The sequence below is a fragment of the Lytechinus pictus genome, chromosome 8 (assembly GCF_037042905.1).
Source record: "Lytechinus pictus isolate F3 Inbred chromosome 8, Lp3.0, whole genome shotgun sequence".
Taxonomy (NCBI): Eukaryota; Metazoa; Echinodermata; class Echinoidea; order Temnopleuroida; family Toxopneustidae; genus Lytechinus; species Lytechinus pictus.
Window position 1 is genome coordinate 27214468 of NC_087252.1, and position 72089 is coordinate 27286556.

Here is a 72089-nt window from a genome sequence, read left to right on the forward strand (position 1 = left end):
CTCCTCCTCCTCCTACTACTACTACTAATAATAATAATACTACTACTACTTCTACTAAAACGGCTGCTACAATTCAGAAACACCTTTCATTTTAATCATTACTCAGCGGATACTTCTACTTCTCTAACAATCACTACAACTACTTTATTTTCGAAAATAGGAAATTCCATATTCACTATAGATCAATGCTTCTATGCAAGTACTACTCCTATTGTTACATTTTCTTCTATTACAACAAAGACATCATCTTCTACTTCTACTACTACTGCTAATACTATTATTAATATTACCACTACTACTGCTACCACTGCTGCTGCTACTACTACTACTACTACTACTACTACTACTACTACTATTACTACTGGAATCACGTTCTAATGTCCCATTAGTCCGAAAAATCCTACTTCTCCAACAATCACTACTAATTCTATGTCTACTTTTATCACTACTCTTCTTATACTACTACTACTACTACTACTACTACTACTACTACTACTTCTAGTTATAATAGAATGAAGCATTTATATAGCGCTAAAACAAATGTTGAGGCGCTGCATACTATTACCCCAGCTTTAGCACGGCTACCCTGATCGGACGCACGAGCATTCAGGAAATTCCTTCCTACCGGGTAACCTACATCTGGGTGGAAAGTGGCAAATGTAGATAAACGCCTTGTCAAAGGACGCGAGTGCTGCTGTGGGATTTGAACCCCGAACATTCTGTCCGGTGACTTATCCACCGAGCCACAACTACTATTACTTATCGCTACTTCTTTAACATACTCTCTTACAACTCCTCTACTAACTACACATCTACTTTAGATAACACTGCTACAACATTACAGATCCTAATATTATATTTACTTCGATTACAAAAATAATATTAACAATGGTAACTATAGTGTGCATACTGATATTATCACAATTTTTGTTACTATTTCTACTTCTTCTTCTACTACTACTACTACTACTACGACTTCTAATTATAATAAAATGATGCATTTATATAGCGCTAAAAACAAATGTTTAGGCGCTGCATACTATTACCCCAGCTCTAGCATGGCTATCCTGATCGGACGCACGAGCATTCAGGGAATTCCTTCCTACCGGGTAACTATTTACTACATCTGGGTGGAAAGTGGCAAATGTAGATAAACACCTTGTCAAATGACGCGAGTGCTGCTGTCGGATTTGAACCCCGGACATTCTGGTTCAAAGTCCGGTGACTTATCCACTGAGCCGCAACTACTTTTACTTATACCATTTCTATCATTACTTCTTTAACGTACTCTCATACTACTCCTACAACTAAGTACACATCTACTGATGATAACACTGCTTCAACCTCACTGATCCTAATATTAAATTTACTTCGATTACAACAATAATGTTAACAATGGTAACTATAGTGTGCATACTGATATTATCACAATTTTTGTTACTATTTATACTTTTTCTTCTACTACTACTACTACTACTACTACTACTACTACTACTACTACTACTACCGCTACTACTACTACTGCTACTACTACTACTTCTATTACTACTTCTGCTAATCCTACAAAAACTTCTACTACTATCCATTACTTCTTCTACTGCCACCACTACTATATTCATGATATTTCTATCCCTACATTTTTCTTCTGCTTCTACCACAAATGCTTATGCTTATTCTTCGACTTCTATTACCACTTGTACTATTACTACTTATAGCAACCCCTTCGGTTATTGTTATTTCTAAAGCATCAACTGATACTACTACTTTTTTTTTTTTTAAGGAAGGGGCGGATCCAGAATTTTCCAAAATAATGGGGGGGGGGGGCACATTTTTGCAAGGAAAATTGGACAAGCAAAGAAAACCCCCAAAAGGGTTTTCACAAAAAAATGAGGGTCATTTTTCCCTCGTAAAATGTTACAAACAAGCAAACAAGCAAGCAAAAAAAAGGTCCTCACCTGTGTATGAATTAAAATAAGTTTGGTTGTGACTCTAAAAAAGGAGAGGAGGGGGGCAACGTCACACTTGTGAATGAAATATATATTCCCATTAAAACAATATTTACTATGACTCTCGAGGGGGGGGGGGGGCACGGGCCGGATGTGCCTTCTCCCCCTGGATTTGCCACTGATTTCATATCTACTGTAGATAACACTGCTTATGCGTACCAGCTCCTACTATAACATTTACTTCTACTATAGGAATAAGAGCAACAACTAAGCATTGTGGCGTGCGCCTGTAATCCAGGCTACATGGGGGAGGTTATGAGCTGATGCAAAGGTTCGAGCTCTAGTCAAAACTGCAAAACTCAAGCGCACACACACTGTAAAAAATGAAGTGCTAATTTAGCACTTCCATTGCCTGTATAGTGACTGTACTACGAGTGCTGATATTCTAGTTCAAATTTAAACTAGAAAATCAGCACTCGTAGTGCAGTCACTATACAAGCACTGTAAGTGCTAAATTAGCACTTCATTTTTGTACAATGTATTATCACATTTACTTCTACTACAGCAATAAGAGCAACAACTAAGCGTTGTGGCGTGCGCCTGTAACGTCAAAGATCGGTCCCAGACGTAAATAATCATATCTGCTTGATTCATGCCTGCAAAACTCAAGCGCACACGCATAAAAGACATCAGGCAACTTTTATTATTACTACATCTGATTTCTCTATTAATGGTGGTTGTAGGTACCTGCTGCTGCTGCTCCTCCTCCTACTACTACTACTACTACTACTACTACTACTACTACTACTACTACTTCTACTGCTACTATTACTACTGCTGCTACTACTATTACTACTACTATTATTACTATTACTACTACTACTACTACTACTACTACTACTACTACTACTACTATTACTACTACTACTACTACTACTACTATTACTACTACTACTGCTACTATGTCCAATTTCAATGAATCAGCGTGGCTTTATGTTCCGGTAATACCTTTTTAATGTATATTCATTACATAGTATAACAAAATCTAATGATTTATCATTCACTAAGCTTTCATTTATATTTCCATGAATCTAAGTTTAAACAAATACATTTCATTAATACGAATCGGACATTAACTTTGAACCGATACAAATTTTTTATTTCATACAAATCTTCATTGCTTTATTAGCAATTTACCCCATGAATTTAGACTTCAGATTAGAAATGGAAAAAAGCGAACGTACACAATCTATTTTCTAATTTTCTTTGTTTTCAAGAATGACTTTCCGTAATTGTAGTCACTTTAAATTCATTGACATATTTGAGATTGATAATTAACTGAAATAAACAATCATTTTTTTAATATCAACCTTCAGCATGCATCTAAAAAAACACCATTATCAATTTCACTTTTAATTTTATCATGATAATGCGTCCCTGAAATGTGAACAGATTCGTCATTATCTGACCTAGTGGAGCTAATTGAAATAAAGATGAATAGTCGGAAGGCACCAGTTACTTCCATACTTTTTCACATTCCTCCTCTCCAGTGAGGCTATTCGTAGCAAATGTACCCTGTAAAGCCGAGTACACCTGCTGACAATGTTTTGCCCCTATTACAACTCTTAATTCACCACTAGTAATCATCACCTCATTCTCTTACCTTGTATTGACAATCCTTCTTGCCTCTCCTCGAAAAATGAAACAAGAATAAAACCAAAAAATACTAAAACTAAAAAAAGATGGAAATCCCTGCGCAGATGTCCTGTTCAGGCAAGCTTACTTCGTCCTCGTTCGGGTCTTAAATATGATTTAGTTATTTTGGTTTAGACTGGAAAAGTTTTGTTTGAGGTACACCGCCACTCGCCGTACTTCAAGTCACATCTGTCCTCAAGTCGAGTGAGAGACGGTTTTATATTACCCCCTCGAAACGCATCAGCGCTTATTCACTCTGGAGTTGCGGGGACGGATTCATAACAAAATCTGACGAGATCGGGAAGGCGAGAAATAGTCGAGAGCTTGTATGGGGAAGAGGAGGATATGATTCGAAAATGTAATAATATTTTAGTTTTTTTTAATAGATTATAAATTGATTGAGTTTGAATGTAAGTATTATGTTGACAAAGTTAGGATGTGGATAAATGAGGGAAATGTAGATATCTATCAATCACTTTCTTACATAAAGCACATAAAAAACCGCATAATCACCCTATAGATTACCGCCAACACACACACACACACACAATGAACTGACACAACATATTCATTCACACAAAGAACACCCACACACTTAACACACTCACCCACTTACATACACCCTCGGACACGCCGCTTCCGGCCAAACACACACAATCACGTAAATCAACACATGTGCGTGCACGCCTCAACACGTGCAACGTACCAACATCAAGGCACACTTTGTTACCAACACACACACTCATACAAAGTCATGAACACACCCACACTCTGACATACGAGCCCGCGCCTAACTCTATATAACACATAATACATACATCCCAACACCCTACTACCCAACTTTATTTTAGGAACAGACAATTCCTTCCTTTATGGAAATACTTCCTTTATAAAACATTGTTTTCAACAAAATTTGACGATTTCTTTTTGCGTTTTCTGAACGCAATGACTTCTAACGGATGCTCACAATATGCAAAACGGTAAATATCGTATGTCGTGAACAGGCAGATTTCTAATGGTTTAAGTCGAACTGAACTCTTGTAAATCGCCTCCCTAATGATTCAAAGAAACAAAATATCATGGACTTCTATAATTTTGGCTCTACATGAAATAAACTGAACTTTAAGAGGATGGATCAGCGAGGATGGAAAAGTTATTTCTGTTACATGAGTCAAATCAATGAGAATAATTACGGGTACTCATCTTATGGTAATCTCTTTATCGCTGTAACCTCTCTGCAACAATACCCTATCATCCTACGATTGATTGAAATACTTTCCGGAACTATTCCTTCAACCGACAAAAAGGAAACAAAAGCTTCATTTTCCTATTTATTTATTTATTTGAACATATTTATTCAGGTACAAAAGATCAGCATAAAACTGTTTGTCATCAATGACCTGATGAAAACATAAAGAACAACATAACCATCATATAATACATGAGAATAAAGTCAAAATCTAAGTCAAAGATAACAATGCTTGGTAACATAAATAAACAAATATTTTTACTTAAATGATAATATGAATCAAACTGAAATATTAAAGTTATCAAAAAGGGAACAGTTACTAATTATAAAACTACTAAGTGTATAATTTATTCACTGATAAAAAAACTGAAATGATAGCAATGAATTGATTATGAAATTATAGAAAATCGAGTGAAACAATGGCAATCAGTTATAAATGTATGTCTAAAACTATAAAATATCAAAGGGTTAGGATCATTACAAATAATAGCAATTCATTGTTGTCATATTTTCGTGCGTGATTGCATCGTTTATGATTCATGTATTTTCTGGTTAAGCTTGAGTCATATTAACGATGAAAACGCAACCGAAACGTCATTTTTGCAGGATCAGTGATCATGAACACCATTGGTCTGTCCTTATTGCATGACTGACAAGTGTTATATAACAATTGCTACAAAAATCTCTATCTATATCTAATTGCTATTTACTTGGTACTTATATGTTTACAAATCCTAGAGAGCGTATTACCCACTTTCTCTAAAACTTCATTTACCATTATGAATGGAAAAAAAATTAAACCTACATGATCACGATAAATGTATGAGGCTTTTCCCGGATTAGAGCACCATCCGAAGTTAATATACCATTTTAAAGGACAAGTCCACCCAAACAAAAAGTGGATTTGAATAAAAAGTGAAAAATCCAACAAGCATACACAAAAAATTTCATCAAAATCGGATGTAAAATAAGAAAGTTATGACATTTTTAAGTTTCGCTTAATTTCACAAAAAAGTTATATTCACATCCTGATCGGTATGCAAATGAGGGAACTGATGACATCACTCACTCACTATTTCTTTTGTATTTTATTATATGAAATATTCTAATTTTCTCCTCATTGTCCTGTCAAACAAACTTTTATTTCGCCCTAAACATGTGGAATTACCATTGTTTAACATTTTATGTTTCAGTAAAGTTGGTCTTTATTGTCAAATCTGTAAAAATTGAAATATTGTATAATTCAAACAATAAAAATCAAAAGAAATAGTGAGTGAGGGACATCATCGATTCTCTCATTTGCATGTGACTAAATTGTACACATAACTATCATGTGAAAAATAAGCAAAACCTTAAAATGTCATAACTTTCTTATTCTACATCCGATTTTGATGAAATTGTCAGCATTACGCTTGTCTGATTTTTCTCTATTGATTCAAATCCACATTTTCCTAGGGTGGACTTGACCTTTAATAACATCTTAGCATTAATGAAAAAAAAATGATTGCGAGCATAGCTCCAATTTAAAGTATTAAAATCATCCTTAACAAAGAGTAACGGAAATTGATATCTTTAATAACAAGTAGACAGAATAGCAGAATATGAGTATTGTCATCTATTTTGGTTTTTAGGGAGGTGATGCAATATCATATTTTTTCTAAACTGAGTCAGCCTTAATTTGAATTAATCAGTATTTTTTCAGTCATTTCATATTTCAGTGAAATTCATTTGAAAACTAACTACCTTTTGTAAAAGGTTCTATATTATGTAAGATTAATGTGTCAAGACGGGGGGAGTATGTGAAAGCAAAAATGGATTAGGAATAGAATTGATATCATTTTGCGCTTGCAATAAAACGGCCTATATCGTATCTGTAATTTCCATGAACACGGTGTAAGCCAATGCGATTGTCGATGACGCCCTAGTTGATCCCCTGAGCTCAATAAATGTTTGTAATCGAGCTGTTTGAAATTGGACTGTTTTCATTAAAAAGTCAAACATGATTGTTTCCAAGTGGTTCCTGATTTGATGCGTGATCAGATTGGATCAATATTTCGAGTCGGTTTGAAAGGCCTACGGCAAAAATGTTCAATTATATCAAAAGAAGATGTCATAATGTCAAATATCATATGCACTAGCATAATTTTGTCTTTTTGTTGTCGTCCTTATTCTTTCCCCTCTTCTCCCCCCTCTTCTTTTCAATTTCCCTTTTTATTTCTCTCTATCTTTTTTTCTATTCCCCCTACTCGGTTTGTCTCTCTTTCATATTTAATTATTCTCATCTTATTTCTTCTTGTTCTGTTATTCTATTCTATTGTTATAAGAGATGTTTGCTATTCCTTTTATTCTTTAATCTTATTCCTTAATTGTTCTTCTTTTTTTTATTCATGCTCGCCTTCTTCTCCTCGTCCTTCTCTTTTCCGTCGTACGCATTCATTATGTCTTTATTTATTTTCTAATTCATTCGTTTTCATCCTCTTATCTAAAACTTAAACGATTATTGTTCTTATTTTTCACGTTCCTGTCATTCATGTTGTTGTTGTTTTTCTTGTTCCTGTTCTTCCTTTTTCTTTTTTTGTTGCTGCTGTTTTTTATTTCTTCTTCTCCTTCCTCCTCCACTTCCTCTTTCCTTCTTCTTCTTCTTCTTCTTATTCTGCTCCTCCTTCCCTTCCTCCTACTCCCCTTATTCCTTTTATCATCATCTCTTCTTCCCCGCTTCTTCTTTTTCTTCACATTACTTTACTTTCCCCACTCCAGGGGAACATTTCATGAAATAAGTTTTATCTGACAAGTTCTGTTTTATCCGACAGTTACCATAGTAGCAGTGCCTCACAGCAAATCAAAATCAAGAAAAGTTGTCAGATCTGACAACTTGTCGCACGAAAATGTTCATGAAATGCTCCGACCCCTGACATGCCTGAACAGCAAATTCTACGGGCAAGTGCGCTATCAAATGCCATAACTGTGTTTTGTGATATTTTTACAATTCGTAATGCGTGGAGAGAAGAAGTTCTCGAAGCAGTTACCCACTCGAACCCTTCCGCTCAAGGTATTCCCAAAGTAACACATTTTAGGGATGTGTGAATTGCAATAATACAAACAACTAAAAAGAAGATTACAAGCGAAATAAATTTTGACTTAAATAAAATCCATTAAAATTTACTGGAAAAAAGATTGATGCATATCAAACCAACTTTATACGAATCATTTCTAGATTTTTCAAAGCAATGTATGATCAGAAGAGAGAGAGAGAGAGAGAGGGGGGGGGGGGAAGAGGGGGATTATCATTTTCAGAGGGGGGGGGAAGATTCCTCATCCTTAGACATCACTGACTGTCGGATGCAGAATTTATTTTCGGTTAAGAGATGGTAATCGGATATCCGTTCCCTTTTCTTTGAACATAGAATCATGCATGAATAAATTTCATTAATTACAGATTCTATTTGACGAAATATGCCTACCGACTTGCAGGAATGTAATTAAGATTTAATTGCACAAATTGTCAAATCTATGGAGAGATAGATTGTGTCGAAACGCAAAATTCCTGAAAATATTTGTTTCTACTTCCACTGTTTTTGGCATTTGGTCATCTGTAAATTGCTTTTAAGTCCATAATTATAACATAATTTGATATTTTCTTTCAGAAGGGGTGGGGGTGCATGGGCGTATTAAAGCAATGTTGTTTCGTTTATTACATTGTTTGTTTGTTTTTATTTCCGAAATCAGATTAAAAAAAATATATATATATACAATATACAAGAGAGATTCATACAATAACGGAGGATCACCCAATTCAGCTGTATTTTCAAAATACTGCTGCTCTTCCTTGGGGTCCTAAACATTAACATAATGGTTTATCTCATTTGATCTGTTATACTATGCAAGGATTTTCCGGTTGAAAATTGGATAAATGATTAACATCTGAAAACATGAATTGTATTAAGATCGGTACATGAGGAAATTATGCAAAGCGGATTGGATGAAGACGGCAGATTAGTTGAAAGGAAAAGGAGAAGCTAAGAACAAAAGGAATTCGTGAAAGTATAAATAAAGAATATGCAGAAATGTTTCTGTATACGTAATTGAAAATGAAGAAAGAGTAGGAAGCGTTCGAACAAAATGAGACAAGGAGAGAGAGAGAGAGAGAGAGGGAGGAGGGAGGGTGAGAGAGAGAGGGTGGGGGAGGGAGGGAGAGAGAGAGAGAGGGGGAGAGGACTACCTCATGTGGCTTTTGAATCTCCATAAAAACAAAGGGTCAATTAAAATAGGGTGACTGCAACGTATTATAGGCCCTAAGTGATGGGAATATGACATCAGAAATGAAGAAATCGATGGGGTGGAACAACAGATGCTGTGCGAGGTCATGACAGCTAAATAAGGATTGCAACAAGATTTGATTAAGTGCTGGCGTTGCGATCCCTGGCGCACGCTAGAGCATGCCAGGCTAAAGTCACACCGTCCAAAGAAATCGACTACACACCAACGATGGTATCACGTTGGAAGTAACGTAATAGCTTTGGTTGGTTCGGAGTACACGTGGTTGCAGTCTTGATCTGAGTTACCCGTGCGCTCATTGTAAACGGGTGGGCGTGGCATGACAGTATTAGGTTTCGTTTTGTTGTCGTTTATCACACATGTACATGGAAACCTTGAATCAATATGACTACTACATGTATTAATGATATGTTTATAGATGCATTTATAACATTTCGTTTAATAGTCCTTATAATATATAAATGTCTCATATCTCAGTGACGCAACCATATCCTCCCCATTTTGGTCACACGACTTCGCAAAAAAGCAACCATTTGTATGTATCTAATGAAGGGACATCACATTTAAAATCTTTGGGAATGTTTCGTTATATATATATATATATATATATATATATATATGTATACATATATATATATATATATATATATATATACATATATGTGTGTGAAATTATACATGTACAACAGCTTTGGCAACTCTTTTATATAAATATTTTGTGAATGAAACGGATATAGAGAACAATGGTAGGCGTAGCTTAAATCAAGGTTCCCCAGAGCTATCTACCCTTTGGAAAAATTGGTGATGCCGAAAAAATGTCTCTGCCGGGAATCGAACCCGGGCCCCCAGCTATATATATATATATATATATATATATATATATATATATATATATATATATATATATATATATATATATATATATATATATATATATATATATATATATATATATATATATATATATATATATATATATATATATATACATATGTATAACGGAAGTGGAGCAAAATGTAATAGAATTGATAAAGTATCTTTTAGGGTAATTCTGACTGAACCTCATTGCTACTGGCTTTTAATAAGGCGCATGTTAAAAGGTGTAGCTATACTTTAGGCAATTCAAAACTTTTGTTCAGTCTCTAGCAAGAGAAGGAAACATGGGAATTTGGCAGAATTATCAAGACATTGTACCTTTAAAGTGGCAGCCGTAGTTTGTGAAACCATATATAGTCTTCGTTCTCAAAAGGCGTAGACTGTATGTTAAGAAACATATATCATATAGACAATTTATCAAGGTAATGGCGTTCCTGAGAGCAGTCATTCACCGTTTAAAATTGTGTCAATTTTGAATAGAAATGTATCCATCGAGAATGCACATGGGCCTCATGATTTGAACGCAAAAAGGAACATTATTCCCTATTGACTATATTAACATGAAGAATATAATTAAAATCGAAGGATTGCTTAAATAAACTTTTTTAAAGCAATTTTTCAATGCCACTTCTGTTCTCTAAGTTGACTTGGCATTCAATTTCACGATAGCTGACAACACGACTGTATAATTTCCTTACATATATTTTGCATATGTACATAAAAACGTGATGACGACCCGACGGAGTGAAAATTATCTCGCCTCGCGCATTATGAGATTTTTGTTCCTATTTGGGGTAGCGAGAATTAGCGTTTTGGATGCGTTTTTATGCCTTCAAAAGAATTAACACTTTTGATGTATTTTTATGCACACATTAGCATTGATAAACTTTGCCCTTTCACATTTCCAAAGATATAAGAATGGGGATAAGCTGCGCTATACCTCGAAGTGGGTTAATGTTATCTGAGGGATATGAATTAGAGTTAAAGCCCGTGGAGTTGATCTATTACTCAGGTGTCGGCGGGGATGGTGCCAGAGCAGTTCGATATGAGCCTGGGGGTGGGGCAAGAAGACCAAGAGTGGGGCCAATCTTTACACAGGGACTGAATATATTATTTCTTGTAAAGTGTAACTGTATTTTTAAAGGATTAATCACCACCCAGACCACTCTATCATTTTGATACTATTTTGCTTTCCATTTCTTCCTCTTCCCTTTTTTACTACTTCATGAAAGCATGGAGGCGGTCACCTCTCCCCGAGTAGCTTCTACCCTGGCTATTGGAACATGATTTAGAATAAACATCCAACGCGACCGAACATTGAGGTAAATGTTTGTTAAGGCCTACGTCTTTTATGTACAAACAATATTTACTTGGTCTTATACTTCAGGGGACGGCCAGAATACGCAAATTTTCGAAACGTCATGGAATTACATTTTTTCGTGGTAAAATACAGAGTATCCGAAAGCAGATAAGATCTAGACAGGTAAATGCGGAAATTATGCAAATCTTTATTTGCTACCGATGAAAATTAATGATTCCTAAAGATCACGAAGAATACAATACGGAAATGAGCAGCATAAAGGAAATAAAAAAACTATAATATTATTCAAAGGAAAAACAACCCTATGATATTATTTATTCATTGAATACATTTTTTCATTTCCAAATCGAGGCGTTGTCGTGATTTTTTAGGTTAAGTGGTTCACAGACTATTTCCTAATACCAATAGCATGACTTATTGGGTATGCCCATGACTCTTCAGGGGTCGCGGAAGCGAGGGGGGGGGGGGGGGAGGGGGCTGAACCCCCCACTTTTTTCCAAAACCGTGTACAAAAACGTAAAAATGACAATGTGATTGTGGTTTTGGCGCAGCCCCCCACTTTGAAAACCGTTCTGCGGCCCCTGCTCTTAAAGTTTGAAAGTGATTTCGACCATAACATATCACCATAAATGAGTGCGATGGGGGCGTATGTTTTTCAATGCATCTACGTCCATGTAGAGTATTCACCACATCATCGCTTCGCTCTCTCGCTTTCATATTATGTTATTGAACATTTCGATTTATTTTACACAGGCCGTTTGAAAAAAAGTTTCGTATGAATCATGGCAAGTTTGATAAATAGGGCATACGAATCATGAGCATTATCCCATAATGCTGCATTCTGAGCAGTGTAATTTAGTAATATAATCCCACTTCAATGATAACACTTTAATTCACTACTCAATACATTCATATTCAATTTGCAATGATTATTTAACCTGGGGGCAAAAATGCTCTTTTTACTATCAAACGTTGTAAGCTCTCCAAACAAATAATTATTTTAATTTCCTGTTCAACTAAGAGTTATTTATTTTAAAGACCAGTTATTCATGACACACAAGCAAGGACGAAGAACCACGCAAATGTTGATCACTTCGATCCTCCTCAAAACGGGAAATGAAAGTGATCGATCTTTGGGTATTTTTGGTTTAATCTAACGAAAATGTGGTTTGCAGTGACATATCGCGAGTCCGAAAAATGCGTTGCATATTAAACGTAAATCTTTTAATCTGTTAAAGTTCCCTCTGTCCTTTTTTAAATAACTATCACATCGCTTTTACACCTCTCTGGCAGCACTTGGATTTCTGATTTTTTCCCTTTTCTTTTAATTCCCATCATATAACAGCTGATAGTTGGTTAATTTAATTAGTATTTCGTGACGGAACAGGATGCTATAAACGGTCGCCATTCATGAAACTTCGCGCATGATCAGGTGACCGCGACCACGTGACTGATCTCTGTTCTATTTTTTGCAACAGGAAGGAAGTACTCGAGATCTTTGAAACGACGTGGCAAAATAGTCGCAGCTTTCTAAACAACATTCGGAAATTAGTTGCTGTTTAATTTGTTATCATTATCAACTAGATAATTGGCGCCTCATAAATGCTACACATTATTCTCACTATTTTGTCATAACCCATTTCAATGTTACACTGCAACATTCCGGTGTTGCTCTACTACCAGCCCGGAACCTATGTATGTCCACATCAGAGAAGTATTGAAACAACACCAGTTTGGAATCAAACCCATGCTGTTTTAATACTAATTGGTGTTGTATAAACACCTATCTGGTGTTAGACCGAAACCAAACTGGTGTAGTTCAACACTTCTCTGGTGTGGACATATATAGATTCCGGGCTGGTGTTAAGTCAACACCGGTGTTTTTGCGGAGTAGGAGACCTGTGGTAAGCATGGCCGTGATGGCGGCGAAAGCAACACGGTCGTTTATATCATCTGTTCGAAGTGACGGAACGTCAATGGGGTCTATTAATAGCCAAGTGCCGATCAACCGGTCTGCGAACCCGCGTCATCGCAAGGCTAGCGATATTAACACAATATATAAATGGTCCAAATAATAGATGAACCTGATTGAATTAAAATAATAAGATAATTCTCTTAGGGCTAAATAGGCGAGAGAGGGAAGGGGCGAGCACGCCTAATCCTTGTTGTTGGAAATCTAGCACAAAAATAGAGCACAACATTGGATACGATTAGGCCTTAACATTTTGAATTATCATAATAAATGATTAATTTTGTGAAAACGAAGTCATCTAAACCTACACTGTAAAAAATGAAGTGCTAATTTAGCACTTACAGTGCTTGTATAGTGACTGCACTACGAGTGCTGATTTTCTAGTTCACTGAAATTTAAACTAGAAAATCAGCACTCGTATTGCAGTCACTATACAAGCACTGTAAGTGCTTAATTAGCACTTCGTTTTTCACAGTGTATCACCGTTTAAATGTTTGAATAGAGATATTATTTGTATCCAGATATTGGTTGATTTCAATTAGTTGCACTCGCTATATTGAACTCGACAGAATGATTGGAATTGTTTAAATTAGACGAATTGCTGAATTTGTTTTTTTATTTATCGAAAATCAAGACATTCGGTATTTCTTGTTGTTGCGACTGACAATAATGTTATTTTTGAGCAATAAATTATATTTAATTTCAAAATCCCAGTAGGAAACTCGGTGATATCTTTCTTACCTTTAATCATGTCTTTTGAAACCATTTTTTTCCTCTCTTTTGCTCCTGTATGCCCAAAGAAAAATAAATACTTTTTATATGAAAGGGGGGGGGGTGTTTATTTTGTGTTTTCTTTAAATCGACCCACACTGCAAAAACTCTGGTGTTGATTTAACACCAGCCCGGAATCTATATATGTCCACACCAGAGAAGTATTGAAATAATACCAGTTTGGAATCAAACCGATACTGTTTTAATACAAATTGGTGTTGTATAAACACATATCTGGTGTAAGACCAAAACCAAACTGGTGTTGTTTAACACTTCTCTGGTGTGGACATATATAGATTCCGGGCTGGTGTTAAATCAACACCGGAGTTTTTTCAGTGCACTTGAAATGCTCGATTGGTACCTACCTACACATTTTTTTATTGAAATTGAAATTGAAATGGTTTATTAAGAAAACTTCATCGCAGCCGAAGGCTGAATTGCGAAATTCTGTACAAGGTAAAATACAAAATATACAATAACAATGACTATTACAAAATGACATGTACAAGTAATAAAATAAATGTTATATGTTGAAATTTAAGAAAGGAGAAGGGTAGAATAATTGTATACATGGGATAACAGTAATCTTGGATAATTGTAACCACAGTATAATTCTATGGGGATAAAGTCAGTAATTCATATGCTTGCATGAATAAAATAAGAAACAGAAATTATAAACAATGGTATTTCTTTAAAGAATTGAAGATGAAATATAACTGTGCCGGAATAGGGGGAAAATGAAAAGGATGTCGATAAGGTTGGTAAATCTGCTTAAAGGGATTTTATCAATGAGGTATGTGTATTTCACCTGGCTTACACGGAAATAAGAGATATCATAAATCTAATGATTGATTAAATATTTTCTGGTTGTACATGTATAAACATGGAATTAGCATTTTAAACAATTATACCAAGATGGGATAAAAGAACTATGCCCATTGGAAACTAGCAATGCTAGATGTGGTAAAAGTAATATTGAGCACATATATGTAAGTAAGCCTTATCATCATAGGATTGTGTTTGTATTATATTATAACTAGTCAATCATACATGCTCTAATTATTACACATTGTGAAGGCGGGTGAGCTCCTAAGAGACTTCTGATGAACCCTTCTAACTCTTACTTCTCCTCATTTCCTTGTCATTCAACTCTTCCTGCGCCACATCCGTAAATCAATCACTTCTTGTACTGTCATTTGTCCATTTAAAAGTTGACACCCCCTCATTTCACCAATTGTCTGAATATTCTTCTCCGACCTTTCTCAATACTAATATTTATGCGTGTATATTGAATAAGTACGGTGGTAAGACGCATCCCTGTTTGCCTCGTCTCCCCAACCGAGAATGAAAAGTGTTTCAATTTGGTGATCAAAATAAGTCCCCCCCCCCCTAATTTTGGACAGTATCGATAAAGAAAGCGTTGAATATATGTTAAAATATATCCAAGCTTTCGTTATCAATATTGTCCAAAATTAGGGGGAAAACTTATTTTGGACAGTATTGATAACGAAAGCTTGAATATATTTTAACATATATTTATTGATAACGAAAGCTTTGAATATAAACATATTTTGATCACATTGTTCCGCTCGGGGCTGGAAACACTGGTTTCATCAATATGGTTTGAAAAGTTGTCAGATCTGACAACTTTCCGTGATTTTTTATTGATTTGGACGCACAGCGCTCTGACTGTTAATATGGTAACTGTCGATAAAACATTCTACACGTGGTTTTATGAAACACTCATATGGAAAACATGGATTAGAACAACATTTGTATTCAATCCTGTATTAACCTCGTTTGTTCTTGTATTGATTTCACCCGGCAGCAAAGGTGTTAAAGGTGCAGACATCTTACATCGGTGTCCACCACCGTGCCATACCGATTCCAATTATGTATAGACATACTTTTTACACAAGAGCCATATTTCATACATAATTGTTATATGTCAAAATGTCTTAAATGTATGGAATTAAAAGCAGCAGACATTTCAAGAAAAAAAGACACTATTTTGAACAACAAACTTCGTAGAGAAATGCACGAACCTCTGCCGTTTTTTGTTACTATTTTTACAGTCATCCTATGGGTACCATAATAATAATGAAAAAAGATCCTCTCTTGTTTTGCACTGTTGAGTATAAGGTAACGCGTCGCAACCTTTGTGGTTGCATAAATCTATCTTACATTGGCACCGGGATCAGACGGGGGGGGGGGGGGGTGAGGTGCAAATATAAGGATATTTCTTTTCAAAGTGCATGCCTGCATCGCTTTTGGGTATGTTACCTGGCCCCTCTATAAAAAGGTGCGGATATCAATGCATTTTGGATTCAAATTGATCACTATGTTCTTAGTCTATCGTAGAATTTCTAGCCATACTAAACAATTTGAAAGTTTGGGATTTGTCAAATAGGGCCTATCTCTATGCGGTTGCGCATCGTTCATTAAAAAATAATTATCAGAAAATATCGGAGAAAAAAGACTGTTTTTTTTTTGTTATGTCAAGTTTCGTATGTACCTGATATGAAGGGTATTCACACCTGGACGTATTGGACGTGTGGCCAGTCGTTTCCTCTTTTAAAATGATTACCTGATGTTAAACATTACATTCTTGGTGTCAAGAAATGCATTCCCAATGACACAACATATCAAGAATTCAAAATTCGTTATACGAAGAACCATTAGTGTTGTTAATGGATATCAAGAAATTATATTAACAACGGCTTGTCATAGCCTCCGAACCCTACTGAAAAGGAAGCGCTGTCCTACGGTGTGTGCCACAGTGTGTTCACAGTGTGGAACACATTGTGAAATCACCTTCACACTGTTAAATTTGAGTATTTCAGCAGTGCGAATCACATGATCACAAAGTTGACCGTGTGAATACGCTGTGAACAGTCACGCTATTGGGGTGTCCATAGTGTGAAAAAAAATCTTCACACCGTTGAATTTGAGCATAGTCCACTATGTGATCACATTGTGTGTGAAACTGTGTTTTTTTTCAGCTGGGAACGTCGGTATACGGTGTGGCTGCCCCCTTAGAGGGGAATTCAATTTCTCATTTCGAACGATTAGTCTGACTTCACGATGCAGAGACCCATAAAACGCAAATCCTTTATTTTTAGCAGCGAACACCAAGTAATTTCCGCGTAGATCCGAATATTTTTCTGCAGGAGGCTACGGGCGAGACTCATTCAATGTCATTTGTGGTTTTATGGTTTTCGCTGCTTCATCAAACACGCCACATCCCTCTGGATTACCTGTACGTCAATGACGTCAGAGGTCCTCATTGAACTCATCGTATTAAGACGACGTTTAGTACGGGTCATGTGATTGCAGTGTGAAGATGAGTGGCCTGCCGTGGTTTTGATGAACACCGAAATTGCCCTCAGGCCGTTTATGTTGGATAAAGTTTGGAAACAGGAACCCCAAAAGACATCGACGTTATCGTCATTTAACAAAATAATTTTCTGATATTTTTTTTCAACCTTAACCCAATCTCGCCTTTCACCATCCGCTTATGCGCTTATGCTATAGTCACATCAACGAAACCGACTCTAAAATAGACTGACAGCACGCGAACGTTGATCCAATCGAACATTTATACTCTACCAGTTTCAAATTTGCTAAAAATGGATACTTGGAATGATTAATTGCAAGTGATCTTTTTGCAACTATGGACGGAGATCTCCTGACAAGGAAGGGGAAGGGTGGGGGAGGGGGTGTTTCCGCTCAAATGTTGGATGATTGTCGCCCCTTTCCCCCACGGGACCAAAAAATCTTACGAAATCGCCAAACCAAGCATGCTTGCAAAACTCCGATATCTCTCATGTCTGGGTCGCCGAATGTGACGTCAGAGTCCCCCCCCCCCAGACTTACATCACCATACATATAGCTTCTTGATACACGTATGTTGAAAACAATACTACACATGTGCTACCCGAGCCATACAACCACCCACACCCACACAAACCCACACCTTCCAAAACACACCTCACCGACTTTCGCCTTCCAACAAACCACAAATTCAATTTTCGACTTATGAATAAACAAGGTAACATTCGTTATGGTGAGCATAAGTTACACAGAAAGATCTCCTAGCAAGCTTGGTGTACCCCGACTACGAATCAATAAGAAATGACCCATGACTCTTTTCGACATCTTTAGATATAAAAGGTGGCATGATGTGAATGCACTAAAACAATTCTACCAGTCTCACACCAAACCCACACCCACACCCTTTTCGCCACGCACAAACCCATATGGATCTGGTTTCACCGATGTAAATGTTACCACCACTGTGTTATTACGGTGAAACAAGGAAGCGTGTGAAATATCAATCGAATTGAGTTATATATTTTTATCTCATTTCCAGGTACACATTATACTCGAAACAATAGTCATATTCAGTACATTGAAAATAATCATCATATCATATCCAACGTACAACATCTAAGTAAAAAAAACAAAACACACACACACAAAGGGAAAGAATACCAGCTAATGCCTGGGGATTATAAGAAAATAAAGTTTCTGTTAAAAGACTCACCTCCTTAGCGGGTGCTAAAAAGAACACTAAGATTAGAATACAGTTCAACAAATAACAAATAAACAAATAAAAATTACATTTGAAGACATAATTCGCAAATGCAGGTTTAAAGGAAAGAAAGAAAGGAAGAAAGAAAGAAAGAAAGAAAGAGAGAAAAAGAAAGAAATAAAGAAAGTGATTGAATGCACCTTGAGCAGAATTATTTTAGAAAAAGATATGACCCTATAATTACATTCAGAGATTAAGCTTAATACATGTAATATGATAAGACCATGCATTGCCAAGACTAGAGATATTCATCGTACTGAATTCAGTACAAACTAGGGAAAATGTCGATAAAATATTCAAAATGTTGAAAGCGCCGCACCACTTGCATCCAATGGAAGCTTTCTCAGAACCAGGCAGTCGATGACATGCAATTACTTAATACGGTCGTGTGGTCCAGTGGTTATAGAGCACTGGACTTATAACCGTAAGGTTGTGAGTTCGAATCCGCGCTCTGCCATTGTCTCCAATTTGATCAAAAGACCCGAGAGTAACTTCTGTCGTCTATGGTCAGCCATTGTGACTAATTAAACTTAAACGTAAAATGTTGGTAATTGGTTATGCACCAGCTTGGCATTATACCAGCAAGAAGCTGTCCTGCTGAGCTCCAACGAGAGTTACAATAACAGAGGAGGAGGAGCCGTGGTGTAGTGGTTCTGACTCTCGCCTTGTAAACAGAGGGTCGTGTGTTCGAATCCAACCGCGGTTCTGGCGTCAATTGGCAAGGCGTTAATCCACACTTTGCCACTCTCGACCCAGGTGCTAAATGGGTACCCGGTAGGATGTGAAAGTCATTGTAGCTTGTCTAGTAATGTAGTGTGCTTCACTGGCGACTGACTGGTATACTCCCCAGGGAGTGGAGGATGTACACACATTGTGTGCGGGAATGACTGATTGAATCCGTTGACAGGGGTAATAATATGTCTATAAAGCGCTTAGACACGTCGTTCTGATGTATTAAGCGCTACATAAAAGCGGATTATTATTATTATTAACAGAAACAGAATAATTTGTTGCATCATCTATTTCTCTTATTTCAAAAGGTTGAAAAGAGTAATGGGCACATTTCCTATCTTGTAGTCGGGGTTGGCCAAGAGCCATTTCTCTGTAACTTATGCTGACCATAACGAATGTTACCTTGTTTATTCGGAAGACCAAAATTGAATTTGTGGTTTTGTTGGAAGGCAAATGTCTTCTCGGCCTTTACAAGCTATCCGTTCATGACGTCATCCCATGTAACGAGTTGAGCTTGAAAGGGCTGGTGGTGAGAATAAATTAACCCTTCGTCTATACAGAAAGGGCCCTGTATGCACCATGATAAATTACACAATTTAGTCCAAAGTGTCGGCGATGACCAATTATATATTAATGAGGTTTCCTAAAGAAATAGGGGACTTTTACTTAAAATGAGGACAAATGGAAAGAGGTGTTTATTCAAAATCTTGTTCCACATCCATACAAAAAATATTGTACTTCAAAAATAAAAATAATTACAATTAAATCCAAAATGAAAAGAAAATAGAGCGGATATCCATATTATTTTCTGCTGTTTTTCTTATAATGGTTATGTCAGCTTTTGTTTTGTCGCTTATTATTTGTTCTATTTTTTTTGTAGTTTACCAATTAATTCTGACGAAGGCCAACCTAGTGCAAATGATTTTTTTAATATAATTGTTTAACAATTCGACAACGGATAGTCAATATTTGATGCATGTTGAAAATGTATTGCGCCACCTAGAGTTTGAATACCTTTCTGGTTCTCCATAGCGATAGCACCACCGGTGAAACTGACTCCAGAGCCCAGTAACAGACTACTTGCTAATTTGAAAGAAACGTTCTGATTGGTTTCTAGTCAGTCTACTTAGCAAAATGCGCATGCAACGATGATCTTGATAGGCCATTTCATTTAGCGATTGATTGCTACCCTTTGTTTTGCGGGGCCCCGAACGTCAGCGAGGACGTTATTTTCATTGGTATTGGTCGGTTTGTCTATAGTTTTTATGGGCACAATGCACGATGGGACAGAATCTTTAATAGTGCGTCTTCATGCAAACGACAACACTCTTACACTGTTCCACTCTTTTTCACTTAGAGTAGCAATCATTATAAATATGTATGTTTTTATTGTAAATATATTTTCCCCGATTTCGCTTAGATAAGTCCTTTGATGAAATTGGTCCCAGTCTAAAAGCAGATTCATCTGTTTTAAAGATGTATACTTTGTGTTGAGAATGATATTTTGTGGACATGGATGAAAACGTTTATTTCAGTGGTTGATTGATTCGTGAACCATTGTGTTTGGGTGGAAATTATACCCTTTAAAGGAACGAGATTTCTGCCAGGTGGTGAATTACCTGAACTCAATTTTCATAATAGTTCAGTGAATACAATGTAATAATTAGATGCCCTCTTACGACACTCGTTAGAGTACAGCTGATCCCCCAGATAGCAGGGCTAGTATGTTTTGATTCTTGTAACTTCTCAACTCAAATTTAATCAAAAACATTCATCACGGTCATAGTTCTATTTCTAGGAGTTGTGGTCATTAACGAATAGACCCTAAAACCATTTTTACAACATACTGAAAAAAGGGTGACATTCGTATCCCTGAGGGAGAGAGGTGTGGCTAAGTTGTTAAATCGCGGTAGAGCCCGTGGGTTGACCACACGAAAATCTCTATCTAGGAATAACCAATCACTTGGAAGCCATTGTACGCTCTTATATCCTTTACCCTCGCAAAGAACATCCTGGGGAAAATCAAACCCCAAATAAATATATAAATAAAAAAATAATAATAATGATAATAATAATAATATAAATAATATACGATTTGTATAGCGCACGTATCCACCTTGCTAGGTGCTCAAGGCGCTCCTATATTACCCCGGCTAAGCTAGTCTACCGATTCTGGTGCGCACAGCTTTAATGATAATAATAATAGTAATAACAGTGATGATGGTGATAATAATAATACTAATACTAATAATAAATAAATGAATAAATAAATAAATAAATAAATAAATAAATAAATAAATAAATAAATAAATAAATAAATAAATAAATACATTAATAAATAAATGAATAACTAAATAAATAAACAAATAAATGAATAAATAAATAAATAAAAAATATATGAATAAAAAAAAAATAATAATAATAAATAAAAAATGAGAAGGGGCTGAGATTGTTACAGTATTAATGTGTAAAATTTTCGGCAATCATATGGGATATACTCCAGTAATAAGGTCGTTAATTTTGTTTGTTTGTTTTATTTTATTTCTGCGTTCACAATACATTATCAAAAAGTATTTACATTGTTTGCAATATATAAACCAATCCATAATGTTTACAACATAAACATAATAATTAGAGAAAAAAAATGGTTTGGGTATATATACTTCACATTACATAAATAGAAAAAAAAATGATTTGGGCATATACTTCACATTAGGATGATAATAAAAAGCAGCATAAACAAATGAACGCAGGAGACCGCCATCGTGAGCGGTTAAGCTTGTAGTTGATGGCGGCCTCTTTTTTTGCCCAATATTGGACCTCAATTGTTTGGCCCATTACGTCACTGATTCCTCATATCTTCCTGCTCCCACATGCAAAATCAAAAAATCGTTTCACTCGACCCCCTTTTCTTCCTTCCTTATTAACTAACTTCATTGCTCTGCTCCCGTCTATTTCTCTTTCTCTCTAATTGTCATGTTCTTTGCCTTATCCTTCAACAGAAATGTGCCCGTATTTGAAATGAACTTCTATTCACAAGATTGAAAACACTTCAGATAATTAATGAATCGTTAATGAAATCTACTTTTCTTTGATAATGACCCCCATCAAGCGCAGTTATTTTGTGGATGTCAAATGCCAGATTTTATTGTAGTTAACTTCATTATGGTCTACCTATGTCATTTTATAGGTATTTTGATAAAAAAATATTTTCTCACGGAAATGTTAAATTCTCGTTATATTTTACTACATTTCCTTAATAATATCTTCTTGCTCTCATTGCTTTTTGATCCTCATTCTTTTTTCTCTCCCTTTCTTTCTCACAGTGGTATACAGATAGCGGGGTCGCCTTGTGGCTATGCCCCCCCCCCCAAAAAAAAAAAAAGTTTCACGACAAAGAAAAAAGGAGAAAAAAAAGAAAAGGAAAGGATAAGATACATAAGGCAATTTTCAAAATATTATTATTATTTGTCTGGCGTCGGCCTGTGTCTGGGAGTCGAAAAGCGAGCTGAATCAATGTGACCCACATGTCTCTAAGAAGGTTTTGCTCATTCGCTTCTCTCGCTCACAGCTTGTTACAAATTTTTCCCAATATTCTTATGTCTTGAATCTCAATTGTTTGGCTCATTACGTCACTGCTTCGTCATATCTTCCTGCATCCCACGTGCAAAATCAAAACTCGTTTCACTCGACCCCATTTTCTTCCTTCCTTATTAACTAACTTCATTGCTCTGCTCCCGTCTACTTCTCTTTCTCTCTATATCAAATTATTTGTTTTATAGTCCTGTTCTGAACAAAATAACTAACAGGCATTTCGATGAGCATTAGCATTTTTTTCCCAAATTTTATTTCAACACTAACAGTCATTGCAAAACAATTTACATTATAAATTAAAGTTAAAGAGCAAGATATAAATTATCAGACACAACAAAATGTACAAAGTTACATCACACATGAGCTTTTACACCACATACTTTTGACAATCTTTCTTTGAATAATCTTGTTTTTGAAGGATATTTCTCAACTTGCTAATTTCTGCCTCTTCAAAAACATTGAAAAGAGAGAACAGATCTCATTCCCTCTGAGACATCAGTCTATCAGATTCAGAATTACTAACATTTTACAATTTGGTCCCTGTAAATTACAACAACTAGTCCATGCTTCTTTTGTACACTACATTAACATAGCCTGACTTTGCGTTTCTTTTTATGAAGCTACATGTTTGAGCGTACACGGAAGTCTATGTTAAGTTACACCATTGTCTAACTCTGCATTATTATTGTAAGCCGTAAAATCTCAGAATTGTTCACATTGCATATTCCTGCAATTTACTCTGCTATTTCGTCCTACTTTAAGTCTTAGTGAAGAAACTATTTATTTAAGTTATGTTCCAGACAACTAATTATGAATGATTGAAGAGTCAAATGAGATAATAGATCAATCGTGGAGGCTCCCTACTGGTAGAGATGTATATGTGACCAATTGGCTATCCATAGTCAGACCAAAACTTTAACCACAGTTTAAATTAATGCTACAGTCACATCTCCCCGACGGCGGCCGTACGGCTAGTCTAAAACAGCCGTTTTATTCACTTTTTATTCAAACATCTACATGTAGCTGGTACAAAAAATGTTAAAACGGCTGTTTTCGACTCGCCATACGGCCACCGTAGCAAATGTGACTGAGGTATAAATCCGAGTTTGCAATACAGCCATTTTATATCACATTCTCAATAATACTTACATTCAAATAAATAAATACTTATTTTATGACAAAGATAATGAAGAAAGGGATCATAAGATGAGGCAAAAGAGAAATCAGACAACGATGTGCAGAGTATTTAGAAAGGGAAATGAATGAGTTTGGGAGAAAAGTGGGGTAAAGCGGGGGTGAAAAGAAACAAAGAGAGATGGAAAGGGAGAGAGAGAGAGACGGAAGGGAAAATAGCCGGTAAGGAGATGAATGAAAGAAGGAGAATGAAAAGTGACATGTGTGAGGTCTCACTATCCTAGCAGTCGATACATTGGCGTATAGATGTTGGGGCTTGGGACCCCCCCAAAAAATAGGAAAAAAAAGGAAGGGATAGTATTGGAATGTGGTAAGATATGAACCTATTGTGTTTTCTTATTTTTCATTGTCACAATTTTATTTTCATTTTGAAATGTGGTGTTCGTTTCGAAATTATATATATTATCCCCGTGCCTCAAATTCCGCCATCTTTTTCTCTCTAGTACACAGAAACAATACTTAAAGGACAAGTCCACTCCAATAAAAAGTTGATTTGCATAAAAAGAGAAAAATTCAACAAGCATAACACTGAAAATTTTAGCAAAATCGGATGTAAAATAAGGAAGTTATGACATTTTAAAGTTTCGCTGAATTTCACAAAACAGTTATATGCACATCCTGGCTGGTATGCAAATGAGGAGACTATGACGTCATCCACTCACTATTTCTTTTGTATTTCATTATGTCAAATATGAAATATTCAAATTTTCTCCTCATTGGCAAGTGATACAACGATTAATTCCTCCTTGAACATGTGGCATTAGTATTGTTTAATACTATATGTTTCAGTCAAGTAGGTCCTTATTGTCAAATCTCAAAAAAATGAAATATTGTATAATTCAAACAATAAAAAACAAAAGAAATAGTGAGTGATGGACATCATCGACTGACTCACCTAGTTGTGCATATCACTGTTTTGTGAAAAATAAGCGAAACTTTAAAATGTCATAACTTTCTTATTTTACATCCGATTTTGATGAAATTTTCAGCACTATGCTAGTTTGATTTTTCTTTATTTATTCAAGGCAGCATTTTCCTGGGGTGGACTTGACCTTTAAGAACGGCAACGGTACAGAGGAAAGAAAAGTTTCGAATTTTTGATCGGAAAATAGATAGAAAACAACAAGAACAAACATTTATAATCTTACGAAGGTGGATAAAATTACTCATAGCCAAGATATAAATATATATAATACACCAAGATGATAACATATGACGTAGTGATGACATCACCAGTTGCGTGTTATTCTGTTCCAAGGGTTGTTAAGGTATGGAGGAGCTGAAAAGAAAAGAAAAGGACAAGGGATTAGCAATGTGTAGTAATGTTTCCGCTGTCGGTGGAAACAAATACCATTTCATATTTTTTATCCAGTGGTGGTTAGGTTCATACAAATTTACAAACCAAGGTTACATGATTGATATAAGGTTGTGTGTTTATTTATTAAATTTGTTGTGGTGGCTATATATGGCACGAAACGACCGGTTGCCTTAAAGCATCTCGGTAATATTGTTTTAACGTGGGTATCAGCTATATCTAAACACATTTTTTTTTTAATCCGCAAGCCCAAAGAAATAGAAATTAGCAAATGATTGAAGAAACCAATGAATAGATTAAATCAATGAATAGATGAAAACAATACTGAAGGAACAAATTAATGAATTCAAACAGAATGTAACCCTGTATATTTAGGTACTGTTCTCAGCACTGGTAATACTCAAATTTGTAAGTTATCTAAACATTCAATATGAAAAAATATAGCCTATACATCAACGTATAAACAGATCATTGGACATGGGCGATGCAAGGAGAATTAGTTGAAGGAGATAATAAAATAATAACATTAATACTAACGATAGTAATGATAATGATGATGATGATAATGATAATAATACTAATAATAGTAAACATGAGAATGATAATAATAATAATAATAATATGATAATAATAATATTAATAATAATAATAATAATAGTGATGTCTTGTCGAGCGCATACACCGTTCAGAGACGCTCATGGCGCTAGCCATGACGTATAGCGTTTCTTAACACAGGTCCGTATTGAATTATGAATTATCGTTTATTATTTAGGTGGCAATAATGACAGCGAAAATGTGATTCAAAATGATGATATTGGAGGTGTTCTGTCTGTCTGATGAAAAAAAAAAGAAAAATAAAGACTAGCACTCTTACCACCGTGGAAATAAAATAGAAAGAAGATCAGTTTTAGTATTATCGACAACCATGCCACGTAATCCGGATCTAGAATACTTCCAATTTGTTTGTGATTAGCTAATGGGTCTATGGAATTGTGTTAGCAATTTGAATTATGGAGCTGCCTTAAAACAATAGACGGCAGAAAGTCGGTTTCCTAACATTTTCCTCGTCTTGTTATGGTTGGAGAAATAAGTGGTTTAAACGTAAGTAGGTTTCGGAAGCATTAGACTAATTGAATGATAGGCCTCGAGTAACCAGTCCATTAAATCACATCCGATGGTATAGTGAAATGGGTGAATCCAGGTATTTTTTCGAGGGACAATTTTTACTTGAATTCTCCCATGCCTACTTCACTGTGATTTCGTTGAATTCTTCTCAAGTTTTTACGTCCACTGCGAGACCAACGGATGCTGTACGAGAAATCCGTTGTTAAAAGTTGGCACCTATTACGTTTTTTTGTGTGCAGTTTATGGCATAATTATTATAACCACCATGACCACCACTGAAAATATTACTGCATTTACACGGGTAAATCCTAATCAAACTAACAAGTACCGTATGGGTACTAGTATTCAACCCGGCATAATTCAAAGATTTTGACATATTCCCCAAAATATTTAGAAATAGGGAATTTATCTTAATTTCACACCTTTGTTATTTTCTGTTGTCGATATTTTCTTTGTCAATCTGTCGACTGTATGCGCGGAGGATCGAATTATGCGGCGATGGCCTTTTGGAACTAAATGGTACTAGTATTCAACCTAGTGAGGATTGATAGCAAATCTCAAAAGGGTTTAGATTGCTAAATTAGATCTAGATCTATGTAAGTCTCTGGCTTTGATTAATTCCCTGTTTGGTCTCATCTCAAATGGTCTAGTCCATAGTCGGATGGGACAAGGGCAGATTGAGAGACAGGGCCATCTTTCATCGCTAGGTTGAATACTAGTGCCGGCGGGTTGAATACTAGTACCAAAATCCGTCGCCGTATAATTCGATCGCCCGCGCACACAGTCAACTGGTTGAAGAAAAAAATAACGGAAAAAGAATAACCAGCATTTGCTCTTGGAAATAAGACGGGTCTGAAATTCAGGTAAATTCTATATTTCTATATATTTGAGGAAACTCTCCAAACGGGTTGAATACTAGTGCCCTTACGGTATAGGTTATAGACCTTTAGGTGACATAACTTTTATTCATTGATTTATTTATTTGTTTATGTATTTATTCATCATTTTTATATTCATATTTTATTATTCATTCATTTATTCATTTTTTTTTTTGGGGGGGGGGCAACAACAAATTATGACGACATATTTTCCTCCTGTTTCACTGACAGAGGGAATTTATGGTTATGGGAATAAAACTTATCATAATAGACATACTTCTTCATCCTCACCCTTTCCTTCATACTAATTTCCTCTCCTTTTTTTTATACCCTACTTAAAAACTGAAGGAATGGTGGTCGCCCCTTGTCGCTGCACCTTGTCACACAAAAAAAAACCCTTTAAAAATATAAGCAAATACTCGCAATGTATAACTAACATGCTTTGTTTTCTGCACCCAAAATGAACCGAGGCTACACCCTTCTGACCACAGATCCCATCACATTTAGTCAGAATTATTTCTACAATGAATTTAGGTATCGGGGGAGCGTTTCATCAACAATTTCGTCCGACAATTTCTTGATTATGATTGGTTGAGAAGTGCTGTTACCACACTAACTTTCGGTACTTGTCGGATAAAGCGTCTGACACGTCCTTTCGTGAAACGTTCCCCTGGCTTGCGCAGTAAAGGCATTACGCGCTGGTAGGAAATGTGAAGTCCCAAATGCATACTACAATCGCACCCAACGAAACCTGCTTCAAACCTGCCAATAATCAGGACTTTTCGCATTTACTACGTGGAAACTCCCCACAATGCGCCAATACCTTTGAAAATGCAAGTCAAATGACAATTGAGAGCTGAGAGGCTTTTGTCGAAAGTTGGTGGACCAGGACAGCATCGTAATCTCTTGACTCTGGACAACGGCATATTTGCAATTGCTTGCCCGATGCAAATCTTCGGATGATCTGCTGTCCCAGTCCACCAAATTTCGAAAAAAGCCTCTCAGCTCTCCACTAGCGTACCTACGGGGGGGGGGGGGGGGGGGGGGGGGGCAGAGGGGGCAGTCTGTCCCCCCTGACGAGCCACAACCCATGCAAAGGACGTATCCCTGCCCCCCTGACGAGCTTGAAGACCTTTATTGCTCCCCCTGACGAGCTTGAAGACCCTTTTTTTCTTCTTTTTTTTTGCTTGTCCAATTTGTTTCTGGTACGATATCCTTCATTTGTGATTGAAGACCTTTTATTTTATTTTTTTGCTTGCCAAATTTTTTTCTGTTACGAAATCCTTCATTTGTGATTGAAGACCTTTTATTTATTTTTTTTTTTTGCTTGTCAATTTTTTTGGCGGACGGTTTTGCCCCCCCCCCCCTGTGAAAAATCCCAGGTACGCCACTGCAGATCTCCATTGTGATCTTGATTTCATTTTTAAGAGAATTCGATGAGTTGTAGAGAGTGCCCCCGTAGTAAATGCGAAAACTGCCTAGTATGGCATTGAAAAATACTTTAGTACTTTGGATGTGTCTGGAACCGGTGTCGTTGATCGGGGGGGGGGGGGGGGGGGTGTTTCACACATTCTAAAAATATTGGGTAAAAGTGCTCCATGAGGTTAATTATGTGTCCAACCAACATTGGGCATTTCTTTTGGGCATTTTATTGATCTAGTGTGATAAAATTTAGCCCATTCTAAAGTAATTGCTGCTTATTTTTTTTAACCTTACTAGACAACAAGCTTCACGCATTGGGTAAAATACTGCCCCAAATTGGTTGGACACATAATTTCCCTCGTGGTGGTAAAAATTTTACCCAATATATTTTACAGTGCAAAGATTTACTTATGACTTATATTCGCACTTAAATGCCTATAATGCGGTATAAAAGACATTTTCCGCATTGGTCAGATCATGCGAAGAGGACGCGCACTACTGCATATTGATCAATTAGATCGCGCGTTGCATTTCAGATATACGCGTCCGATTAAGTGCGATTTAAGGACGTTCCACAGTTATGTTTGTGCGCATTATGATCTGCGCATTTTTACACTCTGCGCGCTGACGTCACAATGGATGAACATGTGATTAATTAGCTGTAGGTATGAGCTAATTTTTATCCTTATCTGCTCTAGCTGCAAATACGATGCGTTATTTTATGAAGCTAAAAAATTTGCATTATTCCATGGACCATTTAAAAAAAGTATCTCTACAATTTTATAATACTTTACTCTGCAGTGCTGCAAAGAATGATGAACATGACCCCGAATTTGAATAAATGGACGAGTGGTTTTGAATTTTTCTTCAGATGGATAAACGGCATTTGGCGCGTTTTTTGTGTTTTAAAAAGCACATTTGCTCTAATAAAAGTGCTGATAGTTTGAAAACAAGTACATGAACCCCTATTTTTCATTGTTTGCACCTCTTAGGTATACCTTCCTCTACAACTTTGCAAAGTTTGGTTTAAATGACATGGATTTTTAATAAAGTGCAGCATTTATTGCACTTTCTAGTTTGTTATTGAAACTTCACATTTTTTTAGATTAGGTTTTTGTTATATTTTATGCTATTTTTTAAGAACTGATAGTGCTGTTATACTTAAAACAGTAAACAATAGCACTATAAATAGATTCCCAATCTTAAAAATACAATTATTAACTCTCTTGCGAAATTTGATGGGATTTTCATGGATTTTGACTGAGTAATACAAGTTTAAACACACTGTAGTGCATCTCGTGAGGTCTAAAAATGCCAAATTCTTTTGAATGCGCAATTCTTAAGAACATCCATTTGAATGAACTTTGAAGCTCTATAGCAAAAAAATCAAGCACATGGACCCATGTTAATTTATGCATATTTCGATTATTCAGGTTCTAAAGTATCTATATGCAAAGTTTGGTGAAAATGACATGGATTTCACTTTAACTGTGGAACGTCCTTAAGTCACCCTCAAATCTTTGTGAAACACCCCCCTGACTGTATTATAATATTAGATTCCTTTCTGGACCACACACAGGAAAACAATAAGCATGGTACAGTCAGACCGCAGGTCCCTATGCTAATGAGCAAAAAGGCCAGATTCATCCAAATCATCTCGTGGCTGAATCCTCCTCCTTGCAAAATCTCGTGATTCGTGAGATTTTCTTTCTCTAAGAATTTACCTGTTTTAACCTCAAGTTAAATGAAATATTATTGCACCATCAGATAGAGTAAATGTTACTCTTTCATATTGGTCATTTATTTTGTATACAATATTTTGTTAAATAAGTAAAGTTCTGGCCTGAAAATGTGCCTCAAAACTGAATTTTTTTCCTCTGTTTTCTTTTGCAAATTGTGCAAAACTTTTTATTTTGAGCCTCAATGATATCTATATCACCATAAAGCTGAACTTCTGTACTTTCTCACAATGCCACTCTTGATATGCGGCACCTTTTAATCGGGTCAAGATCACACTTTTCCCACCAAGGTACAAGACGAGATTTCTGAAATTTTGTACTTGCATGAAATCCAGAGTTCTGATTGGCTGGATAAGGTTCACAGAACAACAGGCGCGGGGTATTTGAGGAGATTACCACATGGGAAGTGTGACCTTCCCATGAACCCAGGCATTGGAACCGTTGGAATTTGCCAATGGGTGGTCTCTTTGACCAATCAGTGTGCAGTATTCTTGTTTTCAAGCTGCTTTATGTACTTGGCAAATGAAAAGTGTGATCTTGACCCGATTAAACCAATTCTTATTTTGAAACCTATATCATTTTAAAGCATACATATTCAGCTTTATCATGATTTAAAAATCATTTGGGCTCAAACAAAAATAAAGTGTAAAAATAGCAGCTTTTGTCAGGTGAAAATAATTATTTTGTAGCATATTTTAGATCAAAATTTTAACCTATATTACAAAATCTTTGAATAAATTCAAAGACATGACCTGAAAGAATGATTCTTCTTCTTTACAATGATACCAAAGTTATGAAATTCGATGCACAATTAGAGCAGCAATGACCGAATGAAAAGAGGTGGTTTGGTCCGCATCAAGCTCATTAAATATGCAAAACATCTCGAGTCATGACTATCACTTGGATGAAAGAAGCCACTTTCTTGGGACCTGCCGTCTGACTGGGTAAGCAAGGCAAGGATTTGGCAACCTCCATACCTTCACATTCGAAATATCTTCGTGTTGATTGACCAAAGAGTGATGAACATTTGCACATCTTTCCAGTCACGTGATGTCGGCAATCTAGAGAGAGAGAGAAGGGGTGTGTGAGGGAGAGAGAGAAGAGAGGGGAGGGGTGGTGTTAAAAAAAGATCAGAAGGTAAATTTGTGATTTTGCAAATTTTAATGTGCCATTCCAAATAATCATAACTTCGATTTTGCTCCAGACTAAACAATAATTTGAGAAACGTTTCATCATCATTCGTCAATTACCATGGAAACAAAATGCGCTTTCTATCCTATTGAGATTGATATTGTAATATATTTCATCATGTTCTTCTGGCTCCTAACAAATTATTTAAATATTTTATGCAGAATTGATAAAAAAAATAATTTGAACTCGATATTGGGCTGGCAAATGGCAATTTATAAATGTGTTGTACAGTGGCGTACCGTGGGTCACGGCATTGGGGGGGGGGGGGCACCAGCACAAATTTTGAGTCACTCGGTGAGCGCGCAAAGTGCGCTCAATTGCCAGGTATAGGCATTGACCTTATAGAGACATTTTTAAGGACTGTGCCATTAAACGGATATGTAATGTATCTCACTGATCAAATGATGCGAGCGCGAAGCTCGAGCTAAATATTTTTGATATTCAGACCTAAAAAGGGACATAATAAGCAATTAAAAAAAAAAAAAATACGTATCTGTCTCGCTAAACAAATAATGCGAGCGCGAAGCGCGAGCTGAAATTTTTGTATTTATTTACCCCAAACAGAGACAGTTTAAGGAATATTTTTAGGAATCAAATAAGAGAATACATATCTCACCATACTCATCTAATTTGAGTGCCAATCGCTTGCTGATTTTGTTAAAAAACATGAAACACTTTTTGTAGTCATTGTAATCATGATTAAAATACGCATCTCACTAATCAAATATTGCAAGCGCAAAGCGCGAGCTGAAAATTTAGGAAATTGAGACCTGAAGAGAAGCATTTTAAGGCTTGTTTGTAGGAATTTACGAAGACCATACATATTTCACTAACAAAATGATGCGAGCGCGAAGCGCGAGCTGAAAATTTTGTATATATTGACCCCAAACAGGGACATTTTAATGACTATTTCTTTTTTTGGAATCCATTAAGTGTATACATATCTCACCATAGTCATCAAATGCGAGTACCGAGCGATTGCTGATTTTGTTAGAATCACATCCAAACACATGAAGAGCTTATATTGAAGCCATAGTAATCATGATTATCATACGCATCTCACTAGCGCAAAGTGCGAGCTAAAAATATAGGAAATTCAGATCTGAAGAGGGGCATTTTAAGGCTCGTTTGTAGGAATCTACTAAGACCATACGTATTTCACTAACCAAATGATGCGAGCGCGAAGAGAGAGCTGAAAATTGTTGATATTGAGATTAGAAAAAGAGACATTTTAAGGACTGATTTTAGGAATTCATGAAGAGCAGACATATCTCATCAATCCACTTATTCGAACGTAAGCACGAACAGGAAATGTTTTATATGCAGACCTTAAAATGGGGCAATCACTTTAAGTAGTCATGAAAAAGAAGCATATGTCACTACATAAAACAATAATAACTCGAAGTGCGATGAAATATATTTGATGCATATTGACTTGAAAACAGGACGTTTTAGTACAACATGTTTATATATCTCGTTAAACAGACAATGCGAGTGCCAGGAATAATGAACAAATAGGCCCTGAGCTAATTATGTTTTATAAAGTTATGAAAAAATATTTCTTATGTAATATAACATAACATAATTTAATATAACATTATAATGTACAATAATTTCTTCTATCCCACTACGTTTCTTTCTTCTCCCTCTTTTTCTCCTTTTTCTCCCGTTTTTTTTTTTTTTTTTTTTTGCCAGCCGATTGGGGGGGGGGGGGGGCACGTGCCCCCCCCATGCCCCCCCGTAGTTACGCCACTGGTGTTGTAGAAGTTAATATAGGATTAAAAATAAACACTGCTATGAAAGTACCGCCCGTATTATGAGAAAATGATCATTCTGGCACAAACATGAAATGAAAATTGTTTAGGAAACGTTGCACTTTCGAGGCGACAAGCCCTTTCCGGCCAATGTCGTAGATGGTGTCGTCGCTTTGTCGTATTGCATCTACAACTATGCCATCTACGACGAATGTCTGATGAAGTTTGACGCTTCACACGTGAAATCTCAGCACAGGTGATACTTCACGATTGGAGATAAAAGGGGACGTTTTCTCATGTTATCACTCCAAACAAATGACCATCCTCAGGTCAACCCTTATGCTAAACTCACAAATGAAAGCGACTCGAACCGACAAATTGATGTAAACTTTGATGGATCTGGCCCCCTGTTGCATAAAAGTTACCCTTATGGTAATTTCGCCATGCAATGGTAACTTGCATTATCCTTGATTTTGATTGGCTGGTGATCAGCGTTACCATGTTAGCTACCATTGGATGGCAAAGTCATCATAATAGTAACTTTTATGCAACGGGCCCTGATCAGCAATCGGTTTTATTGGTGTGAATGTGACCGTAATATATATCTACTACTATATTAGCGATCAAAATCACTTATTCTGAACAAAATTCAGCTAGATAAAACCTGCATTAGCACAAACGTTTCATAATCTACATTCTTACAGTTCCATGACGATCTTTTGCTCACGCTTCCAGTGTCCATTTCTGCTATTGCTTCTGCGTAGGCTTCATCCAAGAGGTCATCCAAGGCAGCGATCTCCCAGAGTTCCAGAGGAGCTGTCATGGCAACCGATGTCATCAGTGCTACAGCCAGCACACCGCATAATACCATCTGCTTATAATCCATCTTAGTCTGATATACTCAATATAAATCTGGAAAATAAATTTGATATGAATAAATACATAAATATCAGTAGGAAGTGTACGAAATTGCCAAAACCGAGAAACTGACTTGATACTTGATGTTTGACTCTAATATGGCAATGGCATGACCTAAGATTCTGTCATATCCTTCATCAAAAAGACCAACAGTTCTTTAACAGCTACAGCAACATCAAATGTTTGAGATAATTTATTTTTTTAAATTATATTTTCTCACGGATCCTATTTCATAAAATAATCTCGTGATAACCTAAATTCATACTTTCGCTGAAAGGTGTAAAAAAAACCGTAGAACTGACCATCTTATTGTGACTTTTTGCATATCAGTTCCTCCTTCAAACCATTCCACTGTCAATGACCTATCTTTGATGGTTCGAATGCAACATTATTAAGTTAGTTATCATTCATGGTAAATATAACTTCATTGTAACCATGCCAACCATCAGGCTAGAGACCCACGTTGCAATATACACGATATTCAAATCTTGATCGACGATTCCAGGGCAAAGACATGTAGTTCGATATTGTTAGTGATATTAAACACGGTATTGCCACAGCTTTAAAAAAAAAACTAATTTATTTCACCTTCTGAAAATGTTCGAAAGGGATTAACACTAATGCCATGATGGATGACTGAACACCTAATTTTATATGGATTTATTCTTTGAATCTAGCCCGAGTATTAGATGTAATTATCATTTTGATTGGATGGCATAAAAAACCTGCCCTTTCAAATCCACCTACTTTATTATTGGATGAAAAAAAAATCTAATCTCAAGAAACCAATGTAATCCGTGAAATATATGGTGTAGTAAATTTTCTTTGCGTGAACAAAGCAGTTCACAATTCGTTCCATCAATGTTCGCCAGAGCCATTATGACATTCCAAAAAGTGATCAGAATAAAAAAAAAGTTTGTTAACTCTTTGCGCGCTGATGTTGCAATTTTGCACATTCGTACAATTAAATTTAACAATTGTAATAATTAGTTTCCTCCTCTACATACATATAAGAGAGGCTTATGAATTGAAACAGTTATTGGATAACATCTGTATAATAATAAGTATCAATGGTGCAATATGAAAATATTGAATTAAAGAAAATAACATGGAAACAATTGCCATTATCATCCCCCCTAAATTAATTCAACGTGGAAAGAGTTAATAAATCCTATCGGTCAGTGCATATTGAACTGAATGGGTCTCGTTAGAGAAAGAGTTGCATTTGATTTGAACGCAACTGAAAAAAATCAAACGCAAGTCATTAATTCGCGCGTCTGATTGGCTAAAATCAAATTACATTTAATTCCAACTCTTCATACAACTGACCCTTGGTCCGTGAAAGCTGTATTCTGAAGGAAAACTGAATTTCAGTTTCAATTGAATTTGAATTGTTCATGACTATGTTTAACATTTTGTCTAGGGGATTCGTAAGTTGACCCTTTTCCAGAGTACTAGCAAATTTCGAACGCATGTTTGTCGGTGTATTCATTTTAGTAGAACAGTATAGTGAATTCAATTCGGTTACTGATTGGGAGAAAACGAGAGAGTGAGAGAAAGAACGAAATATATAAAGAGAAGGAGAGAGAGAGAGAGAGAGAGAGCGAAAGAAATAAAAACAGTCAGAGGGGGGGGGGGGGAGACAGACAGGGAGGGGTAGAGGGATGACTTTTTTCTGACACCAAAAAATACCAGTTAGATGATATGATACTCAATATAGCGTTCAAATTAAAATAAATTCTTATCTGGATGGCATTATTGAGGATTAAAAAGTTTTTTATACCGAATTGAATATTACGCAAAGATGGCGTAGTTTCACACCTTTTGACATAAGTGAAACTAGATACCAAAACAGCCGTGTCAATCATTTAATGTACTCGCTATTGAAACCATAAAAAAATTTGGTGTTAACTGGTGTACATAGGGGACCACACCCATCATTATACTCCGGTGTTTAAGGTTTGGTGTTATATTTCAACACCGACGAGTTTTATTACAATGCATTTGGTATTAACTATTACACAGTTTGGTCGTATGTTCAAGCTCTAGGGTGTGATTATCACTGGACACGGACTTGTGTCAGTTCATACGCCAGTTTTTACTAAGTATACACACTCAGAATTGTTAAACCCCAAATAAAACCCTTGTACAAACATTTAGTGGTGTAATCTTGCACCCTAAGTAAAACATTATGCAAAAGTGCACCTTTTTATCATTATCTGCACCAAGAAATGCTCGTTTGGACCCCTACCCAAAAGGTGAAAATTTTAACCTTTTAATGTGTATAATACTTGACATAAAAAATGTACAAATTTGAACCCTTAATACACGGTTCATTTCTGCACCTTATAGGGTGCTTAATATAGCTAAATTGCACCCTTCAAGGTGCACAGATGAGCACAACTGCACTTATTAGCACACATTGCTATCGTACCAACCAAATTTTAACCCTTATATGGTAGTGCATACTCATTGATGTTCATCATTTTTGTTCCTACAAATTGTCTTTTCTTCTTCTTTTTTCATTTTGTTATTATTATTATTATTATTATCATCGTAACTAGTAGTAGTAGTATTAATATTATAATTATTGTCATCATCATTACTATTTGGCTATTACTACACTCTAAAAACATTGAATAAACTTTTACCCCATATTGGGTGAAAAGTGAACATGCTTGTTTGCTTGTTTTTTTTTACCCCTTACTGGACTAAACGCACGTTTTAAGGGTAAAATTCAACGCAACATTGCGTAAAATTTACAAAATATCTGGTATCTTTCTATCCAACCAATATGCATGTTCCCATTTTAACCAATATCTGGTAAACTTTTTTTTTTAGTGTATTACGAATATTTTCTTGTATTACCATATTCTAGTAAGAAATTTTCTAAACGTCATGATAATCAATAATATTAAAGTATGACTAGGGGCAAGATTTTCCAATCGACATTAATGTTTACAAAATGTGGCCTTCTTGGTGACGTGTTGGTGATCATTACTTGAATTATTCGTCTAATGGTCTGATAGAGGTTACAAGAAAAGTAGATGGGTTAAAAGGAAGATGAAGTGAATATTTGTAGAGGCGTTATAGCTCTTTTGATAAGTCTCCAGACTTTTAACCACAAGGTCCGAGGTTCAAATCCCACCACATTACTCGCGCGCTTTGGCAGGGCGTTTATCTATATTTGCCACTCTCCACCCAGGTGTAGTAAATGGGTACCCGGTAGGAAGGAATTCCTTGAATGCTCGAGCGTCCGATCAGGGTAGCCGTGTTAAAGCCGGTGTAATAGTATGCAGCGCTCAGAAACATTTGTAATAAGCAAATGTGCATGTTATTGTTATTACTATTATTATGTTAATAGTAATAATAATAATTGACATTATTTGTATAGCGCTTATCTCATGTCTCTAAGCGCATAGGAAAAAAAATAAAAGGAGAAGGGATTTTTGTGATTTTTAAATTAACAATAACGGGATTCTCCCCCCTTTTAAGCCAGTCCCGTAGCCGGGGGAGGGGGGGGGGGGGTAGTGGGTCCCCCAAACCTCTCAAAAGGAAACAAATAGGGATGGGGGACAAAGGGCAAAATTATAAGAAGTATGAATGACAACATATCCCCCCCCCAAAAAAAAAAAAAATATAATAATAATAATAATAATAAATAAATAAATAATAATAAAGAATGGGAATAGGAATCTAATCGGAACGTTTTTTTCCTCGAATTTAATATATATGGATAACACTTTGCGAGAGAAAAAATGTTACATTGTGATTCCCAATTCCGCTCACTGCTGCCATTCCCTGCCACACTCTTTTCGCTGACTACATAGCGATACTATTTCTCTCACAGGGGCCGCGGAAGCGGAGGGGGGGGGGGGGGGCTGGGGTGCTTCAGCCCCCCACTTTTTTCCAAAACCGTGTACAAAAACGTAAAAATGACCATATGATCGTGATTGTTTGCATGGTCAGCCCCCCCCCCCCCACTTTGAAAACTGTTCCGCGCCCCTGTCTCAAGCAAGCATAGAAGTGTTCATTTGAGCATGGTATTCGAGCCATTAGCAAAAAAAAGCTATCCCATGTTCCCAACTAATTTGGAAGTCATCTTCAGTGACACCAAATAAGTTACTGACATGTGTTTGTATCCCTTTGGCTAACACCAAATAGGTCGGATAAGTTTCCATAAATGTCGTTCCAGAGCGCAGTACCCTGGAGAGTTTGTCTCTAATATTTGTCGTTTGAAAAGTTCTCAGATCTTGCATCTTTCATTGTTTTCGGATTGGCAAGCACAGGCGTTGGACTGTGAGAATGGTAATAGAATACACTCTGTCGGCTGAAACATCCGACAAGACTTTCATGAAAAGCTCTTCATCCGTCAAAACGATTTGACATTGACTGACAACAGTGCTTCCTCTGCCTCCCCACTCATTCTCTTCAACCCCCTTGTCTTCTATTTTGTCCTATCTATTGCTTTGATAGTAAATTACGACTTTGTATCTGTATCATCCTATTAATTCATTTCCGCACTTTCCGTTATTGAAATGAAACGGAATACCGTGCACCTGCTCCACCAGACAAGTATAGTGTTTAGACTGTGATTCAATTATTAGGATGATATCAAATATCTATTTTGATTGTATTGTTTTTACTCCCAGGATCCCGTAACACAAAAGATAGCGATTAATCGTACGCTTGATTTTTACGATTAATTGTTCATTTCAGTCAATGCAATCAATCGCATACAAATTATTCTACGATCATGTCTTTGCTTTGTGTTACGGGCCCCAGAAATTTGAACCATCTCGTGCTTTCCAAATGATAATTCCAGATAATGGTTAACCATGTTAACGGTTGTTTCTTAATGTCCTCAACGTTGAAGCAGTAGGAGTAATAAGAGGAGGAGTAGTAGTAGTAGTAGTAGAAGTAGTAGTACAAGTAGTTGCACAAGTGGGACTTTAAGGTATACTGTTAGTAACAAGAATTATCAGTTATTGTTAATCGGATGAATATTACTTCTTTAATTCACAAATAATAACAGTAGCAGTTTTATATTAAAGTAAATTATATATATTTTTTTAATCAACACATTAAAGAACTAAAGAGCAATTATGACTTTGGCAACTTGAAATCAAAATTAATCTATGATTATTCACAAATAATAACAGTAGCAGTTTTATATTAAAGTAAATTATATATATTTTTTTAATCAACACATTAAAGAACTAAAGAGCAATTATGACTTTGGCAACTTGAAATCAAAATTAATCTATGATTATTCACAAATAATAACAGTAGCAGTTTTATATTAAAGTAAATTATATATATTTTTTTAATCAACACATTAAAGAATTAAAGAGCAATTATGACTTTGGCAACTTGAAATCAAAATTAATCTATGATGAAAAAAGAAAACCGAGAAAGAATATTCGATGCAATCAATCCCTCCGAGACCGTTAATACTTCAAAGAGTGCAAGCAATGGTTTAATTTCAATTGGTCTAATGCCAATTCGTCCAATTACGAACCCATCTACTATCATCAGTTCGTCCACTATCCACAGGGTGTAATTGCCATTTCGTATAATAACCAGTTGGTCCAATAGCCATCTAGTCCATATAACATTTGGTCTAATTGGAGAACGTGTTAATTGGGCGAAATGAATGAAAATGGTTTATGAGACGAAATGATCATATACTAATTGGTGATTAGACGAAATGATTAGTGTACCAAAAGGCTTTTAGACGAAACGTCGAAAGACAGAATGGCATTAGACTTAGACCCCGTTCTCATTACACTTTTATGGGAAACCTGTTCAGGAAACCAGTTTGGAAGATCGCTTTTGCTAGCATTCCCATTATTTTGATCGCCCGGAAAGTAAAGCGATCTTGTTGCTACGGGAACGGTCTCAGTAGCGTGACACGTTTCGCGCGAAATTTGGAACCGCAGCGTAGGCATTTTACACATACAGTGTGTGGAATGGAGCGCTCAAAATGTGCGAACATCGCCTCCCGAAGAACAGTTCTGTCTTCACGCTAAAACCAGGCTAACGATGGAAAGCGATCTTGAAAACTACAACACATCGCGAGGTGGTTTTATGAACCAGTTCGGAAGATCGCTTCCAAGATCGCTTCTACCGTTCTCATTAAACGTTAAACTAGTTTCCACTTAACTAGTTTCCAATAAACAAGTTTTAGGAAGGTAGTGAGAACGGTCTCGATGAAGGTAGACTATGTGATGAGTGGACGAGTTGGCAATAGACGAATCGGCAATTTACCCAAGCAATTGCGGTAACCGATAATCTGTCTGGGGAAAGACGTGATGATAATCATCGTCTACAGGACTGAGAAGGTTTATGACCTGGAGAGCTAAGCACATCATCGACCATGGTTTCATCGTTACTCATCACCTCCAAGTGTTTTTTTTTATTCCGCGGACTTTTAACCACAAATCGTGTGATTATCATTGTCCATTAGCCATGATATCGTTAGATTAGACGGCGCCTCAGTTTTGTTCTGCTAAACTTTCTTGGTTTTACTTGAAAAAAACGAGTGTTTCATATCGTTGTTCTTGGTTCTTGGTGAACCAGTACATATGAGATTCGAAGTTGAGAGTTGAGGAATAATCCAGGGGGGGGGGCACTTACATCGACGAGTGGATACCATGCGCGATCAAAAAACACGTAAAAAGGATGTCTTTTTCAAGATTTTGAATAAGGGTGTCAAAAACACTAAAATAATGAAAAAAGGGTATCTATTTCGCTAGGAAAGCTACGTGTTTAGGGTCAAATTTGCGAGGGTATAAAAAATCTAGACTAAAATGTTTTATAAAGGATGTACTTTTTGCCCCAAGAGTCAACACTACGTGTTTAGAGTACGATTTGCGCGAGTGGGGCTATACTAAACCCAATGATTTATGTAAAGGTAAAACCAACGACCGACGTCCATGACATAACAATTGAAATATCGCTGTACTTGTTTAGGGGTTCAATTCAGGGAATACTTGCCAATAGTATCGTTTTGTTTCCAATACGTGTTAAGGGTATAGGGTTTCACACGCCGATACTTGTTAAAGTGATTGGTTAACATTGGTTTGACTTTTAAAAAATCTGAGCTAGAAGGTCACACTTGTCACCTGTGTCTGTGATATGTTACAAAAATGAAGCCCAGAAAAAATTGTGTTCGAAAATAATTATTTAGTGCTTCAAAAATTGGAATATAAAGTGACCGGAAACACCATCTTAATTTCATCCCATACACTTATGTGTACTATTTAGGCGTCTATAAGACGCCTATTTACAAAATCGGGGTTTGCCTTGTAGTTTTAGCTTTTCATTCTCAATAATGGTTGTTTTCAAGGTTTATTAGTTCTAATACATGCACTTGTACACATGTTTCATCTTGGTTTGAGAATTTTTTAAATCGGCTGCTCACAAAGTTAAACAATACCTTTAATGGGTGCATTTCCAGAATATGGAAAGTACGTGTTTAGGGTGCTTTTTGAGATCTCATGGTCGCGCATGGTATCCACTCGTCAATAGAAGTGCCCCCCCCCCCTTCGGGGGAATAATTCATGGTAATAAATGCGCAATAATAATTATAACGACAATACTATGTTAACAATGTTGGCGAAATCAACAATATAAATACAATGGTAATATGGTTATAATAATGATGGTAGTGAATATAATAATGATAGTAATAATAATAATAATAGTAATGTAAACAATGATAATGACAATATCATGACAATATCCCATACTGGAAACAATGCGGGCCACAGTGTGTTCCCAGTATTGAACACAAAGTGAAATCAATTTCACACTGTTAAATTAGAGCATTTCAAAATTGTGAATCACATATTCACATGGTCGACCGTGTGAACACGCTGTAAACAGTCACACTGTCGTGGTTCCTACAGTGTGAAAACATCATCACACTGTTGGATTTTAGCATTTTAACAGTGTGAATAATATTTTCACATAGTCCACTACGTGAACACACTGTTCTTTCCAGAGGAGGGAATGCACAGGTAAAATGTCTCTACGATGGTAAAGTGCCAATTCGTCTACTGCCAACTCGTCCACTCTCCACATGGTCTACCTTTATTTAGTATCATGCCACTCCGTCCATCAACATTTCGTCTAACAACCATTTGGACCAATAATCATTTCTTCCAATCACCAATTCGTCTAATCACCAGTTCGTCTATGACCATTTCGTCTCATAACCAGTTGGTCTAATATCCGTTTTAGTTTCATTCATTTTGCCCAATTAACACTTAGTCTAATTAGACCAAATGGTATATGGACTAAATGGATATTGGACCAACTGGTTATTAGACGAAATGGTGAGTGGACGAAATGACAATTAGACCATATGGAAATTGGACGAACTGATGTTAGACTAAATAATTATTAGACGAGTTGGCAATTGGACGAATTGGCATTAGACCAAATGAAAATAAACCTCTACGATTCATATCATTTTGTTATCGTTGTTGTAACGAATGGTTTTATCCACTGGAAATGTGCCCTTCTATCTGTCCTTTATCATTCATAATGAATTTGAAATTCATTAAACCATCACTATCCACACGCTTCAACTATACTTAATCAGAGATAAGAATTCTTTACACCCCACATCACAAAACATTGCCATACACAGCACCCAATTCAATCTCCCGGACTACTCGGCAGAAAATGCAAATATTGTCGGCATTTTCTGCATCAACAAAAAGTCACACAATATAATTCGACACAGAGAATAATTTGGAATATTAGACCCAAAAACACACGGCATCAATGTTGATGAATAGAGCAGCCATGCATTACTGCACCAAACTAGCGATTTTCAGCATGCAAGTTTGCTAATATTGTACTGAATTTACCGTTTTACTGATATAATCGCTGTTATTGACGAATTTACAGGTGATGAACGACTCTTATTATGTTATATATTAAATGAAAACACATGACATATACTGATTTGGTATATTTTTCTATAAGTTTAAATATATTGTTGTTATAATAGATTTTACTGAACTTGATAAAGGAGGTAAAATAAGTTATTCTCAATCTGAGCGGAGGAGTAAGAGGAGGGTATGTTATTCAGATCGAACATTAGAACATGCCACGTACCCCGATATCATTCTGTTGTTAGGGGGAGGGGACTGCGAAAGTGTTTTGTCAGCAAGAAAATAGGAAAATTGCGCCAGAACATTTCGCAGGTCCCTCGAATCTCCTCATTCTTTCCATGGTCTTCGTTTGTTGTTATAATGTGCTATATAAAATATGGATACAATAAACAATCTATCATAACTATGCTGATGGTGATTTCAAGGTTTATCATAAGCTCAATATACGGCTCTATGATATTCATGAAATGGCAATATAGAAAATACATGTATCCGATATTATCTACATAATCTTAAAGTTCATTACATACTTATTGAAGATACATGGCATTTACTGAGTTTATATATTTCCTTTGATTTTATAAAAGATTGTTGCTATAATGTGCTATATACATATATGGATACAATAACAATCTATCATAACTATGTTGCTGATGATTCAAAGGTTCGTCATACGTTCATATGATGCTTATGAACTGGCAATATAGAACATACATAGACTTACATAATTTTAATGTTGATAACAATGTAGACTTTAAAGGTCAAGTCCACCCCAGGTAAATGTTGACTTGAATAAATAGAGAAAATCAAACTAGCATAGTGCTGAAAATTTCATCAAAATCGGATGTAAAATAAGAAAGTTATGACATTTTAAAGTTTCGCTTATTTTTCACAAAACAGTGATATACACAACTAAGTGAGTCAGTCGATGATGTCCATCACTCACTATTTCTTTTGTTTTTTATTGTTTGAATTATACAATATTCAATTTTTTATAGATTTGACAATAAGGACCGACTTTATACATAACCATATAGTATTAATCAATGCTAATTCCACATGTTCAGGGAAGAATGAATCATTGTATCACTTGACAATGAGGAGAAAATTAAAATATTTCATATTTCATATAATAAAATACAAAATAAATAGTTAGTGGATGACATCATAGTCTCCTCATTTGCATACCAGCCAGGATGTGCATATAACTATTTAATGAAATTAAGCGAAAGTTTAAAATGTCATTACTTTCTTATTTTACATCCGATTTTGATGAAATTTTCAGTGTTATGCTTGTTGGATTTTTCTCTTTTTATTCAAATCAACTTTTTGTTGGGGTGGACTTGTCCTTTAAGGATGTTTTGACAAACAACATACTGAATGCTTTAGAATCCCCTTTTATTTCATTCTATTTTGGTATTGACAAAATCACGTCACGCCTCATCATTCACGGGTGAACTTTGTGATGTGACCCTTTTAATGAAGTACTAACGAGACAGAATATACACCGAGTGAGGAATTTGAAGATTCAGGTAATATAATTCTCAATTTATATCCTTGTGTGATTGGATTGTGCTGTTGTTATATACTTCGATATATGTATTTTTCGTTATATTCATATAAACAGGAATGTGCTTCTTGTGTAATATTTATTGTTAAGAGAGCCTGAGAAGAAGGAGGAGGAAGCCGGAAACTTGCGGTAAATAGCAGTCTAGTCCAAAATGGGGGCCGTGCTCCATCGGAGAACATTTTATAAACCAAGTTTTTGTATTGCCTGAAGGGTCTAGTTACTCATGTCCCATGGGTTTCAAAATTGAGATTTTGGGGCCATCAAGGGATTTTAAAGATATTTTTTTTTCTTCCTTTTTTCTCAATGGGGAAAATAGAAATGATTACGCACATTTTTAATAGTATTATAATAAATTATTTGCAATAAACAACAATATTGCTGATGTTTTATTGAGCGCACGCACCGTCCAAAGACGCCCATGGCGCTAGCCCAGCAACAGTTACTTTGGATATAAATTATATCGAAAAAATACTACACATGTAAACGAAGTCAACTTAGAAATTTTAAGTTACTTCAAATACAAGAGGGTATATAATTTACAAAAACGTAACATTTGCATCACCCACTGGGGTTCATTCCTACATCATGGCAGGGACTGGTGCTCGCCTGCTTGGTGCTCCGTTCACCGACAGTTTAAGGGGCAACCGGTTTCTTCACAGTCCGAGTGATATTTATTGAAACACATGAGATAATTGTGTCATTTCTTCTTTTTTTGTTGATATGTATTGTTATGAATTTGTTTTGTTATGAATAGCAGCAATTGATTCACATTATCAGAATGCAAAACGAAATGGGATATATTAACGAGAATATTTATATGTTTCGCCGCAGTATACCTTGTAGGTGTCCAAATGATCTTCAATAGAGGGGAAATGATAAGTCAAAATGTAAAAGTTCATATTGCACTAAAAATATGACCAATCAGCAACTTCCATGTCGCAGAATGATGAATGGAAACTATAACAAAGCGATCGATTGTATCCATTTCAAGATAACGCAATAATTTTGATTGGTGACACGACATATGCTCGACTAAGATATAGGGTTAGGGTTGAAATAGGGTTTTATGTTAGACTTTAACCTCGGTCGCATTTGCTATACGGCGGCCGTAAGGCGAGTCGAACACGGCCGTTTTAACATTTTTTTGTACCAGCTACATAATTGGTGGTTTGAAATAAAATCAATCAACGGCTGTTTTCGACTCGCCGTACGGCCGCCGGAGAGCAAATGTGACCGGGGTATTTGGGTTAGGATTTAAAGGTAAATTCCAGTTCTGGTAACGATCTCAAAATGACTTTTTACAGAATCTAATATAATGACCACCCAAGTGTCTGTTTGTATGAATAAAAAATATGTGCCAAAGGATTCTGGAAGAAATTGTGTAATTGCTGAGAAATAAGCAAAATAAGCGCGGATTCGGTGACTTCCGTCGGGTCTTTATTCCAATCATAATAATACACTGTCCCACGTGTGCCTATCTGTGTTGGCGATCTTCAGTGTGATCGTATTTCAGCTTAGATTTTATGATTTCACAAAGTTCAGTTTATGTAACTGTACCAGATCTAGATCCACGATGATATAGTCATACTTAACCTTGGTTTTACAGACTTTCTCACGAAATTAGTGTTTTACTGCAAATACTGTAATATAGGATAGGGTATGGCGTTACAAATCAAGGGTTGAGTTGGTCATTCCATTAATGTGTGGAATTTACAGCGGAGCAACTGTCGCCGGAGCAAATGTAATTGAACCCTTCGATCGCGTATGCTGGTTTGACTTAAACCTTAATGCATGTACTGCAGTAGTAGAAATGTGTATTATTTATGGCATGTTAGATGGTTATGACGGCAAAAATGCGTTTCTAAGCAACCTTAACAGTTATGAAACCCATGAAAACAGGTTACAAGAGACATATCGCTCTGCAGGTTACACGTGATAACGTTCTGGCACACAGCAAAAACTGTGGTGTTAACCGGTGTACATAGAGGACCACACCAGTTATTTTACACCGGTGTTGAATTGGTGGTGTTAGTTTTACACTTAAAGGTGTCATTGCAGCACCTTTGGTTGTTACATTTACACGCTTTGGTGTTATTTTTAATCTCTAGGGTGTAATTTTAACACCTCGGGGTGTGGTCCTCTATCAACACCAACTGGTGTCAGTTTTAACATCGCAGTTTTTACAGTGCACATTTAAAGCCTAACCCAGGGGGGCCTGTCGATTGGTGTCTCTCATCTGTATGTTGACCCCGTAGTAAATTCAGAACGTTCTTTTCAGGTTGACTACCCCTCCAAGTTTATGACTGACGTGGTTGTAAATGGAAACCATTATCGAGTTTCCGCGCCGCCACGCTCAACGAAAGAACACAGCAAGTTGCATTAAAAATACAGGTCATTCGACACAAAAGCCTACAGAGTAAGGTTCCACCGGATGCTACTCGTTCTCATCATGAAACCTACTAGAGCTTTTCCAGCCTTACCCACCCATCCCACGGGCCCACCCCATGACGCCAACGAATGGATATCCAAGGCCGGGAATCAAGACCCCCCGGCCACTCCTCAACCATCTAGACCAGGGGTTCTCAAACTTTTTCTTTGAAGGGCCAGATGAGACTCCAAATAAAACTGAAAGGTCCAGGGTAAAGTGGATACTTAGAAAAAAAAATGTGCGCGAAGCGCAAAGACCCTTGCGGTCGGGGTCCTAGATGCTCTCTTGTGCAATCTGGCCCTCTTTTAGGAGCATTTAATCCAACAAATTTATAAAAGTTTCACATGGAACGCAGGCAAAATAAGCAAAGTTTCAAAATACAGCGAGATTCAATATTAATGATAACACCATTGTAGTACTTTGTTAAAAGGAATCTAGATTGTACGTATACATACCTGGTATTGGGGAGACAGATAATGTCTTGAAGTATCAATATTTTTGTAGTCAAAGTAGATTGAAGAATAGAGCATGTCTGTCGTAGACTCTAACAAGGATGTCAGTCTCCTAGTCCCTTTCAATATGGGAAAAGTTACTTTTATTACGGTTAGGTCTACATGTATACACAATGTAATGATTGAGCTATGTTTCATATTGTGACTTAAAAGTGATTAAAAACCCAACAGAGTCTCGCGGGCCGGATTGAAGCCCCCCCCCCCCACCCCCCGCCGCTTCTGGGGCCCTTGCTTGACCAATGAATATTTGCACCAGTGCCTTCGTCTGCCAATTACACCTTTTGTGCCAAGGTTCAAGCAACTTGTTGTTGACAGACTGTCACTTTTCCCATATTGAAAGGGACTAGGAGACTGACATCCTTGTTAGAGTCTACAACAGACATGCTCTATTATTAAATCTACTTTGACTACAAAAGATATTGATACTTCAAGACATTATCTGTCTCCCCAATACCAGGTATGTATAGGTACAATCTAGATTCCTTTTAACAAAGTACTACAATTTTGTTATCATTGCTATTGACTCTCGCTGTATTTTGAAAGCTTTTCTAATTTTGCCTGCGTTCCATATGAAACTGTTATAAATTTGTTAGATTAAATGCTCCCAAAATAGGGCCAGATTGCACAAGAGAGCATCTAGGACCCCGACCGCAAGGGTCTTTGCGCTTCGCGCATATTTTTTTTCTAAGAATCCACTTCACCCTGGACCTTTCATGTTTATTTGGAGTCTCATCTGGCCCTTCAAAGAAAAAGTTTGAGAACCCCTGTCCTGATCTAGACCCACTCTGCCTGCCCAACCCACCCAACAAGATCGGCCTAATCCTCAACATACATCCTGAACAGGAACTGCGATCAGGCTGGTATGCAACCCCCCTCGTCATATTACCCGTCGTCCATTTGTTATAAGGCCCCTCAGCGGTAGCCTGCAGGCACAGACCCTGATTGAAAATTTGATCAACAAGTGTGTCTCCGTGCAAAGACTAGCACATACAAAACTTGCTGTGTCAGGGCCTTTAGTACTCTTAGGTATTAGTACCGGATACATATGCAGACCCTTACCTCGAGTGAAGGGTTTGCACAGCAGACTACCTCAGCGGTACCGTATTCAATAGCTCGACTCATCGCAAAGCAGTCATTCATCGGTGACTCCGTACCACTGATCAGTGCTCCGTACCTGGATCTTTAACTCATGCACCAATCAACGCCCTTCATACGCTTCAGTAGCTCGACCCCCACCTACTTTCTACAACATTCCAGCGAGCTGTCGAAATTATGGCGAACCGAACACACATACCGACACGGAATTTGACTACAAAGTCGGAGATGTTTTGAATTCGGTCATAAAGAGAAAATGTGTCAATATTAGGTCCACGGCCAAGAATAGCGTGCCTTAGCTATCCAGCTTGTGAGAAAAGATACTAAATATAGAGTCAATTAGAATTTGTCTCCCAAGAGCGAATACTGTGAACGTGCCTTTCAATCACTGGCGTAAATCCGTGTTGATGGGTTGGGGGATGACTGAAATATTTTGGCATTTTTTTTGCAATCATGTTTTTAGATATGCAAGGAATTGTCATTGATACGTCCAGAGTGGCGTACCGTGGGTCACAGCATGGGGGGGGGGGGGCACCAGCAAAATTTTTGAATCACCGAGTGAGTGCGCTCAGTTGCCAGTTATACTGACCTAATAGAGACATTTTAATGACAATGTCATTAAACGGGTATGTATCTCACTGATCAAATAATGCGAGCGCGAAGCGCGAGCTGAATTTTTTTTATATTCACACCTAAAAAGGGACATTATAATCAAATTTGTGTAATCATGATATGTACCTGTCTCGCTAAACAATGCGAGCGCGAAGCGCGAGCTGAAAATTTAGATAATTCAGACCTGAAGTGGGGCATTCTAAGGTTTCTTTGTAGGAATTGACTAGGACCATACGTATTTCATTAACCAAATGATGCGAGCGCGAAGCGCGAGCTGAAAATTATTGATATTCAGTTCAGAAGAAAGGAAATTTTAAGGACTGATTTTAGGAATTCATGAAGAGCAGACATATCTCACCAATCCACCAATGCGAACGTAATCACGGACAGGAAACGTTTCATATATACGAAGACCTTAACATGGAGCAATCACTTTTTGAATCATGAAAAAGAAGCATATGTCACTACATAAAACAATGATATAATGAATAATATTTTCTTCTTTCCCACTACGTTTCTCTTCCTTTCTCCCTCTTTTCTCCTTTTCCCCCTTTCCCCGTTTTTTTTTGGTCAGCCGATGGGGGGGGGGGATGTGCCCCCATGCCCCCCGTAGTTACGCCACTGTATGTCCATATGGCAAATACCCCTCCTATATTATTATCTGTTTTACCCCATGATGGTTTAATGGTTTTATTAGAGATTACATTCAAAATTTTTTGATATTCCATCTTATTCCCTTCCCAAAGACCCCAACATTGATGAATTGGAAGAAACGGGGGTTTCTCTTCAATGTTATAATAAGGACATAAGTATTTCGTTTGGAAATGGTGAACTGGCTCTTTATTTGCATTTTATGATTCAATAATATTGTTTTATTTGTTAAGCGGTATTTTAGGAAGAATTTTCACCAATAAAACAATTATCTCTTGTGATATTTTTTTTCATTTCTTTCGTAAAAAATGGGGGGATGTTTGTACAGGCCATCCCCCCCTCCTCGAAAAGTGGGAGGGATATATCCCCCCACCCCCCCCCCCCCCGGGATTTACGCCAGTGCTTTCAATTATCCAATTACAAGGGTGAAAGAATTAGTTTAATTGTAATATGCTATGTTTAATTGAAACCTGTCTACACGAAATATTAGCAATGCCGACTTGAAAATTGATGGTTATATTCTAACAGTAAAAAAAAACATATTCGGTTTTAAGATTCGAAATTGATGAAATAATTCGCATGCGAAGTAATTTTTGGCTTTAAAGTTTTTTTCTTGAAAAAAGGGTCAGTAACTTCACTGATATGAATGTTCTCAATAAATTTATCATACATTTCCACCGATACTGGATTACTCTTGTACAATTTGGGGGAACTGTTCCATCAACAATAGGAATTGTTTGGTAAGATTACAAAAGAGAGAAGTTAGAATAGTGGAAAGGTGCTCCGATTATACTGACAATGGTAATGATATTATTACAAGATTGAAATGGCAGGTTTTAGGAAAAAATCCTCAATCATCTCCTTGCATGTGTATCATCTCCTTGAGTGTAATTATTGTACCCATGGAAATAATCTGGTACGTTTATGTAATTCAATTGATATGGTTTCTGATAGACATTCTATGAATACAAAATATGCCTATTCATTAAATGTTGTTATACGAAAATGAAACATTGAATTTTTAAAAATTAGTCTACGATATGCAAAAGGAGTGCATGGAACAACTTACATTCGCATCTACAAAATTTGATAGTTTTCAAAAGAATTACAAGAAAAAACATTTCTCTTTATATTGCCATGTCTCTCCATCCTACACGTTTCTATGCTAGTTCATAGTTTCGATTCGGTATTTCTCACTCAGTGTACATGCATTTTGGTGTCTCTGATGTTTAGTTAATAAAACCTATATCACTCACTCTTTTTCTATGACTATTATATCTGATTTTAAGTTATTTTATGCATTTTCTATTACGTTGTTTAATATTTTTTATGTCATGCCAACAGGACCTAATATTTCATAAAATAATATGCAAAAGAACAAGTGGGGATATGACATCATCAAGTTGCTGATTGAATATTCATGAAGACATGCCTAGAACTTTGTTCAAATTCTCAGCGTTTTGTTTGTTTGATTTTCTCTTATTCTCAGCCCGGATCATCCCTTTAATCAGAGCAGAAAAATATAAAGAAGAAGGTTGATGAAGGTTAGATGAAAATCTGTCAAAGAATAAACGAAGCAATGATTCATTTTCAAATGCTGATTATGTGGCGTCACAGAAGAACAGCTTCTTCAACCGTTGTGTGCTATTTATTTCACAAATCCCCTTTTCAAAAAAAAAAAAAGGGGGGGTAGTTGTGCGGTGGATATATCAACAGATAATGATTATAAACATTGATATCTATATAACGTTTTACACCAAAGATTCAAACGCTGTAAATCACAGGAGTAAGTCCATTCATTCAGAGTATGCGAGTCTATTCGTTTATGTACACGTTAAATGATTACATTTCAGTAACAAAACCATGCGCCTGCGCACTTAAGTTTTTCAGATCAATTCATGAATAATTCGTGTACCACTGCCGCTGCGCTAGCAGGTACGTCAATAATACATGTGTCCGGTACAGGTTACCGTCCAGTAACGGTAACACAATTTTATTTCATTCTAGCATCAGGGAATAAACATACAAAACGGTCTCAATTACTTATTATTTTGTTGATATCATTACTATTATTATTATTAACATTATCATCATTATTATCATTATCGTTATTTTCCGTTATGCAGTATGACAAATTCAACGAGACAAGACGGGGGCGGCTCTGGAGGTCAACGATGTCGACGGTCCGGAGTATTTACACGATGGTTAATCTTACCCGGTCTGTTCATGGCGTCTTTTCTAGAACTAGGATCAGCAAGAACACTTTCGCTTTTTCTCGATGACTTCACATTTCAGTTTGATGTCAGCACTTCATACATCGGTGCGATTTACGGTCTTGCCACTGGAATGCCGTACTTCTTGGGTATGGTATTAATTCAACGGTTAAGGTCTTGTTAAAGATACTGAAATTTACTGAAAAATGATAAAATTCTGTTTAATTCGATATCATTGAGATTCCAAAGTATTTATCGATGGGAATTATATGCCTACCTGGTTATCATGAACATAGTTGATAGGCTTCTTCTTTATCGTCTTCTTCTTCTCCTCCTTCTTCTTCTCCTTCTTCTTCTCGGGTCACAACACAAATCATGTCCAGTCATGCCAGTGGGGTGTATATGATCTGGCTTTGGGGTTGAAAGACTCCAGATCTTTGGCAGTGTGTGGCTCTGGCCAGAAGGGGCAGGCCTAAATGTGATGCATCGTCTGGTCCTCCCCACAGTCGCAGGTAGTGTATCCTTCCTTACTTTAAGCCCCAGTCACATATAGATCCCGGACCACCCCGGACCATCCCGGATCTGATCCGGGGTGGTCCGGGGAGAGATCCGTGTTGGCGCCTTGGGCATCCTTGGAGGTCCGGGGTGGTCCGTGTTGGTCCTTGAACGTCCGGGAGGCCAACACGGCAGTTTTTGACTGTCATAAACATCCGGCGTCATCCGTGGACTGCCGGGTTGGCAAAGCCATCCGGGATGGTCCGTGTGGCTGCCGTGTAGGTCCGTGTAGCTGCCGTGTAGGTCCGTGTAGCTGCCGTGTAGGTCCGTATGGCTGCCTGGAGTATCCTTGGCAGTCCGTGTTCTTTTTTCCCATCAAATCTTTACAACGCTATTTACTTTATGAACTTTTCAGGAGTTGTTAAACAGTTGACACAAACATGCTTAATTTATTTATGATTAAATGGATGATTTAACGATTCAGGATATTTTCTTACGCTTTGGAGATTGGCCCCAACCTAATATTTGTAAACTTAGTGCATGTATCAATAATTATTATTTTTTTTTATATATTTAATCCCAACTTTGTCTGTTATTACTATTTCACATTTCATTTTCTTAAAATAAATGTTATGTACCTGTTACATCAAAATTGTACATTAAGTTTTATACCACTGCCCTGCATCGACAGTTATGCGTCATGACCTGGGCCTATCTTAATTTTTAATATGTTTTCTACTGACTTTGTAAATTTCTTTCCTTTACTGTGATTTCAATAAAGTAATATCAAATCAAATCGAAATTAAATTTGTCGTTCAATATTTAAAGTACTTAACAAAAGGGTAAACTGCGTTGTATAAAAAACAGCGTTTTTACTGGTTAAGGAAGTTTTAAGTTTTGATGTCTTTTTTAAAAACAACATATATGATGTTGCGACAAGGATGAGAAAAAATAAATAAATATCAGCTCATTATTATGAGCAGATTTTCATTTGCCGTGCTGGTCAATATAGCTGCCGTGTTGGTCCTTGAGCTGACGTGTTGGTCCGTGTAGCTGACGTGTTGGTCCGTGTAGCTGACGTGTTGGTCCGTGTTGCTGACGTGTTGGTCCGTGTTGGTCCTTGTAGCTGACGGGTTGGTCCGTGTTGCTGACGTGTTGGTCCGTGTAGCTGACGTGTTGGTCCGTGTTGCTGACGTGTAGGTCCGTGTTGCTGACGTGTAGGTCCGTGTTGACGACGTGCTCTGCCGGCATGGTCCGTGTGAAGATGCCGTGTTTACAGTCATCAACGCTCAATCCGGGGCAAAACGATCCCGGACCTCCCCGGATCATGCCGGCGTTGTCGTGTTGATCCGTGAGGATCCGTGTCTATATGTGACTGGGGCTTTAGCCTATTCTCTGCATAAGGATGTTACTTTGTCCTGTTTCCGCAAGTAGACGATTAAGACATAGTCAGGTTGATTATTCTTCACTTTCACCTGGGGGCAGTGATCCACTAGGTCCACAGGAGAGCTTGTGCGTCACAGATTGGATGTGGTTGGACCAAAGGGCAATCCTTTGTCAACGTGTTAAGTCGAGTTGAATAAACTGCGTCGAGATTATTTTGAGTCTCTTTTTGACAGGTTCATACTTGTAGAGTTGATGAAGAGGGTTATCTTCGTGCTTGTTTTTCCACCCGTGGTGATACCTCTCTTCTGATGTATGATTGGGCAATATCATACAGGAGGTAAAGAACATTTACTCTTGACTGGGTCAATCTGCAGCATGAGATGACATACACCAGAAGGGAACTGCGTACTCAAAAGTGGAGTAGCATCAAACAAAAGCTGTGGTATGATAGTTAGGTCATTTTTTCAATATTGTTTTGACCAGCTTCTTTAGAATGCTATTCCTTGCTTCACCGTTTCCTTTGTCTTGGCAACTTGTTCTTTGTACGAAAGGTACATGTAGATTGATTTGCTGGTGTGTTTCGAACATTTTTCATACTATCGGACCCTGAGTTGCCATTTTGCATCTCTGTTCTTAAGACGCTGTGTTTCCTTTTCTGGATTTGCGCGAAGATAGTTTGCAGCGTAGTAAAGAGTCCATCCTGGCAGAGCATCACTAAGTGCTTTTCTAACTCTTCAAATGGAACTAGTCCAGGATAGGCCCCATAGACAAGGGGTCGAACCTTGTTTTTTTAGATATACAATGTTTTTTTATGGTTTCTTGTCAATTCGAGGGTGCTGATTCCGAATCTGAATGATGCCACTCTTGTAACCTTCAGCATTTCCCGCAAATTGGCAAAATCCAATATGGCCGCCAAAATATGCAAATTACCCATGAAAATAATTGCCAACACATTAGCTATAAAATGCATGTAGTTGTTGTGCAGAAGTGAAATACCAATTGGAAAAAGCGATATTTGACAAAATATTTATTTTATTGGACTAAACATGCATGTTGGTTGGGTAAACAAAAAAACCCAGCAAACATGCATGTTCAATTTGTACAAAATATTATATTGGGTAAAAATTTACTCAGTGTTTTTAAGTGTAGCATACGGGTGGTTTATAGTACTTTGGATTGGTTGGCCGTTCGTGTAGATGTTAAAAAGAAGGGGGTCAACGACACCTCCTTGTGGAATACCATTTTTAGGCCTCCGCCATCTGCTGCTAGAACCATTGAGATGCACAAAGACCGCCGGTTTGAGAGAATGTTCTCGACCAGCTGCGTGAAATTGACGTACTTGGTCATCTCCAAGACTTTCTTCATAAGTGTCAGCAGCTGACTACAGGACTTTCCCAGTCTGAATCCTGCTTGTTGCAGCATAAAGGAACCCATCCATAAAGAGAGAAATGTGGTTGAGTAGGAGGAGCTTTTCAAAGAGGTTATATGTGTGACAGAGCAGAGAACTCTTTGGGCTGGCTGGGTCTTTGCCTGGTTTATGGAAGGCGACTACCTTCGATTTCCTTTCATTCGCTTTTCCTCCCTTTCCTGTCACTTTTCTTCTTTTTCTCCGCTCTCTCTCCTCCCTTTCTTTTGTCATTCCCCTCGTTTTTTTTGGTTTTTTTTTTTTTTTGGGGGGGGGGGGAGGGGGGGGGGGTGTTTTCCTGTTGGCAAACAGCGAGTTTCCGTGGAGGCCCCGAAAATCCCTGGCTATTGAATTGTATGACCCATGCATAAAATATTGCTGAAAGGAAATAAAACGTTGGTATAATTCATATTTATCTTGAACTTCATATTTTTCATGTACATGTATATCGTTTCATTTAAAAGAATGTCTTTTTTCTGCTGCTGATGTTCCTCTCCTCCCACTTCCCATTCTTCAGCATTTATCACTGTGCCTCTGCTGCGGTATTTCTCGGTCCGACAGCTTACTATGCTTGGTGGTATATTCGTATCAGGAGGACTGATTGCTGCCTCGTTCACCACGTCAGCGCCACAGATAACTGCTGCTTTGATTCTGTCTGGTAAGCTCCTTGTCCCGAGACACTGCAAAATCAGGACAGTGCTACGGTCATACCATTTTCCTGACATATTTTCTCTACAACATTGTTTTGCCTGTAATGTTTATTTTATTTTCAATGGTATGCTGTCCTGATATTGCAGTGTCTCGGGACGTTAGCCCAATAACGTCACCAACCACATTCATGGTATTCTCTTTGTTCTTTTCCGTTTATGTTTTGTGATATTCTACGTGATTTAATCTTTGTTTGTTACGAAATAGCCTCACCTTTGGGTAAGAAAAAAAGAAAAAAAAATGTAAATCGTATTATATACATTTTCTGCTTCTTCACTCCCCCCAGGTTTCGGATGGACCTTCATATTTTTGCCAACTAGCTCGAGCCCTGCTGAATACTTTCCTGATCTGTTTGAGATTGTGACTGGAGTCGCATTTTCAGGTGCTAGTGTCGGAGTGATGGTGATGCCTTGGCTCTTTGATACGATCAATGCATTTTATGGATGGAGAGGCGGTCTTCTGATGTTGGGTGCCTTGAATTCCCAATATATTTTAATCGGTTCCCTTCTAAAACCTACCAAAGGGAGACGTACAAGAAAGAATGCCCACGCAACCCATGACGGTGGCAAATCTCAAATACACAATAGCCTTGATGTTGAAGCAGATCAAGTTGGTGTAGACATTAAACGCGGATGCGATCAATCTCAAACAGGGACGTGCAGCGTTTTAGAAGGATCAACCATGTCACTACCGTCTTATACCGATCACAGTGAAAATGAGGCCGAAAAAGCTTGTACTTATCATGGCGATGTCGCCAAATTTCCACTTGACACAAACGTCAGTAAGGACCTAAAATTCGACAGTCATTTGATTGCAGATTATGGCGGTAATAATGGATTTGTTAACGCGAGCTATGAAGCAGATCCGCTTCATGAAGTACACACAAGGAAAATGTCACATCAAGGTCGTAGTCCAGAATCGAAACGGCACAGTGTGATAAAGGAGAAATACGTAAAGCCGTCAACAAACCTTTCCAATTGCGATGAATATGAGGTTGAATCAATCCCTGCAGAGCATGAAAATGTACAGTCAGCAACAACAAACCCCAACCATGTCAACCATGTCAACGGAAAGAGGGTATCCACAGCAGATGCTGAATTGGTCGAAATCCATATAACCGATACTAAGTCCAGCGACAAGGTCGGACGCGAAGTCGCCGACAACACTTGCTCTTTCAGGGCATTATCTTCAGTTGCACGGTTTTTCAAAGGACATCCCAAAATGATCATAATTTGTTTCCAGGTGTACCTTTTCGCCTTTACCTACGCTGCCTGGGTCCTCTTTACCATCCCTAACGCTCTAGCAAAAGGCCTCTCTGACACGAGGGCCGCCCAGCTCTCAATCGCAGGTGGAGTCGCGAACTTCATCGGTCGATTCTCTTGTGGCTTTATCACCTCTAAAGAACGGGCGAGTACTGAAATTTGGTACATGATCGCGAATGTCATTTCATCGATAGCATTTTTCGCGAATTATGTGGCCGATTCCTTCTGGTTCCTGACAGTCCTCTCGGTTGTGTTTGGCTTTTCCATCGGTTTCAAGTCACCTGCACACTTCACTCTCGTCATGAAAGCAGTTGGGAAGGAACACTTCAAGACGGGAGTAGGAATTATATTTCTTATTGGCGGCTCTGTCTTCCCTTTCGTTGGATTAATATCAGGTTTGTTTACTCTCTCTGTACTTATTTTTCATAAATTTCAATTCAGAAATCATTTTCTAATAAATCTCTTTAGCGAAGAATAACTCTCTGATATATCCAGGGGGCTCCCCGTTATTTAAACCTTCGAATAATAACCTGGCAAGAAAAACAATGAAATACCACTCTCAGAGATCCTTAATTCACCTTCAATAATTGTCTTATCAATTTTTTCTGTATATCTCTGTTTGCGTGTCATGATACTTTCAGTAGGCCTAATTACGTATTCCGTCAATGATTTCATACTTCTCTATTCTCTATCAACAAAGGTGCAATCTATGATCGGACTCAATCCTATGACATCACATTTTGCATCATGGGGGCTCTGGATATCTTTGCCGCAATTATCATTTGCATCCCTATAGCCTGGAACAGATTCTGCAGAAGAACTAGAGCCTGACTCTTCGGATTGATAGCAGGGCCTCTTTCAGGATATCCGTTTCATTTAAAGGTCAATAGGGAAAAATCCGAAAAGCATAATGCTGAAAATTTCATCAAAATAAGATGTAAAATAAGAAAGTTATGACAGTTTAAAGTTTCGTTTATTTTCTACAAAATAGTTACATGCACACTTTAGTCAGATGCAAATGAGAGAATCGATGATGTCCCTCACTCACTATTTCTTTTGTTTTTTCATTGTTTGAATCATACAATATTTCATTTTTTACAGATTTGACAGTAGGGACCAACTTGACTGAACCATAACATGATAAATCATGGTAATCCACATGTTCAGGGAGGAATAAAACTTTGTTTCACAGGACAATGAGGAGAAAATTAGAATATTTCATATTTCGTATAATAGAATACAAAAGAAATCCTGAGTGATGTCATCAGTTCTCTCATTTGCATACCGACCGGGATGTGTATATAACTATTTTGTGAATTGAGCAAAACTTTAAATGTCATAACTTTCTCATTTTACATTCAATTTTGATGAAATTTTCAGTGTTGCGCTTGATAGATATTTCTCTTTTTATTCAGATCAGCTTTTCGTTGGGGTGGACTTGTACTTTAAGGACTTGTCTTTTACAGATGTATTATATAATTATACATTTTATATAGCGCTTCATACTTTGTGTTTCTAAGCGATTTGCATTGTAATTATTATTACCCTGGTCATAGACGTAACCCCACATGTAACGTGAACCGCGCGTCTTCACTCCACTCCTTGGGAGTATCCTGGTCTGGCAACCCTGTCTATTGGTGCACACATGCCACACTGACATTCACACCATCCCGCGTACCCATTTAACACCTGGGTGGAGAGTGACAAACGGAAATTAACGCCGGGTGGGATTCGAACCCTCCACCCTTTGTTTAAAAGTCCAGTAACTAACCTCTAGGCCTATACTACGACTACGAAACCTCCATAGAATATACATGCCTAACGCGGCTCGATAGGTGAAAGGATGGATTGAAAAGGGGATTCATGCGCCAATGGTGTACGTGTGTGTGCGGCGCGTGCGGGGTTGGGTAGGGGTAAGGATGGTTCTGTCCTACAGTGTAATGGATGATCGCGGTAATCCTGGTGATATATCACATGTCTGAAAGCCCTACCGACGCTTTGCTCGGATTCGAATCCACTACTCAATATCAATTCATAAACTATATTTGTCAGGGGACCGCTTTAGCAGGTGTTGCAGGGATCGTAACGAAGACGGCAAACGGCTTCGTCGGGTAAGCCCCCGAGGTGAAAAACACGTCTTTCGCTGATCATATGTGACGTGTTAAAAACCCATAAGCCAGGCGCCATGTTTACGCTATCCAATGTGGCGTAGGCGGGCGCACAAAGTTACAACTTTGCCAGGGTGATTGGAAAAAAAAATAATAAGGTTTGAGAATAAATAATGCAAGGTGTTCTGGAGTAGTGGTGTAGGTTCTTGCTGTAGCTTTTTTTTTTATATTGCCTCAAATTACAGTTTACAAGGAATTTAATATTTTACATGTTTTCTCCTCTTATTATTTCTCTTAAAATATCTTTCAACTCGATTGGATTCTTCGTTAAATTGATACATTTTAAGTATCTTTACGGAAAATATACGCATAGTTTGAACACTTTTTTATTTCTTAGTTAAAGATACCGCCTATTGAACAACCTGCGCTTTTGCAAAGTCACTATATCCCCTTAGGTTGAAAATGAATTGATATCATTTGTACAAGTGCATTGATTGCATTCTTAACTTGAAATTATGATCATCCTCACGGAAATGTTGCATCAAAATCATTTTTTTTTCTTGCTGAAGGTTTTTTGCGCTTTCCTTTCTGTTTAGTAAACGGATTTCAAATTAGAATGCTAAATGTAAAAAGAGGAAAAGTGAGAGAGAAAGAGAGAGAGAGAGAGAGAGAGATTAACCTTTGTCACCGTATCCTATTTTACTGTACAATTCAGCAACAAAGATGCAGTTGAAATTAAACAAAAAAAATCACAGATCAAACCTTCAAAAGGTTAAACATTTGTCATTCGAAGTTGCACAACCTCATTGGTGAAACAAGCGTACGCATATACTCACTCTCTGCGCTTATAACCATGTAGACAATCTGAAATAAGATTACGTACGCCAGCGCAATAGTTAACTATATTGACCGTGTCACCTGATAGATCAGTGTTTATATAATGGTGTTGTCTCACTCCCAAAGGCCCCGGAGTGGATATTTCAAATGTCTATTGACTTTAACATATTTGTAATCAAAACATAATTTATCATCCTGCATGTATAGGTTTACAGGTTGGCCGCTTAACCGATCGAGTAAGTCGATTCTCGGTCGGAATTATAATAATATAGATAGAGATTGCCCTCACTCTTATTAAAGGGGTATGAAACCCTGTAAACAAATTAAATTATCTGTAAACAGACAAATATAATAATGAACAAAGTTTGAGAAGAATTAAAAACATAATGAGAAAGTTATGAGCAATTAAATGTCGACATCCTTCAATTGGCAATGCGACCAACATGTGTATGTCAATTACTTTTCTACATATTTTACTTAAATTGCGATTTTTATCAAGTGTAATCATAATTTAGGGATTTTTTCATGGGAGGATATGTTATACGGGTTCCATAAAATACAAATAGTTTGTACTATGATAAGAATGAGCAAAAAATATATGTTTTGGGGTATATTTTCCGCATACATTCGTAATTCCGAAGCTTCGTTATTCCGAAGGTTCGTATATTCCGAAGGTTCGTTATTCCGAAGGTTCGTATTTCCGAAGGTTCGTAATTCCGAAGGTTCGTTAGTCCGAAAACGAAATGAGGTTCGTAATTCCGAAGGTTCGTTAGTCCGAAATCGAAGTGAGGTTCGTAATTCCGAAGGTTCGTTAATCCGAAAACGAAATGAGGTTCGTAATTCCGAAGGTTCGTTAGTCCGAAAACTAAATGATTAACGAGCCATATTTCGTTTTTGGACTAACGAACCTTCGGAACAACGAACCTTATTTCTTTTTCGGATTAACGAACCTTCGAAAGAACGAACCTTATTTCGTTTTCGGATTAACGGACCTTCGGAACATTGAACCTTATTTCGTTTTCGGATTATTAAACCTTCGGAATAACGCCACAAATGTTCGGATTAACGAACCCTTTTACATTTTCGGATTAACGAACATCGAGGTATAGGCAATTTACGTGTTTCGGAATAACGAACCTTCAGAATTACGAAGTGTAACCATATTTTCAGTGTACAAAGGGGAGAGTAATATTTATGTTACAACACAAATGTTGGTCGCATTGCCGATGGGAAGATCTCCACAGCAGTAGTGATTTCGACATTCAAAAGCTTATAATTTCCCTATTGTATAATTGGTCTCACATTTCCATTCATCTTATGATTTCTTTTTCTGCTTCCATACAGATTACCCTGATCAAAGAGATTCATTTTCAATTAAGGTTTGCTTTAAGATTTGTGAAAGGTCAATAATGAGAATCATGTTCGGTGTCACTTAATTTTTTTGACCTAGAAACGCAATTTTTTTAAATTGTTATTCCTTGTGTAAATTTGAAAGTCTATCAATTAGTAAATATAACCCCTCTTGATGTTTTTTTTAAAGAAATGAATTTGAGCACTAACAAATTTACTGAATGTAGGCTATATAAGAAAGATTGTTAAAAATTAAGACCAATTTTGTTTATGGTCACAACTACAACAGCCTGTTCTTGTATTTTGAAAGGGAACCCAATTACAATTAATTTACATGTAAAATCGCACGATTTCTCAATAAACATATATTTTCAATATCAATCACATCAAAACCAATGTAGGGTGTACACAATCATAATTAAAATTATTATATTCACTTTTCTTCTGGGGGGGGGGGATTTATGAAAACTGAAAATAAGGAGCCATCCCCGTTTTCACAAAGACTTTCCTCCCATTCCCCTTGTTCTCATTTCATTTGGGTTTAATTCGGTTCTTTAAAATCCATTACGTTTGATCTACAAGTCTTCACTCAAAGATGTTATAAAATACTTTTTAGATAGCAATCGGGGGAGATACAATACCTATTTGCCATTCCCCTGTCATTCCATAGCTTCGTTCTTAATTAGCAGGGTTATTACAATGGTCATGGGATGGCGGATTTATCCAGTCTCAACATTTCCACAAGGATTCAACTATAAGTATGCTTTAATGCCTTGGTAAGATATTCATAGATTCATTGGGAAACATTTCATCTTTATGACCAGATTCCGGAAGAGTACGGGAGTAGAATTCATAATTTTCTTTTTCTTTCACTGATTCCACGATTTCACCACTACAGTAGCAGATAAAAAGATGGATCATCTTTACCATCAAAAACGAGTATGAACATTAAAGGTAAATGCTAGTTTTGGTAACAATATCAAAATGAGTTCGTACAGAATCCAATGAAATGACCACCAAAGTGTCTGTTTGTATAAATAAAACGCATGTGCCAAAGGATTCTGGAAGAAATTGTGTAATTGCTGAGAAATCAGCAAATAAGCACAGGATTCGGGTAGAGCCGCGTCGGGCCCGACGCTCAAAGCAATAATTATACACTGTCCCACGTGCGCTTATCTGTGTTGGGGAAGTTCAGTCTGAACATTTTTCAGCGTAGATTTCAAGATTTCACAAAGTTCAGTTTATGTAACTGTACCAGATCTAGATCCTCGATGATATACTGACAATTAAGCATGGTTTTACAGACTTTCTCATGAAATCAGTGTTTACTGCAACTACTGGAATTTCTCTTTAATTGCTGCATCAGGTACGGGATACGCCCAATTTCCATTAGCATGATCACTCTAATTCTCATTCTTAGTCCTCCTGAATATTTTGTCCATTTCAAATGTTCTTCTAGTTCCTATATTTTTCGAATCTCGTCTTTCCTCCCATAAGTCAACTCCGGTTTCATTTGTCTAGTTTAAATCCAGGAATAATACATAAAAAGGCTGAAGAAGATGCTCTTCTTGGTTAAATAGGTTTATCCGGCTGGAATGCTATCGTTTTTCGAATTTCAGTATATTATTATTTTTTGTTGAATAATCTATTCTTATTCATGCAAATACATGAATTCCTTAATATAAAAACATAATACATTAAAAGCAGAAGTTCATACAGCTTAAGTGATTTCCTCTCCCTAAAAATAGACGAATCCGACTGAAGTGGAATATTCGAAATTTACGAAATGTCATGTGGATTTTTTTGTAGTTTTTAGTGTTTCATTCCTCGGCAATGATGTATATTATGCACGTATGGAAGTAATTTAGACGGTCTCGAATTTGAATTTGATTAAACGAAAAATATATAGGCCTACATTTGAATGAACCTTCAAAGTTTTTCGATTGTTAATTACATAATCATTCTCAAATATGATAGGATCCACGCTCTTTAGAAGCATGGCTTCTCAGTGGATCCCCTTATTTCCATACGCATTTCACATTGTTTTGTTCAAGCTTTTGTTACTATGGAATTATGATATTATACGATATATATCATTCATTCATCTGTATTTGTTTTGTAAATCATATTTTGTTTGAATTTGTATTTGATGTACGTACATTTGTGATCGAAGTGAAATAAATTTCTTGAATCTTGAAAACATGATGGACACTTTTGATCCTTTGAAGTGACATACATGTATATCACCCCTTGTTGGGCTTTCTCTTTTAGCCGCAACTCTACAAACACACCACGGATTGATGTTGGCGGGACTAGAGGGTCCTTGTAGAGTGGCAAATTCTGACGCGAATTAATCTTGTCGTAGGATTGATAATTGGAAGCGAGTTATTTGATATCCTTTTAACATCCGTAATGGAAATGTTTAGCCGTGAGTAGTCCCTCTATCAAGTGGGATTTCAAGAGAAGCTAATTATGAGGAGAGGGCCCTCAGGGGTTGTAGAAAATGAAGTAATGTGAAGGACCGGACCGGCTGTTAAAGATAGAAAAGTAAAGATTTGAAGACATCCTTGGCACTTACTATGAACTCCTTGTTTGAAAGTTATGCAATTTTAAGAGGGTAGGTCGTTAATGTCTCCACGAACATGACGAACACAACATAAGTGAACCAGTCAATTTAAAATTAGAGGGGTACAGGATGTCACCTGAGGGGTGTTTGCTAAGGGCGTGCACCTGTGCCCTTTGCGACCGTCTAGGCCTATTTGTTCTTATTGTTAAAAGTCAAGTTCACCCCTGATTTTTTATAACAAGTGCACACCTATATAGTTATCAATAATGCATATAGCATTTCCATTTATTTGAAAGCAGGATGAAAGAGCATCGTAGATTAAATGCCCAGCTAACGGGCATAGGTGCCGCGGCGGCCGGTGATCGAACCCCCGACTTTCCATGTATAGCCAGGCGCCTTAGACCACTCGGCCACGCCACCTTTGATTTGAATCTTTAGAGAAAAATCAAGCAAGCATAACGCTGAAATGTTTATCAAAATCGGAGGTAAAATAAGAAAGTTATGGCATTTTTAAGTTTCGCTTATTTTTCACAAAACAGTCATATGCACAGCTCAGTGCTACGCAAATGAGAGAGTCGATGATGTCCCTCACTCACTATTTCTTATTTTATTGTTTAAATTATGCAATATTTCATTTCTTACAGATTTGATAATAAGAACCGACTTGACTTAACCATAAATTGTTAAAATATGGTAATTCCGCATGTTCAGAGAGGAATAACATTTTGTTGCACATGACAATGAGGAGAAAATTAGAATACATGTGTATTTCATATTTCATACAATAAATTAAAGCGAAATTAAGCGATATTGTAAAATGTCATAATTTTCTTATTTTACATCCGATTTTTTATATAAAATTGTCAGTGTTATGCTTGTTGGATTTTCTTCCTTTTGTTCAAATCTAATTTTTGTTGGGGTGGAAACCAAGTACACCAAGACCACTTTCTTATTAGATGTCCTGTATCAGTGGGCTCGGTGAGTAAAGATCATTACGACCAAGGGACGTTATAAGCAATATTTTCGACCACCTAGCTTATCATCCTCTGAATTGTTGTAACGTACATTATACCGAGATCATGTAGACCGCTTTCATGTAAACTCACTCCTTTCCGGGGAGGGGGGGGGGGGGGGGGGGGTTAACGACCGGTTGATATTTCCGACTGGCCCTGGGGGCCACTTCCGGCTAAAGAGGACCAGTTCACGTCCAGTACCTGACTCACACTCTAGGTCGTAGCAGATAACAGGGGGTCAAATTATATTGGTTCAGTCAAGCACCCGGCTATTGCATAAGCTTAAACAAAATATTAATATATATCTGAGTAACACTGTGGGAACAAATGAATAATTAATTTGAACGATAGTTATTATCGATATTGAAAAGTAGTTGGTTTTATAAAGGTTCGTTGACTTTACCTCTTTACCATATTAAATAAGCTAACAACAATCCCTCCCCAAGAAGTAATACATGCATGAATGAATAAATAAAATGAAATAAAATAAAGACATTGTAATGAATCAAAAATCAATTAATCAGTCAAGAGAGAACAATTAGATCATGAAATGACAGTCCGAATACCCCCCCTAAAAAATATATATTTATTTGTTTATTTATGTATTATATATTTGTATGTCTAATTTAGAAAAAAAATACTTTACAAAGGCGCCCCGCAGTTGAAAAAATCACCATTCAACGTGAAAATGTACAAACAATAGCAGAAATATGTTCACAGCAGGTCAAACCGGAATAGAGCATAACACATATATATTTGATCCTCTTTATATTTTCCAAAAGTAAGAAGGTGAAATTTATTGACGAAGCGATATTAACTTTTTTTCTTATTACCAAATGCCATGACCTACGTTCTTGTGGGTGTATATGCATATTATTTAAATTTTTCAATTTGCATATTATAACAAAATCATCTCGCAAGTGTTTTTGTACCTCCATTAATGTTTCACTGTGATTAAGAATGGCTTTATCGTCAGCATTGAGAGACATTTTACAATGGAAATGCAAATTTATGTCACACATGTCATTTATAAAAAGGACAAAATATCAATGGACCTAATATAGATCCCTGAGGAACGCCTTGTTGAATATTCAAACGTAAACTGGAAAAAATATCAACTGTAACAAATTGTCTCTGGTCTCTTATATATTATTCCATCCAGTCGTATCATATCTATTTAATACCATAAAACTTCAGCTTTGCAATAATAAATTGTGTGGAATAGCATCAACACTTTTGCGAAGATATTCTCGAGAAACCTTAAACTGCATTCTCTCTTTTCTTTCTTTCATTTTTTTTTGGGGGGTGCTGTTTAATTTTCTGATCCGTCTTTCGTTCCCGTGGGATTTTATTTGCACAATGCCACTTATCAGCATCTAAGAAATGAACTTCATGCTATCATTAATGTTTTTGGAATTCAAAAATAAAAACTAAACCAAACAAACAAAAGTACAAAGATGTTCGATCACCTGCTAGAGTTGCCTGTTCTTCGAAAAGAATCGCCATCAATACAACTTCACGCATCGGCTTAGTAAAGAATATTGTTGATCGTCACAATAATGGCAACCTGATAAGAATACGGACATTTTATTCCCTTTTCCTCCTCAAGTGAATTTCATTCATTAAACCACTGACATTCCACTTGATGAAGACACATTCATCAATCCCAAAGGATCACTCCTGCATCCTTAGCCCCATCAACCACGCCACTTATGCCACACCACATACATACGTCTTACTTCAGTTTTAAGATCAGCGCACACTATGCGATCTGATGCAGTGCGATTTTTTTTTTTAATAAATCGCCTTTTGCATTAAATGTGAAGGTACCACGAAGTATATTTATTTATTTGAAGTTCGGCATTATGTTAGGGATAATAAAATCACAATTTTGCTTTGCGGTAAGCCCTGTGGTCGAAAGAAAGTCCAAATCGGCTTCAAGTAGCAGCCGACGATGACGTTATAGCGTCAACATGACCAAGATGTAAGATCATATATTTCAAGGGGTTGTGTGAATGGACCTGATATCTATGTTGCACATGGAAGTCGCCGATCGGAGGCTCTGCAACTATGCCTAATATCGTTTTTAAAATTGAGGTCTCTCATATTCCGGCATAGATAGAAAAGATTGAGGATCTTCCGCCTCCTCTCGAACTCGCCGGTATCCACCAGATTCCGCCGGAATACAGTCGAATTTGCATACTATTCATAGCACGAAGAACGTCCATCATAATCATAATGAAAGCTGGACATGGGTCATACATTTCTCAAAATGTGACTGCCCCTTCCCGAGACGTGCAACTTTATCAGTCTGCAGGCACAGACCCTGATTGAAACTTTGATCAGCAAGTGTGTCTCCACGCAAAGACTAGCACATACAAAACTTGCTGCCCTCAGTACACACGGAATGAGTAGGCTGCACATTCAGACCCTTAACTCGAGTGAAGGGTTTGCACAGCAGACTTTAACTATAGCGTCGCCCTGAAAAGAAACCTGCAAAGCACATCATGATAACGATTTTTTTTTCACCTCGCATCCTTATGCGATCATGGCAAGACGTTAAATCTGTCTGAAGATGCCTGGGTTATATTAGTGTGCCTTAGCAATATATTGATACCCAAAGTGCGTGAAGTGATCAACGCAGCTAAGCGTCACGCGTCAATGATTGCATCATATTGGGGTCAATGGCATTGTAGAGGGGGTAACAGTAGATATGGAGTAATTACGTCTGGGTGATGATGACGGCCGAACGGGGAATATACATGGTCGTCTTTCTCCATTAGTTCAAACTCGGCCCCCAATCCATGTCAATGACACGTTGACACTAACCAGTGATGACACTGACTGGACAACGCCAGACTTCGCTTTTTGGTGGGAGAGGGCGTAGGGGGGGGGGGGGGGTGTGGCATTAAAAATATTTACAACGATATTGAAAACTATAAAACATGGGAATACGATACATACATTCCAAGATTGTATGGAAAGTTTGTCTATCCGTCTGAAATGATAAGGCCAAATATTGCCATCTTAATACCAGTCCTGTATTCCAGTGCAGCACATTACTTGAACAGTTTCTGATGACGTTCCTTTTCTTGGTGCACGTTTTTAGTGTAGTATCCTAGCACAACATAATTATTAAACCGTTACTGAAAACAACTTTTCGTACATTGTCAACTTGATAAACTTTCAAGTAAAAACTTCCTAATCATGGAGGTACACCCCCTTGATGGTTTCGCCTAGCTCCGGAAGTTTCCATCTTTTCTACAAAATTCGTTTATTATATAAAAAGGCATCACTCACAATTACTGTAACATTTTCAAGATAATGGATGGATCATTGACTACTGGCACATTACACCAGGCTGTCTTGTGCGACAAATTATGTATCAAGGTTTGACAGAGTAAGGGCAAAAGATCGAATAAAAGGTATAAAAGGTGTAAAACTAATTGAATATAATCGTAAGAGGACAGGTTCGCGGTGCCTCCGTGACTCTGACAACATTTCTTTCTCGTTTCGACCTTATTTCATACTTCAAAAGGCACAAAGTTGCTCTAGTTTGGTCAACATTTAAACTATCAGACATGAGTCAATAGACAGATAAAGCACTAATGTGACCAGCCAACCCAAAACCAACAATGGGTTGCCAAAAATAAATTTTGAGATTTTAATCTAGTTTGAAAAAAGCACAGCCATAGCTTTAAAATGATATATAGTTTGTCTAACTTGATCAACAATAAACCCACTGAAATACTTGATTGAATGCAGAAGAAACAAAAGATGAGCTTCAGAAAATAAGGAGAAAACAACGTTTGAACATTGTGTTCACTCAAGCATGAGATGTGCACACTGAGCAATTTCAATTACACTTCCAAGCAGTCCACAAGAACATGTGTCAAACAAACTCTTGTATCTTGTCTTCTAATTGAGTTTACAATTTGAATTTTTTACAGCATAAAGAAGAATAAATACTACTTCAGATAAGCTAATTTCTAAATTTTGGCTTTTTAAAAACCAATTTACTATTTTGACTATTACAGAGAACCTTCCATGGCGACTTATTGGTGGTTTTATGGTGGCTGGTCGCTAATAGTGATTAAAAAAGCTACCCAGATATACGATCGGTCAGGAGTGTACTCGTGTATCCTCACCCTCTCTTAACCTGTCACACCGTTTCATTTCCCAACTGAACTAAAAGGCACCAGTTCAAATTATCCTCCAGCATTAATCACTTGGCGATACCCTACACTCCGATTCACACATCGCATACCCTAGTGAGGGATGAGAGAAAGCACTGTCAGCAATGACCGACAAGGGTGACGTCGAAGGTAAGTATAATCTGACATCAATGACCACGGAAGCGAGATAAAATCGAGCTTGACTGATTAAAGTTCAATTCGCGTTCTGGTCTCGACATCCAATTTCGAGAGGAAATGGTTGAAAGCTATCCAAAAGTGTTTATCGTACGATAGAATGCTCATTTAGAAGAACAAAGCTTATTGAAATAATACAGGTTTCCACGAAATTTATACCAAATGTTTTTCGTTTTGTAACACAGAAAACAAGATGTAGAACCACACAATACAAGGATGAGCATTTTCAATAATTTTTCTAGTCTTCATTTGATCATTACTCAGTAATTATAAATTTTCCTGCTAAACACTCGTTTGGCAGTATGCTTTATTTATATATTTTTAAAATATAATTATGTGTTTTTTGTTTGTTCAAGTCTTTAAAGGTGGTGTATTTTTTGCGAGCGTGTTTTTTTTTACAAATTATTTGTTATCCCAATTTTCATCCAAGCTGTATCGCCCAGGAAGGGAGAGAGATTCGCCTTGATGGGACAGTCAACTTCATTACGCAAACCATGGACCTACCTAAACCTTGATGGTTCATAAACTGCAAGTCCAAAGGCGAATCACATGTCCCTGGGAACGATTTATTTTTCCTGGGGGTGCTGAAGTAAATTTGACAAGCAAAAATAAAAATAAAGTTTTCACTACAAAATGAAGATCGTTTTAGTCCCAAGAAATTTGACAAGCAAAAAAAGGGGGGTTCAACACAAAATGGTGATAATTTTCAATATATTTCTCAAATTTGACACACCTACCAGAGTTCCAGGAGAGTGCTGCCTATGGAAAATAATACACGCCGCACCCCCTAGGAAAAGCTTCTGCACCCCTGCTTCCCCGGGCCATGGCAAATCATGATTACGTGAATTCTCACCTCAGCCGATATCTAGGTTTGTAATTTCATACAAATGAGTATCAATATCAACAATAATAATCAGTCGTTATCAGGCAAACGATTGCAGCCAATCACTATATGGCCCTGGGAAGCGGGGATGCTGGTAATTAGATTGGGATGCTACAATGTAAAAAATATGATGCAAATAAACTTCATTGAAAGTGCCCCCCCCCCCCTTTTTTTTTTGGTTGTCACTTTTTCTTTGCAAAAATCGCCTTCATTTCGGAGTGAAACTATTCTCTATATTTTGTGCTTTTCAATAATTGTTAGGACAACTAGCACCCCCTCTTTATCCCCCCCCCCCCACGCTCCTATGTATCATGACTGCGAAACGACACCCAACGTTTACATCACAAAATCACATTATTTTTCAACCGGATGAATAGGTTTACATTAACCTATATTGGTGTTGTTCACTTATACACAAGTCAGGAGAGTGTCACATCGCTGGGTAAACTCACTCTAGTATCGTATTTGGTATAATATAAATGTATATTAAAACGCACACTGGTTTTAGAGTACTCCATTATAATTATTAATATTATCATTATTATTGTTAGTATTATTATTATCATTATTATCATTATCATTATCAGTATTATTATTATTATTAATATTACTATTATCACTATTATTACGGACAGAAAGAGAGAAAAGAGAGCTTGGGCATGTCAAGAGTAATAATAAAAAAAATGATTTTTTTTTTGTGATTAATATTCCTGGCATATTACGCCCTATCAGCTTATATGCCTAATCTAAATCATTAGTGATAACAGCAAACGATTTTTTTAGAATAGAGTATGGCTGGATGAAAGTCAAAATCAATCTCTGGAAGGTTTCAGTCCAATTAATCAGTGAACGAGGTTAGGCCTTTAGTTTTTTTTTAATTCATTCTGTCTTTATTCATTCAACGTCATGATGGTCATTCAAGTCACGCTACATACACACCAAACGACACCGACTCAAGACCGATCAAAAATATTACGTTACATTGAACATTTTTTCTTTAAACAAGTGCACAACTAGTTACCAATAATGCATAAAGCACAGGGGCGGAACCAGGATTTTTCGAACGGGGGATGGGGGTGGCACATTTTCCCGAGAAAAAATTTGACAGGCAAAAAAAAAAATATATACAAACACTTTTGTTTTAACGGCATTTTT

General features: G+C 37.0%; 2 protein-coding genes across 2 annotated transcripts; one reads left to right on the plus strand and one right to left on the minus strand.

Annotated features, from left to right (window-relative positions):
- Nucleotides 1-23416: 23416 nt before the first annotated feature.
- LOC129266682 (uncharacterized) lies at nt 23417-34559 on the minus strand. The gene is made up of 3 exons (XM_054904512.2): nt 34346-34559; nt 31676-31759; nt 23417-25498 (listed from the first exon to the last, which is right to left on the minus strand). Exons 1-3 carry the CDS (start codon nt 34527-34529, stop codon nt 25449-25451), a joined length of 318 nt encoding a protein of 105 aa, XP_054760487.2. The 5' UTR covers nt 34530-34559; the 3' UTR covers nt 23417-25448.
- A 17906-nt stretch (nt 34560-52465) lies between these two features.
- Nucleotides 52466-58943, plus strand: LOC135155257 (uncharacterized). Its single transcript, XM_064104182.1, has 4 exons — nt 52466-52700; nt 56355-56495; nt 56832-58202; nt 58909-58943. The coding sequence occupies exons 1-4, from the start codon at nt 52466-52468 to the stop codon at nt 58941-58943; spliced, it is 1782 nt and encodes a 593-aa protein (XP_063960252.1).
- Nucleotides 58944-72089: the final 13146 nt, after the last annotated feature.

What these genes read in the sequence shown, in the direction of transcription:
- LOC129266682 (XM_054904512.2), bottom strand. Translation starts at nt 34,529, where the DNA reads ATGGATTATAAGCAGATGGTATTATGCGGTGTGCTGGCTGTAGCACTG. An exon ending in CAAAAGATCGTCATGGAACT is followed by an intron (nt 31,760 to 34,345) that starts GTAAGAATGTAG and finishes CTCTCTCTCTAG; the next exon opens with ATTGCCGACATCACGTGACT. An exon ending in AAGATATTTCGAATGTGAAG is followed by an intron (nt 25,499 to 31,675) that starts GTATGGAGGTTG and finishes TTTTCTTTTCAG; the next exon opens with CTCCTCCATACCTTAACAAC.
- LOC135155257 (XM_064104182.1), top strand. Translation starts at nt 52,466, where the DNA reads ATGACAAATTCAACGAGACAAGACGGGGGCGGCTCTGGAGGTCAACGA. An exon ending in TGGAATGCCGTACTTCTTGG is followed by an intron (nt 52,701 to 56,354) that starts GTATGGTATTAA and finishes CCCATTCTTCAG; the next exon opens with CATTTATCACTGTGCCTCTG. An exon ending in TGCTGCTTTGATTCTGTCTG is followed by an intron (nt 56,496 to 56,831) that starts GTAAGCTCCTTG and finishes CACTCCCCCCAG; the next exon opens with GTTTCGGATGGACCTTCATA.